We start from the raw sequence: 72089 nt of genomic DNA, 5'->3' as shown, positions 1-72089 counted from the left end.
TTTTGTTATATTTGAAATAAAATAGTTTATTTCCATCTCAAATTATGTTGCTGCATCATCATCATCATCATCATCATTCTTCCCAGGATTTCCCCAAACAATACATTCAACTTCAAAACCATGAACACAAAGTATTTTAAGATCTTTGATTTGTGAAATTTGACTGAAGTTCATTAATACTTTGGTTCTCTTCCGCAAGTTCCATGATTTTCTGAGTGAAAATTTACTATTTTTCAAACAGCATCGCTTCGTATTTGCAACCATTCTTACCCTCTGTGCATTGCATAGAGGCTTGCAACACATACTTACTGGGGGCTACGAAGATAGTTGACAAATGCTTCCCTGTTCTGTCCTGTGATGAGCAGTTACCGACGTTTCGGGGGTGGCATTCAAATGGCACTCTCAAACAAACATTTAATTTAAAAGTACTGAAAATATGACACAGGTCCCCTACTGTGGTGTTGTAGATGTACAATTTCCAACAGCAAACTGTCATTTTTTTATCACCCTTCTAACACTCTCCAGTGCTTTCTTCTGTCTGAATTGGCTGGGTTTGACCCTTATAAATAGTAACACAGTGGTAATAAACACTGTATTCTCAGTGTCGTTCTAGCTCAAAAAAAAACCAAATACAAGATTGCCAGTTTTACACTAGTATCAATACACATCTATATTTTAGTCAAATCTGCACAGTTCTTTCAGAACTGCTTCCAGATCACTGTGTCTCTACTGGGATTCATCAAAGTGCTGCTTGCTGTGCTGATAGTCTGCCACACCATAGTTGCAAAATATTCTAATCCAGAGGTTTAAGTACTGTTTACAGACTGAAACCTGCAAGAAGAAGCAAAAAAGATAATTTTTTCTCGTTAAACAGTATCTGATTTTGCTTTAAATTTACTGCAGCTAGAAACAGTGTGAGCAGAAGAATGTGGTTTTGTTCATGATGTTGGCTTCAGCTGGAGGAATGTGCTCCAAGCATGTGAAGTGATGGAGCTGAGCACAAGCCAGCATCAACGCCCATGGGCTTCTGGCCCTCAGTCCCCTGCTGAAGCCACCAAATGCCTCTGCTGACATGGACGCAGGGGGTTTCACAGGGAAGTCTTCACAGGGTTCTTGGGAAGTAGGTTTACTGCCATGCCTCATGTCTGCCTCGGGTCATCAGGTGGCCCAAACTTCCTTAAATTTGGTATCTCTCCAGCCACCTTACGCATGGAAGATAGGTTTCATCTCAGTCATGTTCAGGGGTTGTAGATATGGGGAGATTCAGGAGAATTAAATTGATTTAACTTTGGAAGTGCATTAGGTGGTGGCACATAATCAGCAGTGGATTAAATGCTCTCATTCAGAAAGAGAGACCCCATAACTCAGTTTATCTTAGTTCACTCTGGAAGTAAATTAGGGCTGTATCTGAAGCGTGGGGAAGACAGGCTTGAGCACAGAAGCCACCGCGCTCCCCTGGCTGCTCGGCAGGGGCTGCCAGCCCATGCAAAGGGTCGGAGGAGAAGGGGTGGGAGAAAGTGAGCCTCTGCTCCCTCCTCACCACCACAGCTCATAGCCCGCATCTCAGCGCACTGGGTCCCAAGTAGGGTGGTTTGGAGTCTCAGCAGTTCCCCCACCACTGCATGCCATGACCTGGCCTGGTTGATGAGTCCTCAGACCTATCTTTGGAAACCCTCCTGTCTCCATCCTTTTTAGATATTTCAAGATCTGAGGTTCTGGCTAGGTCAAAGAAAAGTCCAACTGCCAGATTACTCTGATGTTGAGAACAAAATACAAGGATTCGGCATAAGGGCACTGAGGCTTTTGAAAGGTTGCCAGCAAAAACCTGGTACCAAAATAGGGCGGCAAACCCTGCGACTTGTTTAGGCAACAGCTAACACTGTTGCAGAACCCACAACAGTCTCCTTCTGCTCGCCTTTGACTGTGCCTGTCTCCCAGGAATGACGAGCATTTGTTACTAAAACCCAGGCTGCCGTGTTTTATTTACTTCATGCTACATACGGAGAAACAAGACAAGCGTGAGGGAGTCAGCCCTCTTTTCCAGGCCCTGCTATAGCACATGCATTACTTTCCCTTGGGTGGAGGCAGCCAGGGACAGAGGAGGGGAAGATTTCTCTTGGGATCTACCTTGCCAGCCGTAAGAACGTGTGCTTCAGCTGAGACACCTCAGCACCCTTTGCTAAAGCAGTTTCTCTTTTGCATTTGAAATCCTGTGACCTGCCATAAATAACCCCTTTAGCCCAGCCGATGCCAATGAAGTGTCATGCAGAAAGTGGCTCACACTCTGGCACATGCTCTCTCACAAACAGCAGTTTGCTTTCATTTAAGGTCCCCAGTTTGGACCTGCCTTGCCCCAACCAAAAAGCAGCTGCTGTAATTTTAGATGCCTGCCCATGCTCCCAGCCCCCCTGCCTTGCCTTTTCCAGACGCCTACAGCAGTGCAGTACGCTGAATAATGGTAACTTGAAAAAAAGTTGGAATCTTTTCAGACTTCAATTGACCTTAAATACAGGTTCTGTTTCTAAAAGCCCTTCCTCAGCAAAAATGGATGTCTGTGAGAATGGGTAATGGAATACAGAGAATTGCTGCCTCTTTCCTTGCTTGGCAATTACCAAAAATTGTTACTGTTTGACGGCAACTTCTGTGTGATTGTACACCCCTAGCAGTGACAGCGTTGAGCCTATTCCATGCTTTCTCCTAACATGCCATTAGTTAACCGGTAATGCTTCACACTCCTTCACTGCAGCTCATCCAAGCAAAACAGCAGCTGGGTGCGGATCCAACTATAAGTATTTTACAGTCTGGGAGCTCACAGTTCATTGCTTACTAGGTAAGTTTTTGTTTGTACAGATCCCAGCTACAGTCACACATGGAAATACCACCTGTAACCATTTGGAGATTGTTCCTCCGACATGAATTTTCATGTTTGCTAACAGTAAAATTACTCTCAGAAAGATGGAGAACGAATAGGTCACTTGGGACCATGCACTAGCATATAGACACTCAGGGTGTAGCAGTCATGGTGGCAGCAGCTGCTTATTTGGGGTGGCCTTACTGCTTTTACGTTATGTAGCTGTCTTTCACCTAAGTGAGTGCAACCTTTGTGTGGCTGTACATCACCTATTACACACACACACACACACATAAACTAAGACACTCACACCTACACACACACCTCTTTTCAGTGGCTGAATTCAGGAGTCCTAATATGCAATGTATTTTTTTGATTTGGTAAATCTGAAAAGAATAATTACATATCTGAAGTGCAGTGAGACAAATAACCGTATACCAGCCTATTTGACAGTGCTGTATAGTCTGTCTAAATACCTATAGCACGCTTAGACATAAAAATGCACACATATATATGAGTAGAGACAGACAGGAAGATGTCATTTATATGTATGTGTATGTACCCATATGTACATATATCTATATAATATTTCAAAACTAAAAAGGAGATTTAGTCACACAGCTTCTTGATGCTAACTGATACTGTATGTCTATCTGCATACACACATGTGCACATGCTGCTAGTACTGCGAAAACCATCTGCACTTGCATTGTATAGCATTTTTAGTCATGTTTCCCATGGAAATAATGATATATGAATAATTCTTATTCTGCCTGCTTGCTCTCCTTGCAATCCCAAACCTTTTTAGCAGCTCCAAGCTTACCTGGAGACAACTAATTTCTTACAGAATCAATGAAAATATGCATCCAGACAGAGGAGAAATCCTTGTTCTGTGTCATGACTGAGGTAAAGGCTATGATATGAACTTACCCTCACTTTAACCCACAGAATCTGCAAGAGACAGCAAATTTGAAAGTCTAGCAACCTTAGGAAAATTTAAATGGGAATTTTCATTCAACCACCATACCTTAGCTGATGGGAAGGCTGGCTTCATTAGTTCCAGTGCTCATGGCAGTAAATTGTTTCTGTTGATCTGAAGGAGGATGTTCCTCTCTCCATTTCTAGATTTGACCTTCGGCCAATACACTCATTCAGTACAATTTTGCTTCTACCCAATATTTTCCTGTTTGTTAAGGGGCTGAATGACTCACTTCCAGAGATATAATTTCAGATTTTGAGTGAGTGACATATACTTATGTCAGAAGGAATTAGACCAGGGCTTAACTGATGGGTGAAAAGGAGTCCAAGTATAATGATGATTTCTGAGTCTGGCAGCTGGAGAAGAATTAAACATTAAAAGAATTTCCAAGTCTGTTTTTCTTGTTCCAAATCCTGAAACTTATTCCCTTCCTAAAGATACAGGGCAGGGGGAAAATGATGCACACCTTGAATGGAAAGGGAGGTTTAGAGCCCACACAAAATAGTGGGAGAGTCTCAGCTGAACTGGAGATATATGCAACCTGGAGGTTGCTCCAGACGACAATGGGAAGAAGGTGGTTTCATGTTTCCCAGCCCTTCTCGGACCTCTGACCAAAACCCCTGCCAAGCTGGGACAGCACAGTGGGAATGGGCTCCTGCACAGCATTTTCCAAAACCTGTGCTCCTGGAGGTGCAGTGGCAGGAGCCCAGGGACTTAATACGGTAAGTGGATTTAATTGTGGATCTCCAAACTTGCTAAGAGTTAGACACCTGGACTTTCCTAATGAAGGAAATCATGCACTTCCACACCTCATGAACATTCCCATATTGTGGGCTTTGCATGTGATGGCAAGGTAGAACTCATTGGGATTCGAGTCACCTCATTCCCATTAATCATGTTAATAATTGAAAACATATGTTCAGCTTGAAAGCACAGCAAGAGAGTTAAGTAACCCTACATGGAAGTGCGTTGTTACCCAATTCTAATGACACTCATTAACATACCCTCGCCAACCTTGCACAGAAAATCCTCCCACCGAAATCAGGTGCAGTGTTTGCTGTTAACTTCTTGTATTCCAGCCTGACAAAGCCCTTCCCCAGCCACTTGTTTCACTGCTGAAACTCCTTTTCAGTTAAGTCTGGCCCTTCTCCCACAGTGCGGACATGGTGCTAGCGGTGAGCTCTTCTGTACTGGTTTGTAAACTGCTGCCACAGAAAAACATTTGGGCAAGGCTACTGACTTTGCAGGGCTTGTTCGGCCGCAGTCTGTGCCTCCGTTTCCAGTAGCTGCATCACGGGGACAGGCACTACCCATGGCCCTGCCACCACACTTCAGCCTGAGGCTGGGTTGTGGCCCCTGAGGAAGACTTTCAGATTTCCAGCACAAAAATAGCCCAGACAAGCTTAAATAATCACAGGCATTGATATTGCCCTCTCATTGCTCCCATTAAAGCAAAGCCAGTGTTTCCGTTATAAACTCCTTTTTGCTAGAGCTTGCATGATATAATCATTAAAATGAATTCCAGGTGAAAACCTGCAACACAAATTCTTACTGGCGCAGTGAATTTCAGCCCAAACCTCACTTCCTGTAGGCAGGCAATGTTCTTAACTCAGCATCTCAGCCTTTCCCAGCTCATGGAACAAAAAGAGGCACCTTTTGCTTTGAACAACACAAAGCTGGGCTCTTCTCAGGCCTGGACACACTATCAAATTACCATGGCAGCTCCAGAAACCCCAGTAACTCCATGTGTCTGAGCCCCGAGGGAAGGATGAAGAAAAGAGAGTAAGTTTGGATACAGGCAGAAGAAAGGATGGATGTTTTTTTCTTTTCAGATACGCTTCTTCCCCCAATGTGCGTATAAATCACTTCTGCTGCTATTAGTAACAGGAAAGAAATAAGCCTGTTTGGAAATGAGTTTTGCAATCCTGTAACAGGAAGGCAGAAAGGGGAAAAAAAAAAGAAAGAAAAAAGAAAAAAATCAAGCCTTGATTAGATATGAATAATATAGTTTATACAGACTTCAAAATCCTGACAAACAATCTGGTTTAGATTGCATACTGTGTTCTCATCGTCCCTTCTCTCCTCCTACACCCTTTCTCCATTGATCCATAAACACAGCAGGAGTAAATTCCTCCTACCTGTATAGCAATCCCCTGTTGCTGCCTACATTTGTGCTGGTCCTTACCTCAAAGGAACACAGCGTCCCATGGGGAAAGCTCTGGACAAGGAGATGGAGGGTGGTGAGGGTTATATGCATGATGTCCACCTCGGACCACTGCTGGAAACAGGAGCCTGGGCAAGATGGAGCCTGCGGCTGACCTGCTAGGGCTGTTCATATATAGAGATGGGGCTGAGGCTCCAGCAGTGCAGAGGACACCTCCTGACCTCTCTGGTCGTGCCTGCTCTCCTTCTTCCTATCTCCTGCCATATGGCTCCCTCCAGTAGGCACCAGCAAGGGCAGTGCTCTGTTTCTGAGCTGTACAGCAGCAGGAATTTACAGAATAAGTCAAGACCCAACTGTTACTTCATCTGACTTGAGGAATGGGATTTCGCAGGCTCTAATGCACAATCAGCTCATTTCTGCTACTCCCAGAGCTGAATTTAGGCAAAGGGAGGAGACTATCTCTGGAGTGCTCTTTGGAGCTGAAGGAGTTAATCCGTACGGAGACTTTTAAATCTTATGCCTGGTGAGAGATGCCACACGCCTTTTGAAAGGGGGAGCTGAGTGCATTACAGTCTTCCAGAGGGAGTGTGACCCAGCAGATAAACTCCTGGTGTCCCAGTGCCTACAGACCTCATCCTGCACCCCTCAGCAGACTGGAAGAGATTGCACCCGGGGCAGGCTGGAGAGAGGGGCTCCCCACACTCCCCAGCCCACGGGCCACAGTAACCTAACCCTCTGTTAGTTATACCACTCTGGTATTTTTCATTAGCAAATTTTGGAAAAACCTTTGGAAAATGTAGACCAAGGCCTCGAGCAGTGTAAATCAGCGTAACTCCCCTGAAATGTATCACCAGGGATCTATCACGTGAAGTGCTCGGCATCACTATTGTATAAACAAAGTGTAAAGTCTTGGGCCAGGCCCAAGGAGCTGGAATCCCAGACAACTCCATCATCCTTTCCCCAGCATTCCTGCTTCCCAGAGTGCTCAGATACTTCTGTGTGTGGTTTGCTCAAGCTGCCTGTGCTGCTCGGCTCCCACCAAAGCTTTAGTGGTGTGCCCTGCACAGAGGCTTCATTCTGCTTTGAAAGCAGATCTATGGTTGTGCATTGACAGCGAGTCAGAAGATACTCCAACTGTCAAAATGAATCGACAAACCATACATTGTGTATGTACCCACTGTATCCCCTTACTGGGATAACATTTACTTGTCAACACACCGGCAGCTACTGATTGTAACGGGTGTCCCTCCCCACGATGCAAATGTTTGTTGGATTTTAGAGACATGGGGTGGGAAGGGACCACCTAGGGGCTGCTGAGTGCAGGCCTCGACATAGCAGGCAATGTGGGGCGGGACCTAGGGCAGAAGGATGGTCCACCCTGCCCCACAATACTTCCCAATATCCCATTATAAGCTCAAGTCTTGTGAAAGATCGAAAGCCATTCCCACCAAAGGCCCCAGGAAGAGTACTGGCAGACCATCCCGAGTGGTCTGGGGGAGCAGACTGTGCCTCCTCCTGCAGAGAAGGGTGAAACTAAGTCAGCTGACCTGAGGGAGAAATCCCTTTTAGCCCCAAAACTGGCAACACATCTATCTGAGCATGTGAGCAAGGCATACAAGCCAAGCACTTCTGTTATCGCCTTGGAGAAAAGCTACACTAATGATCTCATGAGGTGGGGGGGGGGGGGGGTGTGCGTATGTTGCCAGAAGGAGCAGAATTAGACCCAAATTGTTGCTTCCTCTCTGCTTCCCGATACTCCTCTCCCCAATTAAAACTAAACTTTTATAGGATTTTTTATTTCAAGGCTCTAAACTTTTTGGCTACATCTTTTCTATGTCTGGCGAAGACTAGAACTGTAAGTGCCAAAATGTTGAGTGAAAGTTTCTTTTTTTTTCCTGAGAAACCATCTCACCACTGCGGCTTATCCCAAAGCTACAAGCAGTTGAACAGAGTTAAACAGTTGAGACAGAGGTGGCCATTAAGCCAGAGACACAGACCCAGGACATTTTTCCATCTAACCCTAGCCATGCTGCGACACTGTCCAGATCCTGAAGACTCTCCCTCAGCTTAAAGCCAGCCAAGCATGTGAGTTTCCTCAGGAAAGTCATAGGACTGCACGCACCAAAAGCGAAGCACATGTGTAATGGTCTTGCTGAGCCAGAGGCCAGAGACCCCTCTTCAGCAGAATTCTTAAGTATAAATCAATGGAACCACTCAGACACTTAAAATAAGGGTGTATGTTTAAACACCTTGCTGGATCAAGGACTTAGCCTCTCTTTCTCACAGCTGCACAAGCTTTTAAAAGGCTCTGAATATGTTTATCATCCTTTTTTTTTTTTTTTTTCCTGGCATTGTTGGAGCATTAAGACTAACTTAAACCAGCACATATAAAGGACAACTCCAATGTGAATGCCACAAGCCTAAGGGGATAAGTGGGATGAATGGATAATAACTGCATTTACCAACCCCATGGCTTTCTCCGTTCCATTTCTCTCATCAGGGGACTTCTCTTTTAATCTGATTTCTCCAACATCCTTGCATGTACATCTCAGGAAAACAAACAAGATTCAAATCACAGTGCAATCACATGTACAACCGTTTTGTCTTTGGTTTTGATCTGCTCTTCCCAAAAGTGAGCCTGATCCTGTTTCCTCTTGAGGTCATAGTAAAATTCTCCACTGATGTCGATGGGAGCTGGAAGACTCATACATATTAATTAAATTATTCCACCTCTTGGGATCCTTTCTTGCCTGACTGGCTTTCTACCTCTCTCCTCTTGCAACTCTGTCCAAACTGTCTGCTCCTTGTCCTGAAGCTGGTGGCACTTCACAGGGTACAGAGGGGAGCCAATTCTGGGTGACCATGTCCAGAGCTTGATGTGCTTAGAGCTGAAGACAGATCATATGTTGCAAGCCACAAAACTCTCTCTCTGGATTCCCTCCAGATGAAGACATTTTCAAGAAATCCCCCATTAACGTGACATTCAGGATGGTGTGCTGTGAGACACCTCGTGTGTTGGGGAGACTTGATGAGTTTTGCCCTGGGTACAGGTCTCAGAGGCCTGAAGACACTACCACCGCCCTCATTGAATCCTATCCCACTTTGCTGTTCCACTCTCCCAGTATTTCCGTGGCTGCTACCATATTTCACAAGGATCGGGGCAGAGTCATCGGGCTCAGTCAGTGCCAGCTCTTGGTGTCAGCTGGAGCAAATCACAGTTGAGTGAGAGTCTGCTATGGGATGGAGAAAGCCTTGACAGAGCCAGGCCTGGCTGCTCACTGCAGTCCTGCTTGTGAAGGTACAGGTGGTGGAGAAAGTTATTTTCTAGTGACTTTCTCTGTCCTGTCTCCATTTTATTCCACTTAATAAGTCAGTCTACAGCACGTCTCAGGATAACACCCGTCCTGTGTTCCCCTAATGCATGATGACACACATGGCACAAGTCAGGTTTCTCATATGAGAGCTGAGGAGCCTTTTGGATTAAATTATTTCTCTTTGCAAATACCCTTGGGGTTTGCTGCTTTTTCTTTTGTCCCTTTTTCATTTGCTTGATTTCTTTTCTTTATGCTGCATCTGTGACATTTTGTTCAGGGCGGCAGTGAGAGAACAACAATTTAGGATGATGAATTATGGATTAAAGAAAAGGCTGGGCTATTTTGGAATCACTATTCAGTGCCTTCTGCAGGGACAAAGGAATTCTAGAATGACAGTTTTTCAATTATCTGTGTTGAAGAAGAGGGAGAAAGAAGAGAAGAAAGAGAAAGCAAACTAGGGAGGGTGGGAAGGTAGGAAGGAGGAAGGAAAGGGAGGAATGAAAGAGCAAAAGAAAGGCAGTTCCTTCTGTTTGGAGTACGGAGAAAGCACTCCACTCTCTGATGAGTTTTCCCTGCCAAACTTTCCAGGGCAAATTCTGAAACCCACGTGAATTTTCAGTGGTGCTTACAAAAGTAGTCCCTTGAATTTACTGGGAGCTACTCACAGAAGCACGACCTGCCCAGCACTTGCGAGGGTTGCAGAAGGCTGTCCTCCTCCACCATGGCTGAGTTCCCTAAGCACAGGACTGTGAAATAATCTGTGGGGAGCTCTGCTGGAAAGTTGCAGTCTTTTACTTAAAGCCACAAACAAACATTTTCTCAAGTACTCTGAGCAATATCTGCGTAAATACTCCCTCCCTTGGCTGGAAGATTAGGAGAAAAACAATTGCAATTTTGTTGACTAAACTTCAACATTTGAAAACTATTAATAATGAGGCACGGGGGAGCTTCTGTCGTGGAACAGAAATTGTCATCTAATTCCACTGCAATTTATTAAGACACAGGCATTTTTGAGGAATGCTGTACAGAAACGCTAACTCTTGTCCAAAATGAAAGGACATCATTGAATAGGGTGTGCTTTAGAGTAGATGATTTGTTACCCATTTGGCAAGTGAGGCAGATGGCCTCTGAGTTACAGCACTGAACCAGCACTCAAAAATCCTGCTGAAGGCCCAGCTTTGCTCTCAGGTTGTGGACACAGGCAGTGGACAATTGAACCTTGCCATCCAAACTGAGAATGCTCAGACCAGAATATGCTTTGAGATCTTGGAGCAAAAAGTGCTTTATAGGAATATGAGGGTGGTGTTGTAATAGCTGGCTGTTGGGTGGGAATCATGCTTTCTCTGTTAGATGGCTTAATATAAATTTATTTTGTTTGATAAATTATCAGCAATGTACTCATTTCATGGTCTACTCTGCGTATTTCTCTGACCCTGGCAATACAAGCATCAGGAAGACACAGTTGCGACTCTAACCAATTCCCCACTGCCTGCTCCTACAGCTTTCCTCTAATCTCAGCTGAATAGTTTGATTACATGACATGTTAACACACCAGCAGAGCTGGAAAGGATAGGTGTACACAATGTAAAATCATTAGGCTGCTTAAGAAGCTTCCCAAAAGCTTTCTGTCAGCAGTTAGATGGCAATTACAGAATTAACTGGAATGGACCACGTCTCCCCATCGCTGACCTGCAGCCTGCCAATGAGAGGATACCATTTCAACGGAAAAAAGGTATCACTTGTCGGAAGAACAATATGAACATGAATAGCATATGGAAACCATTTACTGGCTACCACAGTATGCACTCACCAAGCACCTTGCAGATTCGAGTACTGCTCAGACCAAGCCGGGGTCAAAAGACCTGCTGATGATACTTGTGTTGCCCTTTCTCTGCAAACCGCATGAATAAAACTGTGAGGGGGCCAGGACTTTCAGCTGTTTGTGCTGATGGGGCAAGGCCATCAATGACACTTGGGACTGTGTCACTGACAGAGGATGCTGCAGTGCTGGAGGCAGGAGGCAAGTCTCTCTGGCCTGCCCCTGTGGTCCATGAAGAGCAGGGAGGTCCTCCAAAGTGTCACTTGGAGGTCGTGAGGGAGGACCTCACTTCATGTTACTCATTTCAATCATTATTACTGCCTCTCCCTGCGAGCTGGCCACTACCAGCCCACTGGCTCACCCACCCTGAACAGGAGGCTAATGGAGCTGCTCTGGCCATGGACATGCTAATCCTAGCCAGATGTTTCTCGGAGTGATTAAAAGCCAGGGAAGCAGCTTGCAATTTCATACTGGGCTACACAATTGCTGGGCTATTACTGTCACCTCACCCTCATCCCCACAGAGTAACTATAATCCTTCCCTGAGCCATCACACTTATAAGCCAGTATAATGGATAACACTATTTCCTGGGTTTTTAACCTTTCCATGTCCTCTTCAGGCCTGGACCTTATGCACCACCTTTCTTTCTTTCCTATATCACATCCCAAAGCTCCTTGTGGTTCCCATTGGCTCTGCCTTTCCCTACACCTCTGCCCCATTCCTCCTCAATGCTTTCCCTTGCTGCTTTTCCAGAAGCACACTGGGATGCTGCTGCCCACTCCAGCTTGGTGCCATCTATCCAGTCTCCTCCTGCTTCTGGAGCACTACCTTCCCATTCAACAAAATCCTTAGAGTAATGGCAGGAAAACCCCAACGTCCACCAGCAAAATCAGTCTTTCTCCAAATGTCTCACTGTTGTGGGTCTTTTCCACTCTTATTATTCTGCGTTGTTTTTACTTGCCCCTTAGTGTGTCACCTTGAGAGGTCCTGAGGCATCCGCACCTGGAGTACTAAACTCACAGATTATATATAGACCAAATACAGGCCACCAGGACTATTTACCTGGTCCAAAGCCTGCTCTTGGTTCATTTTCTCTTGGGAATGACCAAGGAGGAGTTGTCCCAGCAGCTGTCAGGGCAGCTACAGCAGACAGTGCACTGCTGCCCACACCCTCCGAAGGCACTTCTTAGAAAAAGGGTGGTGGGGATCAGGTAGCATTAATTGTCCTGGTGATGGCCACCTCCTGGGGGGTCCCCAGGAATGGCAAGAGCATCGTGGATAGCATGCACAATCATATGATTGAAGGGACCCTGTGAGCCATCAAGCCCATCAAGCCTCATCATACGCTAAACCTATAGCCTTCCTGACAGATGGTCATCTAATCTGCTCTTACAGACTGCTGGGGTGGGGGACTGTGCACTGTCCCCAAGCAGTATACACTGCAAATTACCTGGGCTTGTGCAACACATGGTCAAGGCTTTGGGATTTACAGTGATAGACTGTACGGTGCATGGGCAGGAGATCTGGTCAGATAGAAGAGAAATGGTTCTGGCATCCAGTCAATCCTGACACCAGAATAACAGTAGGACCCACCCAGCTGGAAAGTTTGGGCTCACTGCTTTGTATTTGTCTAGGCAAGACCCTGTCAAGTGTTTTTACACTCCTTGCTTATTGTAAAGAGCCGTGAGAGTTAGGGGAATTGCTTAAAAATGTTCAGTTCTCATTTGTTCCACAAGGGAAAAATATACCATTTTACATTTTTACATCTTTTCTTTCACATTTTTTTTGTCCAGAGGGGCAAAGAAACACAAAAAAGGCTACTAGTGGAAGGGCATTCAAATAACACAGAAAGATTTTTTTTTCTAATCAGAAACCAAAAATAAAAAAAATCGAAAGTCTCTTTTTGTGTTTTGTTTGCCAAAGCACGCTTATTTGTCTCTATGTGACATTCATAATAACTACAGATGCTGCTTCATGGCAGCCACAGACCCATTCATCAGCTGGATCTCCTGGGCACCTTTTCACCTACGTAGAGAAAGACATGACAGAGCAGAGACCATGGGCTGGGCCTGGGAAGAGAGGAAGAAAGTGCTTAAGAAGGACTATATAAGGTGCATAGCTACTCGTTCTGCCAGCATACATCTGTCTTGTAAAAATGAAAATGAACTGTTCAATACTCCAATTTTTCTTCTCACATAGAGAAAATAGTAAAGGAAAACCAACTGCCAATCCATAGAGATGCTAAAAGGGCAGCTACGGAGGAGGACAGGGTTTCAGCAACTCTGAGCACCTAAAATAATGAGCAGATTAGGAAAATATAACCAGCAAGAATGCAGACAAAACAGCTGTCTGGCCTGCAGCTGGGTTCTGTCTGAATGAAAGCCAGGGGTGTCAAGTTCACTTTTCAGCCCCCTCCATCATTGTTCCCTGTGTTAACAGAGTGGCCTGGAAGGGAAAGAAGTGCCAGGAGAAAGCTTGACCCTCTTGGCCAGCTCAGTCTCCCTCTGGCTCCCCCAACCATCACCCAGCCCAGGCACCTCCAGCACACATTGGCATCTAAAACCTCTGACCTCACCAGGAGGTCAAGGCCATGCAGTGAGACTTCGAAAGCCACCTGGGGACCAGGTCCTTTCTGGTGCTGCCCAAGGTGCCCTCCAGTTCCCAAGACATGGTCAAGCTGCAGGCACGTGGAGCAGTGCCTGGGGAACCCAGCCCCGCTGGGCCACCAGCTGCAGCCCCAGCACCTTATCCAAGGGCATCTCAACTGGCTTTACACATCCACGTGGGTCTTACTGGATCAAGCCCAGTGGCTTCCCAGTTCTCTTCAGCAGCACAGGCAGGTTAAGTTGAGTGCATACGTAAAATCAACACAGAGCGGGGGCTTGAGATATTTAGCTCCCACTGTGAGATAAATTTTCTTATTTCATATGTAAAGTGCCCTACACATCTTTGCTGATACACAGACAATTATTTTAAAAGCCAATGAACCTCCTCACCCCACCTCAGGTACCACTTTCTAATCACCACACAAAATTTCATCCTCTGTATATAAAAAATGTACGGCAACAGACTTGCTTGTCACATGCCTGCAGAGATAATTAAATGTCTATGCCAGAAAATATGAAGCTGGAGGTTGGCAAAATTTCTCTGTGCCTTTTCATCCCCAGCTTTTGAGTTCATGGAGAAGGAAAATGGAGTCTGTCAATGACAAGAGGTTTAAGGGTGTCTGTGAGAATCATTTTTTCTGTGAGCAGAGAAGGAAGATCCATTAATCTTTTTATCTGTCAAGGTACTGCACTAACTTATGCTTTGCGTGTGATATTATACTACACGACTGCTGGTGGTTTTTTGTAAAATATGTTTTGGCTTATTGAGTTGCTGTACCAAATCATTCACTTCTCCGTTTTCTCCCTCTTTTTTTAATAAACATCGTCTGTCGTATATTATGTAAAGGCTCTCCCCATCTCACACACCACAAAGCAGTGGTGTAAACCCAAACATGAAGAAACAGAGAAAAGAAACAAAACTGGACATAAATGCCATGAGACCTGTGTCACCAGCCATCAGTGGAAAATGTAGGATGAGGTTAAAAAACCACAATGGCTAGAAAATGGCCTGTTTTGGGTGATTTGGGGTAGAGGTGGGTGATTAGTAGAGGGAGAAGATCACAGCAGAACAAAACCTTTGGCTGGCCACCAGCCCCGCTGCTTCTGGCCCCGGCCACCATCTTTGCCCAGAGTCTGTTCTGCCCGGTGTCCGTGGAGAAGACAGCAAAGCGATATTGTTGGATACAGCACAGGAACGAGGGGCTGCTGTCCACACATGTGCAGGGATGCATCAGCGTGATCTTGCTCTTTATCTGTTGTTTTGTGTTTCTTCTCCCTCCTCATCCTGATGTTCTTGATCTCTTGGTAGATTTCAGCAGCTCCCTTGCCAATGATATTATTGGCATATCGATTGTTTTCCTCAAATTTCTTCTTCCACGTGCTTTTGGTGACCTGAGCATCATGCCTGGACTCCCACCACTTCCTCTTTCAATTACTGCTGCTGCTCTTGGCTTCTGGGAGAGCTCCCCATGGCCCCTGCTTCCAGCACTGGGCAGCTGGGAATAACCTGCTTCTCATCCCTGCTTTTCCTCTTTCCCACACAGTCACAGCTCTCAGTCAGGGATGCTGCTTTCCCTGCAGTTGTCTGCTTAGTCTGCCTGGCTGTGAATAGCCTTTTCTGCCTCACACATGGGAACTGAGGACATGGAAATCATATATTTTCAATGTTCAGATATCACTAGGGACAGGAATCGGCAAAGGATTTACAGTCAAGTCCTTAATGATCTGTTCTAAATCAGACTGCAGGACTCCACCCTCCTCCTGCTTTATCTTGGCCTGTCTATCACTCTCAATGCAGGCAACCACACTCTTTTTGTCTCCTCTGCACGTTTCTTTCCCATTCCTTCAACTGGTAGGTCTTCTGTGGCCTTCCTTTAGTTTTTGGGGCTTCAAGGCTCTGCCCTTGGTTCCACCTTCTTTTCTTTCTGCATCATTTATTTTACAGAACATGATGCTATTGTCCAGCAAGAATCTTACCCTGTTCCTCATCATCTCACGTCTCTGTTGGTGCACTACCCATTTCTCTGGCTTTGACTTGACTAAAGCAATCCTGCCCTCATCCTTTCACAAGGCCACTGCTGCAGGGACCCACATCCCTAGCCTGTAACCCTGAAGCTTCACTATTGCTCTGAAAAGTGCCATTCCTTTATCGCATTCTGCTCTCTGGATGGGTTTTTGTCTGGAAAAAGTAAAGTATTCAGGGCAAGGACTATCTTTTTGTTTTGTACTCGCACAGCAAGTAGCACAGTGGGGCTCCAGTCCACAGTGAGAGTCTCAAAGCACTGTCGCTAATCCAAGTGATAAAATGATAAATACACCAAAACTGGCAGTAGGTGTAACTAGCCTGATCTAGTTCTTCTCTCCTGCTCTCACACAAGTGGTCAAAACTGACTGACAATGCTATCACCAGTGAGGAGATTTAAAACTTACAAGCCATAGTAACCAGCAGTGGGGACAGCAAGGTACTGGATACTTGTGTACTCAGACGCCAGGTCTGGTATCTCTACACTCATCTGCATAATTTACACAGATTAAAAAACCCACCAGGTACCTCTCCGATATTTATATTCAACAGGCTGCAGGCAGCTGGGTTCATATTATCTCAAATGTCTTCCTATGGTTGTTGTCAGTGAGAAAGCCTACCCTTGCTTTGGCCACAGACCACACTTTTCCATGATAAATCTCTTCTCCCGTCAGCACTCTTCCTGCATACTTGCTGGAAATGATGGAAAAACAGAAGCATTGTTTTACAGAATAGAGCAAAGTCATGTTCATTTGACTGAGTTTGAAATGGAGCTCTTCTCCGTTTTCCTCAAATACTTTTTTTCATTTTACAGGATTTTACCACAACCACTTTTCTTAACCAATCCGCTTTTCACATTAAATTATACCTTTGTAAGATTTTCATTGAGATGCCAGATGAGGCAGAAAAAAAAGCTGTAGTATAAACATCTTCCAGAAACAGAAAACATGTTTCCTGTCTTTTGCAGAGCCAAACAGCTCTGTGCCCAGTTGTCTCTCTTTTTCTTCCTCCTGTCTGGTGGCTTGAGGGGAAGGCAGCAGCCCTCCATGCTCATCCAGCAACCTTCAACACAAGTGCTGGAGATGTATTTGGTGTTAGGAGCAGGAGGGAGGCTGGAATCAGATGTTAGTGATGCTGGCACATGACACTGTCTGGGGCGCAGCATGTGGTCATGTGTGGTAGAAAAAATGTATGGGGGAAAGGAGGGGGGGAAAGGGAGGAGGAAGAGGAAAGGTGTCTTTTGATGTCAGTAAATATTTGAAGTAAATATAAGATTAATTTTGCAATCTACCCACATATGAAACCAATGCCGGATGTGGCTTGTTTGGTTTTCATCTGCCAAATCCAACAAATGCTATCAGGGTGGAATTTGGCCATACTTACAGTATTCCAGTAAAGAAACTGTGGGTACGGAAAAAGAAACGAGTACAGCAATCTTAGGAGTTCATGGGAAGAAACATAAGTAACATTAGGACATAAAGAGCAAAGGAAGGGGAAAAAGCAACCAAGAAGAAAACGTAAATACATAAAGAAAGGAAATGTCATCAATATAGTGGAGGAATGAAAACTACAGAAAAATAATAGGTCGATAAATGGAGTGCTTGGGGGAAAAAAAGTGACAAAGGAACTAAACGTTTTCCTTGCCTCTGAATTAGTTAAGAAAATATATTAATAAAAAACCTGCAGAGGACATGTGTGGGTACTAATGAGCACAAACCAGAGATTACTGAGATTAATGAAAGAATGCAAAAGAGCCTCTCGTGTAGGATACAGATACAAAGTGCCAGGCAAGTATGAGTTAACCCACAGTTAATATTGGAGATTAGGGATCAAACAGTTGGACCATAAACTGTACATTCTGAGAGAATTATTTATTAATTGTGAGTCAGGAGAGTTTTCTGAAAGGCAAATCATGTCAGAGAGTTGTGGGTTTTCTCCACAAAATAACTTGCTTTCAGAAAGATGAGGTAAAAATTGAACAGCATTCTCAATAAACTTAAAATCACATGGATGTGACAGCCAGGAGTGACCTTGAAAAGCCTGCCCTGGCAGAGAGGGCCTTGGCTCACGTGAAGGTCAGAGTTCAATACCATCAGGGTAATACAGAATGAATGAGGAAGCACCAGAAGTTTATGTGGATTAATTAAAAAACAGAAGCGTGATAAAATTTTTGGTGGGCCACAGAATTAAATTTCAGAATAAGTGCCAGATTTTTTCTAAGAAACAAAAGAAATTTGTATGTAAGAGGATGCTGAGGTGAAATTCAATTTTCTTTGCAAGAATTGGTAAAGCTGAAGTCCTCCCTTTGTCTGTCGGAAAAGAACTACTTTTGGAGCCACATTGTTACTGATTTTGACATAAGAATAATGTGCAAAACATATTTGGAAATTATACTAAACCAGAGTGGTTGAGACATACAATGCTGTACATCATAATTAGTATAGTAACCTAAGCAACAAGAAAAGGCTCTGAGTTACAAACGAATAGCCATAATACCAATCTCACTTTTGCTGCCATAAATTTAAAGTATTTCTAATGAAACAAAAAAAATTATGTTGATATAAAACATGCACATACATGTACATGGGGCCTGGTTTTGTATGATTACATAGTTAGAGAACATAGTATCCCCCTAAGGATATAAAAAGGAAAACTGCAACCTTAATTATGGCATTTTTAAATTCCTTTTTGCAAACGGAGTAATTATCTTCTAGTAAGTTTTGTTTTAAGGGAAGGTAATGACAGGAGATAATGAGTTGCAGACAAGCAAAAACATACAAAACGAGCCTTGAAGAAAAGCAAGAATGAACAAGACAAACTGCAACCCTCTCAGTGATGTTGTATGTTTAAGCAAGAATTTCTAATTGAGGTCATTTCACTCACCAGAATTAGAACACCAGCCGAGAGGAAGGCGGAATATGTATCTAAATAATTTAAGGAGGATTATTTTACAGAAAGCCATCAGGAGGTGACACAGATATTCAGCAGAAATGGAGAGGTCAGACAACGCCAATGTGAGCAAAATCCTGCCGTCCATGTGGAGCTTTAACTGTGAGCAAAATCCTGCTGTCCATGTGGATCTTTAACTGATGCACGTTTGAGGTTAGCCAAGAACCCAGAGTACTGTTGGGAGCAAAGAATTTGACAACCATCACATTTTTCTTCCAGGCTGGCTGTGTCTGGCCATTTGTATTATATCGATTTCTGGGAGTGCTTTTGCCCTTCTTTGGCACATTTACAGGCCATAAAAAGTAGATAGAGTCATAAGCTTTGTAAATGTTATTTTATGAAGTGTATTGTTTATAAGAGGAAAAGAAAATTCAAATTCACATTTTCCAACCAGTTTTGTGCTAGACTAATGACAAATCTGTCATCAAACTCCCCCCAGCAGGAGGAAAACATTGCAGAAACATTTCAAATGGCAGAAAACTGTGTCATTATGGAGATTTCACCTTCCACACCTAGTCCAAGCACTCTGCCCAGAAGGGCTCAAGACTTTGTATTTCTTCTTACCTGTGTGAAGCCACCAGTGAGCAATTATTGTGGAATCTTGTAGGGCTTACCTGAAAAAATAAAAATCAAAATAATTTGGATTAAGTTGTCTCATGGTTGGAGAAAGAAGGTCTCCATTCCCGGTTTACACAGTCATGAAGCGATAGAAAAGGTAATATCCATCAAAACTCAGGAAAAGGAATTATGAAATTTCATAATGAAACTTAGTACTTGTTTACTTTTCAGCTTTCATCTAGAGCCCTGCATCCACCTTCAACATGTTGTGCACCAAGTTATCCCCATTTCACAGCCTTTAATTTTAAGCAAGGGAAGAGTTCACACAGACTGCCTGCCATCCCAGCAATAGAGCTTGAAACCATGGACTAGCATGGAGTGTCCTTCCCTTGCTTTCCCTGCTGTGGTCTCCAGACAATGCTGCCTCCTGTTAGCTCTGTACGTGCACACACACAACACACACAGGTGCAAACACTGAAAAGAAGGGACCCCTCTCTCAAAGAACGGTCTATTGAGGCCGACTGATTTTGCATTTAGACTTCAGCCTTCTTGGCCTCCACCCAGTGCCTGCTTCCAAAGAGCTGGGAGCCCAAATCAATATTGTCTATAACTTCTCAGCTTGGCAAATGCACACATAACAAACAGGCACTTTGTGTGCTTCTGCAGTAAGAAACAATCCTGCACCACTGAAGATCATTTCTTCTGCCTTTCATTCTTTCACTTAATTGAATCCTGACTTTGTCCCTTATTGCTGTTATAGAAATAACTGAGACAGAAACGTCATCTAGCAGTCCGAGCAGGAAAAGCAAACTAATTACAAAAATGTAATCCTAATCCTAACTTCCTTTGCTTGGTCAAATCTTAATCCAGCTTCTGTCGAAGTCGAAGAGTCTTCCTAGACAGTCAGGAATTAGGCTGGAAAATAAAGATCTCTGCTAACTATCAGTCTGCAATCTACTCACATTTAATACATTTATCTGAAATAAATTATAAAAATCATCAATGACAATGTTTTCATCTGAACCTAAAAAGAAGGGAAGTAACTTGTTTATACATACCAGTCTGGGCAGATCGTAATGTAGGAGCCAAATCCTGCCTGTAGGAACAAAGAACATGGTGGCCATTAAAAGCTGGACTGCACGATACTGAAAAGGATGGGGATGGTCAGCCTGGACACGCAGCTCAGCATCCCATGCAGTAGTGCAGTTATGTGTGGGGGACAAGGAAGCATCAAGGAGGCGGAGGAATTATCTGTATAAAGCTAGTGAAACTATCACAGTAATACTGTGCCAGTTTCACAGATTTATGTGTCAACGTGTTGGTTAGGGATGCAGAAGGGATCAGTGGGCCAATCTGGTCTCCTGAGGTGTCCATGGGTTACTTCTAGAGGTCTGTGAAAGAGTACAAAAAGATCAGTAGATATATGGAAATTTTTAGAAGTCCATTTACTGAAAAAGGTGAAAATTGCTGTTCCAGTTTGACCTCCTGCTCTCTGGGACAGAAGATTTACAGCAACAAAGAGTTTGCTAGAAACCTTCTGAAGCAGTTAGATGACTAGGAACTCCCGGTGTTAAAAAGAGTTAATCTTATCTCGAAATGGAGCTTTGTAGCTTCAGCTCCAGTCTGCTGGATCTTGTCAACTCCGTAGGGTGACGAGCCCTCTAGGATCAGTTTTCTGTTCTTGGTGTAGCTATGCAGGCTTTGGTCAAGTCCTTTCTGGGGTTGCTGATAATGAAGGCAGCATCCCCTTTTCTGTAAGTGCAGTCTGCTTGTCTTCTCCCTGCAAGTATCCCTTCACTTTTGGCTCTACTGGAGCACACAGTATTTGCAGGCTTTCATTTTAAGAAGTAATTCAGCTCAATGGCGTGTCTTCATTACCCTCAAGCCCCAGCCCTCAGCAATATCTGTAGATTTGCTTTTAGGTCATTCATATAGCCAAGGGTTAAAAGCACAGGTCAAGAAAGCCAGCAGTTGCCTACTGAAGATGGTCCTATACATAACAGCAGGTTTTAGGCCCAGTCTAAAATATTTTTAATCCTATTTATTATGATATGTTATTTTGGATAATTCTCAAGAAAAAAATTTTCATTACCATAACAAATACCTTAGAGAAATATGAACACATTACCCCCAACACCTCTGCCACCAAACAAATACACGTGGTACCATGCTGGTATTGAACAATTTGTTTCCCTTAAGCCTAAACAGATTACTGTTAAGTGTAGTTCTGTTTTTGCCTTGTAGTTAATGAAATCACATTATTTTGTTCAGGCTCACTGTCTATGTCAGGCTGATATGCCTATAATTGCCAATATCTGTATCTTATGTTTCTCCAGGCAAGCAAGTCTTTCTAGCGTTCCCGTGATTTACCAACTTTAACAGCCTACACATCTCCTCATCCAGCTCTTTAAAGCTCTTACTGCAGCCAGACCTACTGGTTAAAAACAGCCGGCTTATTAGCTCTTGCTTCGCATATTGCCAAGTTACTGTTGGAAGGGAACAGATTTCATCTTCACCCTCGGTGAATTCTTCATGCAGACTTTTCAAAAAAACACTTGGAACGACAAGATATATTGAAACTATTTACCATTTCAACATTAAAAGCATGTTTTTACAGACTAGTATCATTGTTAGGATTTTTTGTATTAAGAGACACGCTAAAAACTTTGTTTTACTGCCATTCACTCGCCTTAGGTTTTTTCCTTCTGTCCTATCACTTCACTAAGACATTTTCTGGTTTTCCACCCTTCTGATTTATGTTCATTACTATCTCTTTTTCCTCTCTGTGTGTGTGCATTTGAATTCAGCTGCATTTGCCTATTTCAAGCCAGCCTGGTTCTTTTTACCCCTGCTACTTTTTTTTTCTCTTACTTGGGCAGCTGTGTGGCTTTGGGGCATGCAATAAGCAATTGTATAAAATTCCCAATTACACTTCGCATTTTGAGACCATGAGAACAGCTGGACAGGGTGAGATCAAAGGCCCATCCACTGACCCTCCAGTGGCAGCCAGCATGCCTGAAGTACAAACAACTGAGCAACACAAACAGACCCAGCACCTCCCAGTACCTTCCCTCCATTTGCCCTCGGCCCTTCTGTGTGCCCCAAAGAAGTCTGAGCTGGCGGCAGTGGTCTTTGCATCCCATGGGGCTTGCCGGATCTTTCTTCCCTTCCTTGCCCAGTTGCTTTTGGAATCTGTATGGACTTTCAGCAGCCACACAGCCCACATGACAGGAAACATCTGAGTTTGATTAGAGGATGGATAAAGAAGCGTCTCTTTTTGTTCACTCTGTCTTTTCATTCAATACCCCCTCATCATTGCACTCAGTCATTGCCATTCACCTTTTCTGCGTCATTTTCAGTTGTATTCTGTCACCTTCCCTTCTCAATCAACTCCTTTCCAAGCTGACAAAGTCTAGTCTATTTAATCACTCCTTGAATGAAATTATTTTCGCTGTGTCTGTGATCACTCTTCATGTCCTGCTCTGAACCTTTCTACTTCTCCTCTACCCTTTTTGAGATGCAAGGAAACAAAACTGCACATACTACCGTGATGCCTTGCATTTTAAATTCTTTCTCCAGGATGATTTGGCTTTTAAAGGTTTACAACTTCATTAAATTGGGCTTTTAAACTACAAAGTTTTTCTATGTTACTGACTTGGACTTTAGCTTCTTTGAATATAAAAGAGACACTCAAGCCACCATCACCACATTCCAGCAAGCAGCAAGTTTCAGCTCTGTGCCCAAAGCACCCTTCTTGCGGAGTTAATGCCTAACTCAGAGCTATGTTAGGCTGGATGCAGTCCCCAGGGAGGGAATTGCCAGGTATGGGTTTTGGCAATTCTAAGGAAATTTTGTGTCTGCCTCGTAAAAGCAAAAACCAGGAAAGGTTCAAACAGAAGCTGCAAGAATAATCCAAGATGGGACAACCTGGCTGCATAGTAAAAGACTAACGAAACTCAATGTTTCTATCTTGTTTAACAGAAGATAAAAGGTGACTTGATCCTGACTTACAAACACCATTATATCAGGGATTTCTGATAGCAGATGGATCTGTAATCTGATGGTGTAAAGCCATAATAAGATCCCATGGCTGAAAGCTGAAGCAGGACAAATTCAGATTAGAAACAAGACAAAAATATTAGCAACAAGGGTAATTACCCAAACAGCTTAAAAGGATGTACTGGATTCTCTAAGACACGATGTTTTCAAATCATAATTAGCTGTCTTTTAAAAAGATGTGCTGTTGCTCAAGCAGAAATTATGGTCTCCATGCAGAAATAATCAGAAGAGAGATTTTAGCCTGTATTAAGCTAGAGGTCAACCTAGAAGGTCTTAATTACCCCCTTGGCCTTAAGATCCATGAATCTAGAAAAGGGGGGATAATGGCACATATTTAACTATCCTGTGTTTTGAGTGAGAAAAGTAGGGATAAGTGTTCACAGTGAATAATTGATTCTACACATTTAGGCCAATTTTTCACTCATAACATATCGGGGAACAGACCATTAACTCCTCAAACCTATTTTTCAAGTGTGATGGACAGCTATCTTGCCCAATATTTTACTTAGAATTGTGAGATGTGCTGCCTAATAGGCTAGCTAACGGGTAATGTGCCAGTTCACCTCTGTGACTGATTAGCATAAAGGCAAAGCAGACAGGCACATTTAAACATTTCAAATTCAGTTTGAGCGAACATGTGTACGAACAAGATTTTGAAATCCATGGTCCTTTAATCAAGCTCCACCATGTCATAGCTACTGAGGGGTAGGCAGAAAAACTGTGTAAGCGTCACTAAAGCAGATGCATTTATTTTAAATGCTAAGGTCTAATCAACCCATAGTCACAACATTATTTTGCTCATCAGTCATCCAGGTCTAGACCTAAGGATGCATTTTGTTTTGAAAATGTACAAATTCCCTAGCCATTTGCTTATACAGTAGGTAGTACAGTGAGGTCCTTCTAGAGGCTAATATAGTCAAAACAGTAAATACGTAAATTCCGGGTATTAAAAAACCAAACTGCTTTCACTTAATGCAGGTACATATCCATGGGAGGGGTGCAGCACACTGGGAAACAAAACAAGAGCAGGGCAACTCACGTGGGTTGCAGTTAAATATTATAAGAACCAGACTCGAGTAGTAAGATAGGACAACCACAGAGGAATATCTGTCAAAGAAAAAAAAAATTCTCTTTCAAAGCAGATTCTCTTTTGCTAATGAAACCCATTTAAATTATTTTAGGACCAGGAAAGACGTCCCTGGTGGTGACAAGGCCCATCTGAGAGTGGTCCACTGTGGAAAGGAGAGGGCTCCTCCAGGACCACGGAGCCAGTAAGTCTTGCCTGTGACACTGGACTGCAAAGGGAAGGCACAGCAAAAGCGAAGTGTCTATTCTTTAGGAACATGTAACACACAATGCACTTATTGAACAAGGCTTTTACTACCAAACTATGGCAACCTGTGCTTGTTACCCATCTGCCTCCCCATCCAGCGTGCACAGCCGCCCACACCTCCATCTGCAGGGCTCATCCTGCAGCCGGGACCCGCTGCATCAGCTCCCAGGCAGTGAGGCCAGGCCACGGCAGGCGTGGGAGCTCTCCCTCCTGGCCAAAGTCCAAGGGGCCTGCTCGCTACCTGGACCATCACTGTGAATCAAAAAGTTGGACTCCCTCCAAGCGCTTGCCGTCTCAGGCATGTCCTCCCCACTGCCAGGAGGTGTGACCGTGATGAGCACAGACACAACGGATCGTGGCCAGTCGTAAAGCACAGGGAGGTACCCTGACCACCAGCAAGCTTTGGCAGCCCACAGTGAAGCCTGTGCTTTTGCAGCATCAGATTTTGCAGCCCACCCTGGATTATGAGCAGTCTGTGTATTGCGACATATTCTTCAACGCCGTATTCCAGCTGCAGCATACAGACACCCTGCATAGGAGCTGAATGCCTGCAGATGATTACAGAAGCACAGTCAAGTGCGATTAACAGCCATTTGGCCTGCAGTGAGCTTGTGAAATGAGCGCCGTTTATATGACACAGAGACATCAGGGAGCAGTGGGGAAGGCTGTGACAGGCAGGAAGGAGTAGCTGCCTGTGTCAGGGGCCACTTCATTTTTCACCTGTTAGATGGCTTTCCTATTACATCTCCAGCCTGGCGTGGAAATTACACTTGTTCTGTGCCTCTGGTTCAATGCCAAATTGGAGGAAATATATGGCTGCCCTACTTCCATGCACTTTCTGATGCGAGATGTGAACATCAGTTACAAAACCACTTGGTACTGCCAGCACCTGGGGGGAGTGGTACCCCCTGATGTTCAGTAAAAATGTGATGCTTTGGACCAGACTAATCTCTGCTCAATCAGCATTGAGAGCTGTAAGAGCACTTGTGCTCCTGGAGACAATCTGTGGTATGCAAACGAGAAATAACGCAATAATTTCCCTTTTCCCCACCCGTGAAAACAATCTCCTGAGTCATCAAACCTTTGAGCTAACTGAGAAACACATGTGGACGGCAGTGCCCAGCTCAGCCAGACACGCACCCCTCCTGCTGTCCCGCCTTGCAGGCAGACAGGCTGCCTTCTCTGCTCCCCACATCTCAGCTGCTTCCTGATATCTGGGAGATGCAACGTTCAGGTGTTCAACCCATCGCTGTGGGAGCCTGTTTCTGCCCTTGCAGAAGCAGACTGCTTTTACGCCTGCAGAAAGCCACTGACACCAGCAGAGTCCCTCCTGTCGTCTCCGGTGACAGTGTGAGGGCAGATGTGATCCCTGACAAAAGGTCTGGCCTTCAATTCTTCCCCAGCAAGGAGAGCATTTACTTGCACATGTGCAGCATGTTTAGAACCCATGCACGCTTGTAGCCCTGGCTAGTAAATGCCCGTGCTGTCAGGCCATCGCTTTAGTTTGGTCTGAGCAGCCAGCACAAAAACGATGGCCTCCACGATGCATTTCCAGCCAGCAAAGCTGTTCTTCTCTTCCCTTCTGGGTTGGTGTTTGAATTAAGTGGAAGCTGGGTTAACCCCAGCTCTGGATGCTGAGCCACTAAAAAACTGTTTCATTGCCAAGAATAATGGACAGGGTTTAAAGTGCTTTAAAACCGCCTGTTCTGCCTTTGCCAGTGGTGGAACACTGCTAGATTTCTGAAAACGGGTTCAATCCTAGCCATGACCAGGACTAACCTACATAACGAGGCCTCTAAGGAAACAGTCTCGCTTTTCCCAAGCTGCGAGCTAACCTCAGAGAGGGCTGCAGAGGCGGGGGGATTTGTGTGATGGGGAGAGAGGACTGGGTGCCTTTATCCTAAGAATTGGGCACGGGTGGTTATGGCAGGCAGAAATCCAGACTCAGGTCTAGTCTAGGTCCACTACACTAGCTCCTACCTGTTCCCCTTTTGCATTCATGAGGTTAACACAGATTGTCTAATATGCCAGAAACGGGCTCTGGAAAAAGGCTGCCTCTCCCTCCCTCCCTTCCCCTGTGCTGACTCAGACCTTCAAAGCTAGCCCTGAGCTTTTTCCCTACCACAAGGCTGGGGAGAGCTGGCTGTTTGAAAACTCATGGCTTCATTTTAGGGATTTCGAAGGCTTGTTGCACTTCAGTGGGCTGACAGAAATGCTCAGGTATAGCTTACCTGGGATCTGTTTATCTACAAAAACAATCAAGCTATTCCCACCAGCTGCTGTGTGGAGGCCAAGGAGATGGAAGATACGGATGCAAGACCTGTTCTTTGATTAGTGTGGTTTGTACATCAAAGTTTTATTAGCTTTTACTGCCCTACTGCCTGCTGCCTGCAATTGCTTCACACTAGCCTCTTCCCTAACGGCTGCTCTGCTCTTTCTGCTTTCCTTCCCATTGCCTTTATGTGAACCTCTTTATTGACAGCTCCAGTGAGATGATCAAATTTGGCATCTGTTGCTGGACATTTCAGGTTTATTAAATCCGTTAAAAAGTCTTTAACTCTGTAACATGCTCAGGGCCAGGTAACAGCGGGGAAGCAGAAGGGGTGGCCCCGTGTTCCCTGTGCTCACCGTTTACGCTGGTTCAGTACTCAGTACTGGGGGGCAATTCCTGGGGGGTGAGCACGAGGAGGGGCAGGGAGGTGATTTACAGGCTGGCTGTGCACACACCTGCATCCATCTAGCCGCCCGTGTGTACTTGCCGTGTCCACGGATACACGCTCCAGATATGCATACTCACCTCAGAGATTTTTGTGTCTTTCTTAATGCTCGTGCCTCCTTTTAAGTGTTATTATTTAATGTACTACTCTCATCTTAGTCATTGTCCCAAAGCCTTTGAGTCCAAGTTTAAGGTGAGGACTAGGTCGTCTCTGTGGTTTTGTCTTCTCCCTTTCTTCTAACCACAAGCAGCTCTCAGTGCACCATTCCAGCTCTCAGTCTGCTGTTCTTGAGCTCTGGGGACTCCAGGAGGTTTCTTTCCTTCTCCTGTCACACTGAGTTTTTATTCTTGTCTGCCTTCACTTAGACATCCGCCTTCTACTGAGCTGTGGAGAGCTCTCAGCTCTCCTCCACAGGGGTCTGCCTTGCTTTGCTAGATGCGTAGGACCTCACTGTCAAACTGAGCTAAATGATTAAATAAATATCTCCAACCTCTGCCTGTTGCTGATCTTGGTCTTTTTTTTCCACAGCTCCATTCAAAAAGGTGTGCATAGAGTGGGTGTCTGATGTGGGAAATAAACTTTTTTCCTCCTTCTTTCCCCTCCAGCGACTAAAACCTGGAAGAACTGGGATGTTTCACTCCAGCATTCCCGGAAATTTGCTACTGAGCTGAAAAGCTGGATGACACTTTTCACACCAGGACAAGTGTGTGCTCCAAAATGTCATGAGAATGTGGAAATTAGACATACTCACAGAAAGTACTTTAAACTTCACACAGAGTGGTCACTGTTGGCAATTTGCATAATAACCCTGGGAAATAAGCTATTATGCTTCATGACAGCAGCAATAATTAAATGCCAGAACTGGTCATTACAAGAGTTAAGTACTGATTAATTAGTCTGTTTATATTAAAAAACAGGGTTGGCTTCACTAACTAATAAATTGCCTGTGTACAGCTGTTACCAAAAAGATCACTTGTTGGATAATTGCTTAAGTCATTTTTATATTGTTTTAATTAGGTTTTAGTAATTGGACTCCCCCCATTTATTTTCCCTTTTTTGTAGAATGGCAACAAAAGTATGATTGGAAATCTATAGGAAAACAAATACCCATTGTGATCCTCTTGTCTTCCCAAAGGTTTGTATGAATCTAGAGAAAAGTAGATTTTAATTATATTTTATTTTATTTACTTTGCCTCACAGAGGCTTCGCTCCTACCTCACTCCACTTGGTGAATTCATAATAGGGACAGAGATGCTCAAGTCGGTAAATCTTTGTCTGCTCATTCAATTTGTTAAGCATGATATTAGCCAGCCAAGTGATGTTGTGGGGGGCAGTTTACGGCTTGACGATAAAGCCTCACTTACAGCTTCATAGTGCCAGGGCCTCTCTGGAACCTTGCAGTTTCCCTTTCTCCGCCTGTCCTCCCAAGAGGGCTCACCCCGCGCCTGTCCCGAGACTGGCAGAAGGCAAGGGCAGGGGGCAGCCGTGCCCGGGGTGAGAGGCGAAAGGGGACCAGCGCCGATGGTGACAGCAACAGGACTGCCTTCCCCAAATCAGCCTCCTGACATTGCCAATGCATCAGATCAAGCAAACCTTGGCACAAAAGAGAGAAAAGTTCTTTTGTTCCTGGAAATTCAATTATAGGGGGGTTGCCATCAAGGGCCTCTTTAATATGTTGCCGCTCTCTGCATTACCAGTCATTACTGTATAGCCTGCTCTTAAAGAAGACTCCTGGGCATCATCACACAGGGCCTCTGCATTGTGTCCCCTATCCATAAGGTCACTTTGTTAATGACTTCATTGATCCACACCTTTGCGTGGTTCAATATGCTATTTTCTGCCATGCTATTTCAATGGTGTGGAGCTTAGCTTTGGGACACAGTCAACCCAGGCATGACACTAAGTTTTACTGAAATACAGTTGTTTGACATCTGACTGGCTAAGGTGCAATCTTTAACGTATTTGCAGGCTCCAGGTCCAGAATAGCAGTAGAGTAACAAGGACAGAAAATCAGAAAAGCAGGAATAATCACACTGTGTTATCACTTAAACAGTTAGCTAACTGCACCCTACCTAAAATACAAACGTACATACATATATATATATACACCTCCCTCGCCCAGTACACAAACAAAACCACCTAATCCATAAACTCACATTAAAAGTTTGCTCCCGTACCAAACATTCAATTACATTCAATTTATATCCGTAATCCACCTGTATAGCTCTGCTAATATTAGTTCTTAAAGCCACTTCTCTTTCCTCTTAAGAAAATGTGATTGCTTTTTAATTGAGAAACAGTCTCGTTGCAGAATGGCAAACCCAGAGTTATAAACCCCGGAGATTTCAATGCATGCAATACGATTGCCAGCACTGTGAGGAGTATAAACATTGAGAAACTTCCCTGCTAATCTCTGCTTTTTTGAGCACATTGGTTTACCCACACTCACACCTTCCAGCTGAAGCGCCCTTGAGCAGAACTACAAATACATCAGAAAAAACACTGGTGTGTTTGGAGGGGGAAGGGTTGGACACTTCAGGAGAAGAGCTGAAGGGGCGCCTGTGCACCAGAACAGGCACTCGCTCGCCTGAAAAATCCCCACTAGCCCTTTTCAGCTGCATGTCAGAAATTACCAGTGAGTGACTCCTGCTCTTTAACCTCAGAGATTAGTCCCAGTGTTAAGCCCCTTGTCCTGGTGACTCCACACCCAAGAAGAAAACTTTTTTTCCATTGGACTCAGCCCTTGCCTCCCAGCCTGGGCTGCAACAGCCAGCGAGTCGGAGTGTGATGGATTGGGGGTGAATTTCATGCAATGTCTCATTTGTAATCTTGCTGCAGTTGTTTTCACCTTGTGTTAGTTGAAACTTCCCTATAGGGCTTTCAGCACAACCATCCCACCAGACGGCTCCTCTTGTCCAGCGCATCGTGCCCTAGCAGTGGTCTGACTGCCAAGCCCCTGGCAGTCGAAGGAAGAACACTCCCTGGTAACGTCATCTTCCTCATCCCACCCGCAGAAGAGGAAAGATAGGAAGGGGGAGAGTTGGGCAGCCTCATGCCTGCATGGATAGACACAGCAGTGTGGGGCCAAGGGTGTGCGTATGGCCGGGCACTCTTGCTGTCTGGCAGAGAGCTTGGTGCCCTGTGCCAGCAAAGCCACTGGCGGGGCTGGCCAGGCCCCTCGTAGGACACCTGCACCCAGTGCCCCTGCTCGCCCACAAACACTTTTGCCCTCCCTCAGGCTCCGAGTTATCCTTCTGTTCACAGCACCGTGACTAATCTGTGTCTCATTTCTCCTTCTTTACCACGCTGCCTTGCAAATGATTGCTCTTACTGCTCCTGTTTCCCAGGTCTTTTTCTGACACCTCTGCCTCCAGCAGCCCTGTAGACCTCACACAGAATCTGTCTAGACAAATTTATGAAAACTTGGGAAGTACTTGGATGCTACCACAAGAGGTTAGGCAGGAAAGTTAATCAGGAAATTGCCGTCCATTTCCTCCACAGCACAGTTTGAATCACAGATTGTAAATAAGGCATGAGACGCACTCTGAATAACGAAGAGAAATTATGAAAAGTACGAAATAGCTGATCGTGAGATCACAATTTATTTTGGACGATGAATGTAGGAGAGGTTCCCAGGGAAAAATTAGTATGCAAGTACGTAGGTACAAGATGAAAGATGGTATCATAATACATATGGAAATGGGAATCAAATGAATATTGCCCAGACAATCCTAAATCTAACCATTCTTGTATTCCAAGAGCTTAATTTTGCTGTTTGAAAATCCTCTTACATTCAGAGGATCAAGGCCTTATTTTGTTAATCGGTTGTATGGAAATGCTCCCAATGTGGAAGAGGAATTCAGTGACCAATAAAACAGCATTTCATGGTTTTGTCATTTTCTTAAAGTTTGGCTTGTCTGTATATTGAAGTGTGGGGTTTCAGCCATTTCTTTACCTAAGAGAAAGAGAGCTTTGCTGAGAAAGAAACAACAAAAAAAAAAAACAGAAAAAAACCTAGTCACATAAAAACTGTTCTTTACTTTTTGTATATTCAGCACTTTTCCTGAGTAAAGTTCACAGAACACTCACATGAATAAAACAATTTTTTTGTTTAATTGGATTGAGCCTGGAGAGAGAGGAAACCAAATAAATCTCTAACTGGTGGCAGGGAGGGATGGGGGAAAATACTTCAAGGTAAAGTGAGAAATAGGTAACACTCTCATGGAAATTTCCTAAGGCAGAGTATTATTTAATACTGTATTATTTCCCTGGACTCACAGATTTAAAGGCAGAAGGTGCCTAATCTCATTCATAACACAGGTCATAGGATTTCATCCAGCTAGTCCTGCTTTAGGACTACACCTGAGAGTAGTGAGATGATCACAGGCAAGCTTTGCTCCAGCTGTCCAGAGCAGTGGGATGAAGAGGATCCTGGTGCAGGCGGCAGGATTTCTATGCTGTCCCACCAGCTTAGATCCATCCTATGTCACTACCAGAGTTTTCTTATTCAAATTCTTCCTCAGCAGTGAATTTCGCACAGCCAGAATCCTTGGGACCTGACGGAAGACTCAGAGTGCCCCATTAGCATACCTGCTGACTTCAGCACCATGCTGGGAAAGACCTGATGTGTGCTGGGACACAGACGGACAGACTGCAATGCCTTGGTGCTTCCTCAGAGCTGGAGACCCCATCCCAGTCGAAGACAGGCTAACTACGAGTGTCTTTACCTGCACTCAGGGTAGCTTCAACAAAGTTGGCTCAGGTATAGGTGGGGAAGAAACAGCAGCGGTCTAAGATGCAATAAGTACTATGATTCCATTTTTACATGGCATCCTGGGCTCTAAGCTGACAGGATTTTATTGCTAGTGGCGCACAAATTACCTGCATTAAGACTCACTCTACCTGTGATGGCCACGATCACAGTCCAGTAGCTTGAGTAGCTTTTCAATGATTCCTTTTGCTCCTTTAGATTAGCAATGAGAAGGAATAGCTACCAGCCTTTCTCCATGCTGTCTCACAACGCGACTTCATTTAGGTTCGTTGAGGAGAGCTGGAGAATGGCAGCCCAGTGTGCAGCTTATGGACTGAATGTTAAGCACCCCCACACTGCCATATTTCTGTTTGCCAATTCATTTCTGGGCTATTGACTTCTGCAGGGATTTAACTGCAGGGTCAACACAAGAGTTGGTTGAAAGAAACAGTCATGTCAGTGTGCTCCTTTGTAGGGCTGGGAAAGGAGACAAGACCCCTTAAGCAATAGCGAGTATCGTGACGGTGTTGGCAAACTCTGTCAGTCAGCAGGCAGCTTTTGGCCCCAAACGGAGCAGAGGAGTGAGTGTGAGAGTGACACTTGCTTGAGTGCTCTGCACCTTTTAGTTACGACCTGCAAACGAACTGGTAGCTCTTGCCGACTGGTGTCCTCATTACAATGATCAGAAACTGCCAGTGTGCATGCCATGTTGGTAATCCTGGGAGAGAAATCAGAAACTCAGCTGGAACGAAAACCTCTTTCCTCTGCAAGGGTGGATCCTTTAGAGCGGGATGGAAATACACCGATGGCATGCTGTGATTTGACACAGCAAACACAACTACTGCCCAGGCTGGACGTGAGCGGTGGTTGAATCACAGGAAGCGGGATGTGGACTTGTTAATCCAGTATGTCTCAAAAGCACTATAAAAATAGACTAGGAGATAGTTTATTTACAAATGAGATGTTATTTTTAGCACTGGGGAGAAAGGAAGTGCAGAAGGCTGTGACACTGTTCTTCACACTTGTTCATTTACCCAGGCTTCCCCCAGAGAGACCAGCAGCCAACACAGGCTAGTAGAGAAGGTTTGCAGTAGGAGAGCCAGTTTATACAACTTGCTTACAGAAAGAAGGCCTTTTGTGGCACTCAGTGCAGCACGAAACATGTTGTTCTTCAGTATGGGGTGAGCTATCTCAAGCAAATGCTACCTATTCAACAAGGAGATGAAGAGGACCAGATGGAAAGATGAATTTCCTTTTCTAGGATCCAAGAGAGTGGGCTGATGCTGTTGCAAGCAGAGATGAAGGCTGAGTTGGAGACTGAGGATCTGGCTGCAGATCTAAAATTTGCTAAGTGGAGGGGGAGAAAAGCGCTGGCCCAAATGTTCGCAGAGAAACTGTAGGATGAAGAAAACTAAGGGTACTTTTAGTGTATCTCTGACCTTCAGCACAGTAACACCTGCCTTCCATCTGTGTGTTTTTTAAGTCAAGATGGTCATGCCTTAAAAAAACAGATGGGAACACTCCACTCCACATTACAGTGAGAGGATGGTATTCATTTATTGACCATGGCAGTCCAGCTGTCAGAACATCTCCCTTGCAGCACTCAGGCCCATCCTCTCTGATCAGGTCTGTCCCTTGGGTGAGGACAGTCACTGCTTACAGCTGCATCAGCCTTTTATTTGCCTGTGATGCCCCGTTCCCCCCTGCCCCTGTCTCCTCTCATACACCAGATCTTCCAACCCTGTCTGAAACCTTGTCCCTTGTCACCACCGATTGCTCCTTGCCTCTGCACCCTCCTGACATGAGTGCATCCTCACAGTCTTTCCTCACCAGCTCCTTGTCCTGCTCTGTCCCCACAGGGTCACTCCTATCATTCCTTCCCGGCTGAGAAGCATTTTGTTCCACCCTCCTGCTGACGGATAGTGTGTCCATGCTGCCCACTGTGCAGCACCAGGACACATTGGTCTGATCCCCTCCCCCTCTCCCAAGATAGCTGCATTTCAGAGGCAGCTGTACGACTTTTTATAGATGGGACTTAATGTCACTTGATGGACCACAGCGCTATTTTTGTGCCAAGTTAGCACAGGCTTAGTATTCTGTGTGTGTGAGTGCTTCACCCAAGACTAGTTGCTGAAATATAAATACCACTCAACCAAAGTTATTTAGAACTTCAGTCGGATCAACCTGATCTGAGCCAATTATTTTCCCCGACAGAATTAATTAGACTGCATATAAAGTGAGTGAGATGTGAAAGACAGGTCTGCAGAATTACTTATTCCATTAACAGTTGGTTGGGGGAAAAAAAAAAAAAAAAAGAGGTTCTGTCCTTGACTTGGCTTTGCTATGGCCTCGTCAAGAAGGGAATCAGGGTTTTCATATGGGAAGCTGCTCTGCTGGCAACCACAGTTCACTTGATGTTAGTTTGCATCAACAAGCTCCCTGCTCTCTTATATTCATGATGATAAGGGCTGGCTGTTTAAATGCTGTTGCAGAATCCAGACGCCCTCCCTGCTCAGAACAACTGTTGCAGACCTCCTCTGCAGAGCTAATTTATTGCCAAAGAGAGCAAAATGTAAATAGTTTGCAGCAGGTACGAAAGCAGGCATTTCTTCACTGAGTATTTCTTGGAGAAGAGCCAGTCGGTGCCTGTACACAGAGCTGGGGGGAGCAGCTTTTCAAGCATGGGAGCAAGTAGGACTGGCTTCAGAAGCAATGATTATTTTATGGGAATAACTCCAGCAAGGTGGGGAGAGACTGAGAAACTCATTTTGTCAAGCTCAAAACTCATACTCAAGTTTCCTTGGAACTCCTTTCTTCTCCAGAGCTCACAAAAAAGTGAGAGCTCTGCGGCTCCAGACCTATGTAAATACCTGATTCTGGGGTGACATACATCCCAGTACTTTAGGACAGACAAAGCCTATTTTTCTTTCAAACACAGGCCATGAGAAAAAGGTGCAACTGAGACATAGGGCTGGGGCCAGCTTCCCATCCTCTGCAGGGGGAGAGGACTTCACAACATCCCACTGAGCCTCCCTCTGCCTGTGGCATAGCTGCTCCATTGCAGCAGCTTTCACACAGGATCAGAGGTCTGGTTGCACAAGCCTCAGCCCCAAGAGGAAAGAGTTTACAGCTCACAGCCAATAAACTCTGGCCCTCTGCATCCACCATCCTCTCTGACAAAATCCACCTGGGCTCTCCCTGTGTAAATCACAGGCTCTGGTGCTACAGCTGGACAGGGGCTTGTCTCCAGCAGCAGACAAGTCGCTTGTGCCCTATTCTTTTCCAAGACCTACTTCTTTCTGATCTGAGAGCCTAGGTATCCAGCCTTGTGGGAAAGGAGGCTGGGAAGCTGGGGAAGTCACCACCTTGTCCCTGCAAACAGCTTCACCTTTGACACAGTTCCATCCCAGCACAATTCTTCCTCCACCAGCTCTTTGGATGTAACTCTTCATGGGCAGGTTAATATGATCAAAACAGTGACCTACAGAGCATCTAATGATTATAAAAGTTATTGCACATAACCCTGAAACACCCACGCCCAGAAGGCAGAACCTTTCACAGCACAAGGCTGCCACTGCCACCTCTGTCAGGGACAGACAGAGCTTGGGACTCTGCTGTGGTACAGCAGAAATGAAAAGTATCACTTCCTATTTTGTGGGGTTATTTTAATCATCGTTATCTTGTTTCCTGAAACACAGTAATGCTTTGTAGTTAACTGTGCTTTGGGAAGGAGGAATGGACTATAGAGTCTCCCAAAATCTCTCCCCAGTCCCATAGCCTGGCTTGAGAAGGAGATCAGAGGGACCTTGCAAGGTGTTTGACTCCATCCCCTGCGCCCTCTCACCTGCTCTGGAAAGCTTTCAGTGAAGGTAATTCTGCAATATCCTTCCTCCCCCCACACCCTTACAGCTCTCCTACAGGCTTTTGTTACACCTAATCTAAGGGCATATTGCTAAACATTAAGCCAATTATTTCTCATCCTACCTGTAGGAGACAAGGAGGAAAGTAAAAAACAGTTTTCTGTGTATTGAAATGTTTGTGATTCCCCTCAGTCATCTGCTTTCTAGACAAAACCCAAGTCCCACTTATCCCCTGCTTTCTGAAATTTCTCCTATTTTTGCTGCTTTGACCAGATTGTCTCTGACATGATATCCAAATCTGGACACATTGTGCCAGGTGGGATCTCAGCAGCGCTGGGTGGTGTGGCATAAGTAGCTCTCATGCTGCCTGCCTGCTAACACCTCCTACCCGAATATTCACCTTTTTCAAAACACCAACGTATTATTGGCTTGCTCAGTTTGCGGTACACCAAAACTCCAGCTCCTGTTCTTCAGTACTGCTGTCTCAGCACTTATTGTGCAATCTGTTTTTATGGATTTGATTTCTGTGTGCAATACTTCCAACTTGTCTCAAAATAATTCCATCTCACTGGGTCCAGATCATTTCTCCAGCTCATCGAGATCACTCTTTTTCTGATTATGTCCTCCAAACCATTACAGCTCCTTCACAGCTTGATGTCTGCTGCACATGAAGCCTTTTCCATCATCAACTCTGATAATGAAGACAGTGAACGGAAATAGTACCAAGGAAAAAATTCCCCTGTAGAATCCAACTTGAAATGCCTTCTCATTTTGGCAAACCAGTCAGTACATTTTTTCAACCACTTGAACGCGACTTCATGGTGATTTCTTTTCTAATGAAGATTCAACCAAAAAAGTATTGAATGCTTTATTTGCTCTCTGTGTCCATTAAGTAGCAGAGTTACAACTCCCTCTGCCTTACTCCTGCTCCTCATGCATTCAGAAGAACTGTTTATGTTGCCTTGTTGTCTTGTTTTTACTCTTTGCAAGACTCCTTTTTTTTGGATTTCAAGTAATGAAGTGCTCCTGATGCAGCTATATAGGGTTTACTGTAAACTCTATTGCTCATCTGCACTGAGACAAACTGCTGATTTGCTTGTAATATAGCCACCAGCTCTCTGCACTTCTTCACTTAGCATTTCTTCCCAAGAGACTCTGCCTAACTGCTTCCTGAATTTGCTGAAATCTGCTTTTTTTTTTTAAGTCCAGGTTTTCATTCTGGCACCCTTAGACCCTGAAATAGCTAATTATTTGTTTCCCGTCCCTGGTTTCAGCAGAAGTTGAAACAGACACAGAGAATGTCCAATTCTCACTTCATAAATTGGCCACCTCCAGGACTGAGATGGATGGGCATGGTAATCTGAAAACTGCTGCTCTCTTTGCTGTGCCTGATCTGTAGGTAAAGGACTTTGACTTTAAGACTTGTAAATCTAGTGCCTTCGTGAGCACAACAAAGAAAGGGGGAAAAAAATCCTATCAACCAAGGGAGGCGGCAAGATATAAAGTCTTAACTGACATATGAGAAAGTTATGGTTTAATTTGTTGTTTGAAGGATGGACATGACTAGCAGAAATTTAGGATTTAGAACTGGCTAACTTGGGCAGCTGCCAGAATGGACAGACATAATTTGGTATATCCAAATCAGCTATCAAGGGGCGGGCAGTTGGAATTAATCTAGTGGGATCAGAAATCATCCAGAGACTTTAACATTAAATGAGAAATATTTATTCTAACATAGCATTAAAATCAGGAATGAAAACCGCAAAGCAAGTCAGGAAATTGACTGGCCAGGTCTCTTGAGCTAACTTTTCATACAAATACCCTGAGAGGAGTAGGCACGTAGCTTGTGGTGCCTGATAATGTGTCACTGTCATTGCGACACTGAGACAAGTTCTTTCTTTGGGACTTTAGGGGAATAAGGGAAATGTTCGCATTTTCTTTTTCTAAAAAATAAGGGTTAAATACTGCAAAAAAAAGGTTTAGAAACATTTCAAAAACTAATTACGGTATTTTATCAACTTATAGAGTAAAAATTACATATGTGACTTTCTCAGGAACACTGGCAATGAGCCACATCACAAAAATACTTCTTTGCACATTCAAGAAGAGACCAAGTGCATTTATGATACATATATTAATTTTTCCTCAATACCACAGCCACTGCTCAAGTGAGGATCACAAGCCTGACCCTGAAAGCTGTTGAGTACCTACCAATAGCTTCAACAAATTTCAGGAAGACATATAGATGGTCAGTGACTTAACTATGTTACGTGGGAATTCTGACAGCAACGTAGGCACCTGAACACCTTTATAAACCTCGTCCTCTTTCTCCATATCTCTAGCACCAAGCTTTGTTCGGATGCCGGTCTCAATATCTGATCAGAGAAGGGTCATTCCACTTCAGGGAGGATTTCAGTAAGTGGAAGTGTGGTCTCCAGATTTGGAACTTGCTGCTTCAGTGGTGACAGAGCACCTTTAGCAAACCTATCAGCTCAGTGACAAAAAAGGGTTGTCAGGGTTTCTCCAAGCAGCTGTACTAATTTGGAGTAAGGAGTAACCTGGCTTTCTGAAGTAACTGCTTTTCTGTTCTCTCTCCCTATTTCTTTTTCAGAGGCCAGGTTTCTCCAAGCAGCTTGGCCTGTTTCCTTTTCATGCCAAATTACTTCTTCAGGTCCATTCCTTCCTCTGGGCTGAAAGAGGAGTATGTGGCAGAGACCATCAGGCTGATGTTTTCTGACAGGCCTACACAGCGTAGGGCTAGGGGCTTATTGACTGCTTTCGAAGGAAAATGAAGCCCAGCCAGGCTGCCTTTCAACAAAAAGCCCTGCCTCAAGAGGCTGCCTGCCCAAAGCATGGGGCAGAGCAGGTCTGGATCCGGCATCATCCTGCCGCTTCCCTTAAATGCACAGAGCAACACCGGAGGGAAGGAGCTGCAAAAGCTTAGGCCAGCCCCAAACCGTTCAGCCTGGCTGCGGTCAGGCAGCAGCAAGCCGTCCCTTCAGCCCAGCTCCCCGGGCCTGCCCAGAGGAAGATGGTAAGTGGGCAGGAGGATACACTGCTCAGGGCTGGTTTGAGAGTGCCCTTGGCTCTGCTTGCAGCTGGAGCGTGCTCCGTCACCAGTCCTGCTAAACCGACTGCCAGCCACGCTCTGCCATCATTTAATTTATAATATAGACAAGGCCACATACACCAGGGGTGCACACCACGAGCTACAGTTTTATATTTGGAAGACATTCGCAGTGGGTTAGTCTGAGGACACGGAGCCCCAGAGAAGATGCCAACCCATAAGATCAGAAGCGACGTTACAGTCATGGGTGTGCTTTCAGAGCGGCGAGTATGAGGTATTTGCCTCACCTTCCTTTCAACACGGAGTAAGGGCACGAATGTGGTTATGGCAGTAAAGTAGGTGACAGGCTTTAAGTTGACTCTCTAGCTCGTTCCTGATAGGATGCTCATTTGCCCTTATCCTCTGGGTCCTTGGGTTTGATGCTTGCTTGTCTTGTAGAGTACTTTGCATTTTGGTATACATTTCCAAGAAAGAATAATAACATTTTACTTGTGTAAATGACTACATAGTGCACCAGGGAAGGGAGTATTAGACCCTTATCTTTTGAAAGAATATTAAAAAAAAAATGAGGAAACTTGGGACTTCAGCCAAATTATATTTCCTCATTTTGATTCTAAAATACTAAGAGAACTGTATGAAAAAACATAATTATGGAAGCAAAGAGCTTTAGCTAAGGTTGTGTTGCTAAATATTCAAAATCACCTTCTGAACAAAATCTTACCCCTTCAAAAAATAGTCTGAAATTAAAATAATGTATTCATTACAGTACTCAAAAGATTTCCATTTCAATTTATTGTCAAGGTTGAGAGGTTCTGAATAGGACTCCTGGGGAAAAGGGCAACTTTACTATTAAAAAGATAGCACTTCACTGCCTGAAAGTGATTTCCAAACACTGAGTAATTCAGCCACAGAATAACACAGCAGCACAGGACAGCTGTGATTCCCCTTGTAATTCCTATTTCATAGTTGGGAAGCTGAGGCACAAGTGTTGAATACTTTCTTCAAAGCAACAGTCAGTGTTGCTTGGACTTGGGCAGGATTCCTATACTCCAAGTATGATCATGCTATGAAGACTCCACACAGGTTATACAGAACTTTTCTAAATCCCTCCCATGAAGTCAGAACAATCCTAATTCTGCCTTCTGGTAGTGAAAGGGTGAATAACTCTCTCAGGCAGAGGAAGAATGGTTTCTTCACGACTCATATGAACCATTTGGACTCAAGTGATTTTATTTATTTTTTCACATTAAGGAAAAAAAGTCACCCACACAAAAGCTGTAGATGCCCAAAGAATCCATTTGACTGGCTGCAGTATCCATTGCTTCCCTTCTGCTCATGATGAAGACTCAGTCTAGTTCCTGAACAGAGGTTTCTGTGCAATAAATTGTGACTCTTTCTGGGTCTTCGAGCCTAGAAGTGCCAACTGAAGGAAGACTGTGGCTCCAAATGCAGTTCTGTGAGAAGAAAAGGTTGAGAACAGCAACTCTGGAAGCTGCTGGCTCAGTCCTCCATGCATTGGACAAGACTGAAACTAAAGTCGGAGTTTGTCCAAGAATCACACAATTGATGAGCTTTGAGAACAAAATCAACCTACAGACAAGGAAAATGTGATTCCCTTCAAAACATTCAAAAGAAGATCTGCCATTTTAGGTCAAGACAAAGTTGTGGGACATATATGAGTGTGGCTTCACCATGTAACCCTCTATGTGAAGGTGAGCCATCCATCTCAGTTCAACTAATGTGAAGCTGAGGAGGGGAAAGGCCCGAGAGACCCTGCACCAATCTTTAGCAATAAAGGACACTTGTGCAAGTGACTGTCACCAAGGAACAGACACCATGGGAACGGGGTTTTTCTCCAGGAACAGGGAGGAGTTTTGAATAGAAATGTCCAGATAAAATCTCGTTCTTGATGGATCTGAACCCCAAACTTTGGACATTCTTGATCTAAGCCAACAGGATGTCTTTCTTACATATGGAAAGGAAGAAAGAGGTTTTCCATCAACTCCTAGAGTTTAAGGCTGGAAGGGACTCTTCCAGCTCAATCTCCTGCCCATCGTGGGCTATGGATTCTGCCCAGTTCCCCTCCACTGAGCCTGACCATTTATGTCTGACAGTGTAGGCTGTGTCCAGGTAAGGCTTCAGCTGACTTTTGACATGAAGGAACTATCTGGACAGGTCAGATAAAGGGTTGATTTCTTTCTTTCCAGTTTTCTAGAGGTAAGAGGTTGGGAGAAACACTCTTGGTCTAAATCAGCAAAGACTCACTAGTCTCTGAGATAAAAGTCTGCTGAGAAAATGACTATAAACAAATAAGACTGGAACACACAGAATTGTGTTTCCACAGACATTATTGTTTAGTCAGATACAATCTGAGTCACCACCAGTGGCAAACAAATGGCAGGTAGAGCTTTTGTAGAAATGGATGCAGTTCCAATGGCTTTACTGAGATGAAACCTACTTACCCCAGACTTGGATTTCACTAAGTGCACAAAACATTGATGAGTGTCCTACAAAGAGAACACTCAGCAGCATTAAGTTTTTTCTGTCAGATCTATGATGAGCACTTGATCAAAGTTTGCATGCTTAAAAAAAAGCCATTGAAAGAATGTTCCCTAACAGGTAGACAGTGCATTAATGAAAGAAAGAATTTTTCTCAAATTATGCCAGAGGAGAAATCAATTACTGGGGGAATGGGGGAAGAAAAGAATCTCCACCTTCTGCAAACTCAAGAGTACTGTGCTATTTTTGCCTCTTGAAATCTAATTTCCATGAAACATTTCTGCAGAGTGCATATTTTCTGAACATGAATTCCTTAGCAGCCTTGCTAACATAAATGCCGTAATTCCAGAATAAAGAGACAGTGCCCTGCTTCAAAGGCCTTTGACTGGGAAAGGGAGCCTATTTCAAAGGGAATCTATAGCTCATGCCATGGTATTGTAAGTAACCACTGCCCAAGTGGGAGTCAGACTGACAGAGGGAGGCTTAAACTCCCCGAAGGTAGGTGGTGGGGAGGGTGTATATTATCTCCAGCAGTATAGGCTTAGTTCATGCCCAGAATATAAATACAACTCCACTTTGATTTAATGTCCCCTGCCAACTCACACTGATGCCAGATTCTGGTGTAACATCATGAACTGCATTTGCTTGTAGCTGATTTCAGCTGGTGGAGTTTACAATAATAATGACGTAACTTGCAGAGCATTCCTAGAAGCATGTGTATGTTTTGAGCAGTGCTGCCTGAATGCTCCCTGCTTCCTCAACTGCAACTCAATAACCTTTTTATCCCATCTGCACCACTCTCCCAAACTCCTGCCACCACCCAGCAGATATCACAAAAACACTTGCGCTTTTCCCAGCCAACCTCATGTTCAGAAGAACAAGTGTTTCAGGTTGGCGTGCTGAGGCAGGGTCAGTGAAACTTCCACCTGAATGCACTGTGAACACTACCCCTGGCAATAGGCTGCAGGTGAAATTCTGTCCCTCGGAAGTGGGAACCAGGCTTAGTGTCTGCTCCTGAGACCACCACGACAGCGTCACCCCTACCAGGAGCTCTGTGGCTGCTGCTGCGGGAGATACTGCCTCCCACCCCAGAGTATCTGTGGAGTGGGCTAGCTCACAGACACTCTGGCTTTGCCCAAGGCGGATTGCTGCTAGATATCTGCAGTGAAGAACAAAATTTGCAGGGGTTTTATCAATGCCACCTGAAGATAGAGTGAGATGCATGGCAGAACCCTGTTTCTAGCACTTGTTTTGGAGGGACTTGAACTTATGATCCTATCCCACACCATCAGCCTGTGGTGCCATCCCACACCTTCTGCCTTAGGAACAGAGGGGAAACCAGCACAGGGGAATTGGTATGTGCTTGAGAAAACATCTGCTCATCAGCCCATCATCCCTCATCATTTTAATTCAGCACTCCTGCACCTACACAAGGTTTGGGCCTGTCAGCATTAGCCAGTATTCTCCTCACAGGTGGAAGCCCTTCTCCTGGCACACACAGTCTGGCAAGGAGTATGGCAGAGGTGCCGATTTCCACAGCGGGTAAGTAAGGCAGCCCTCACTCATGTCTCCGTCTCTGAAGAGCCATTGGCTAAAGGAGGGAGGAAGGAAAGTCCTCTCCATTGCTACTGCAGGAGCAAGAAGAAAATGGAATTTGGTGGCACTTCTTCTGTGAAGCTGATATTACCCCTGGCATGAGCAACCAGCCAAAGCTCAGGGCCCCGCAGGTTGTTTCCGTTCTTAGGGGAAGCTGTGGCAGCCTTCTGTGTCTTGGATGGATCCCTGCTCATCAACTAAAGCCACAGAAATATCTGGTTTTCCTGGACAGCATAAGACTCAAATAACAGGAGATTGTCCTCTGCCCACAGTCTTGACTGAGAAGTCCCCCATCTCTAGTACTTCTTTCGGTGCCAGGCTCCCAGCACCTTTTCAAGCAATGCTGAAGACTTTCTCTGCTGCCTTCATTTCTAGTTTCTGTGGGCTTCCTGCTCTCCTCTTCCAGGCACACAAATTCCCCTTGCTCACACTGTGGCCTGAGAATGCCTTCCATTTTGGGCAATGAATGACCACTGTTATTGCAGCTCCTTGACTGTGAAGAGGCCTTGCCCCCTCCATGAAGTTCTTGGAAGAAACATCTTACACTCCTTATGCCAGAAGAAAATGTGAAATATCACATATATTGAATTAATGCCTCAGAGGCTCATTTAAAGCCCTATTGTACCTGCACAATAGTAACCTGGAAATACATAGCAGCATGACTGTCATCATGGGCTATAATGTGCCAAACTTTGCGAACACAGCAGTTTTCCTGCTCTCCTTGAAGCATAAACAGCCTCTGCACAGAAAAAACTCAGAGGCAGCACGCATGGCCATACCTTGGACCGATGCCTCTTTTCTCCTTTGGAGTCAGGGAAGGGAAGACATGCAATAATGGGAATTACCCATTCAGATTCATCTGGCCAGTGTGTCATGTTCTCAGAAGCATCCTCCCACCAGGCTGCACCAGCAATGTCCTACCTGGTTCCACACCACTGGCGTCCAGGATGAGTCACCAGGCCCTTTACAGGCACGTTTCCACCCTGTCAGCCAGCCACAGCTCAGGCTCTCGTTAGCACAGAACATTCCCAGGTTCACAAACAACCTGCAGTGTGTGACACCACTTCCTCTCTTTGGGAACAAATAACTCGATGTGTGAGTTCAAAGTGGGACACTTGAAGGCTCTTCAGCGGCTCCGCACATGGCAGAACTCAGCCCAGCGTCTGACTCACGAGCAGAACAATGAAGTGGGCTTTGTGCTCAGACAGTTGTCTTGCTCCTCTCTGGGAGGTCCCTGGCCCCACTGCAGATATATCAGGCAGCCCTGAGGTGGGTCCTAGACCACCATAGTCTGCACAGCAAAGCATGGAGGAGAAATTAAATGGGGGTCAGAGTGTAAATTGAGTGGGAGCCTCTTTGGAGAGGACTGCCATGGAAGGCGGAAGAGGGAACCAGATGTCCTGAGAACACTGTCCTCACTCACAGGTCAGAGTCCTCACTGAGAGCGAGGTCAAAGTGATAGCAAGGCCCCCGTGAAACACGGCAACATTTCTAAAGTCTTCATATGTTATGCTTTCACAGTTCAGTTCCTTGTAAACAATCCCATTTAGAGGCATGAATTGTAAAGCACCAGGGGGAGGCTGTTGGAAAATAGGATTTCTGAATTTCAATGTACTTTCAAAGCAGACTTACTGCTCAAGAAAAACTCACACCTTTCTTCCGCTGGAAGTCGTATTTGAATCAAATCCAGTTGTCAGACAGGCAAGTTGGGGTGAAAATACCCTCAAACCCAGAAACCCATCCCTCAGCCTCAAAACTACCCAGAAAAGTACTTTTGTTTTTCCTTTCATTATTGTTTATCTCAGCTATTAACATTCTGCTGGCACCTCCATTAGCATATGAACTGACCGTGTCCCTTCTTTTAAATATCTCTGCAGAAACAAAAGAAATACCCTTGCTCTTATTAAATACAGCAGTGCAGGTGCTCCTTGCAGATAAGGTAAAAAAGCAACTTCAAACATCAGTAACAACTTATGAAGGCCACGGCTGAATTTTTAGTAGCTGAGTACTGGAAACAAGTCCTGGGATATGAGTACATATTTCATATTTGTCTTTATTCGAGCACAAGAATCTGGGTTCAGAGACAGGTTAAATGATGGGATTTCTCTATTGTGAGAAAAGACGGCACCGAGCTTATGTTCAGGCCTATCGGACCTGAGCATCTGGTTTGTTTTGCGTTACAAGATCAAACAATACCAAAGGTGATGCCTATTTTGGGGCTAGCAGCTGAATTCCAGCAACAGCAAGAGGCCGTTAGAGAAACAGACTCATTTCTGAAAAAATATAAAAATGATTGCTCTGGATCACTCAACAGTTCAACCGAGGCAACAAGCTGTGGCAGGGTACAGGCACGCGCCACAGCCATCAGCCAAATCACACACACCCAGTGCGGAGCAGTAGCACCAAAAACACTCTGCTCCTCCATCCCACCTCCTTCCCACTGGGTAAGACAAACCATAGTGTCCTCAATCTCACCGGCAGCACATGCCATGAGGGCTACCGAGTTTATTCCCACTCTGATGGCGGGTGCTGCAAGTGGGCAAGCCACACCCCGGCCCCTTGGGCCTGAGCTCTTTCCACAGCACCGGTGTGGGTTTCCACTTCCCAAATTGTTCAGTGTCCAAGCACGGCTGGCCACATGCAGAGCTGGTGGCTCACGTGGTCTTATCTCCCCAGGCTGGGACCCAGAGAGAGGCTAGGTTTCCAGAAATTATGTGGCTGTGGAAACCTGCCTCTCAAAACCCACATCCCTGTTTCCCAGCTCTAGGGAAAGCTGAGGGGCAGAGACGCTCGTTGGGGGTTTGCCGGATATGAAAGTTTTGTGCAAAGACATTGGCTTCAAAATGTCTGCCTCAAGGAAAGCAGGAAAGCTGTCCCATGAATGACTACAGCACTGGTTCTTGGTCTGCTCCATAAAGGCATGTGACTGTGAATTTTTAAAACTAGTTAGCTACCATTAGGTGTTTTACATTTGTGTGAGCCCCATATATTGAATTATCATTTCCCAGATGTTTTATGTGTTGCAGTTGAATTCCTTCTGCAATTTGAAAGACTGCATTCTTCTTCTTTGTGGTAGATTTTTAAGAGTGACAAGAGATCGATAAAAACATTTAATTTAGGGATCCATAAACCCCACACCATTTAGCTTCATATATTGTGCTTTAATAAAACAAGACATAGCGGTCAGTTGGTTTGCACACAGGTACATACATCCATGTCTCTGGTTTGGTTTATGTTAGGCTTTGTTCTTTTAAGCTCTGACAGCTATTTAACTTAGGAAAACCAAAACGTAATTAAAATATTGTAATGTGAGTGCGCTCTCCTCAGCTTCAATTAAAAATAATAGTTTTCCCTCATTTTTCACACGGGAAAGAAAGAAAAGGAAGTGTTAAGTACTCCCTATCCCTGGCATTTTTTATGGACATTTGTTGCAGTTAAACAAACGAGCAGCGTTTTTCCATAGACTTTCCTCTATAGGCCGGGATGACTGTGACAGTCAGCAACCAGCCTCAATTATAAATAACTTTGGGTTACTTAACGTGACCCTGCCTGGAAAGGGGAAAGCTATGAAGCAGAGCACCCTGATCGTCTCCACAGGGATCTCCTTCCCCACATAAAGGCCAGAGCCACCAACTAGACAGAGAGCTCAGAGCTGCCCAGCTGCTTGGCAGCAACTCGGTGTGAAGAATCAACCAGCCACACGACTATGTTCCTCAATCACAGCGACGGTCACACCAGGCCAGTGGAAGAAGCCAGGAGAAAACTTTCCTTCTGTAAAAGTGAGTGGCAAGCTGCTGAATCACTCTGGCAGGCAGGAGTCAGCATGTCTAGGGGAAGGGAAAGTCAATGTCTCCTGGAGGGAATATTAATAATAAAAACCAAAGCAAGGACATTCAGGACTCAAAAAGATCCTTACATTTAGTAAAAAAAACATTCCAAGAGTGGCTCCATGCACAAATTAATATTTCAGGAACCATAAACCAATATTCATTTTATATTTATGATACAACATTATTCATCCACTAGAGTTTCAAAGTGTTTTACAGCCGTGCACTAAGAAAGCATCTCGCTTGCTGTGAAATGCAGCCACCTTGTCATGGGAGCACAGCAGTTGACAGGACTGTCTAGGGCACAAGGGAAAAAACGTTGCCATCAAGGGAATTTGACAGAGCTCAGCACTGCTGCTGCTCTTTTTTAAGTCTAGGGTGGACCTACGTATGTGCAGGAGCTGGGCTTAGGGAGACAAGACAAGTGGAAAAATTAGGTACAGCAACCACAGCTGAATAGAGAAATTTTAGACAAGTTCTTGTTGAAACCTGACTGGTCCAATGCAGGTAAATAAAGATATAAGTTATGCAAAATGGATTTTATTGTCCTTCTCCCGCTCAGATCGTAGCAGAAACCAGCAAGGTCTGTCAGGAGCAACCTATGTTTCGTAACCCAGGGCAAATCCCAGGAGCCACCACCACTGCAGCAAACAAACCACCGGGAATCCCCTCCCTGCCAGGGCTCGTCACCTCCTCAAAAATTGGAGGGGAAGCCTCCATTTCTTCTTCTCTCCATCCCTGGCAGCCTTCCCACAGCATAGGAAAAGGGATGCAAAGTTAACCCTTTGTTTACTTGGGACATTCAGTGTTCACCAGCCCATGTGTATATTCACCCATTCCATAGACTGAATTTATGTGAACAGCCGATTTAATCAATAACAACTAGTCATACCCTTCAGAAGAAAAAATACAGAATGCAACACCTCTGCCACCAAACTAAATAATCCTTTATGCATAAATATTCTTGAAATACAGAATTTGTATCAGAAGCTGTGATATGGGACGTGCTTTGTTACATTCTGATGTGGATTAAAAGTCAAATAATGCACTCTCAGACAGACACAGCCCCAAATCCAATTTTCCTCTCAAAATAGAAGTACAATAAATAAAACAGGCAGCTGAAATCATCTACATAGTTCCAAACAATGCCATGCGTTTGGTTTTTCATGTGTTTAGGTATATATATGTACACAGGCATGTACATACACATGAATTTGAATTTATATTTACTCAGGGACAGAGTTTGCTTTTGGTCTCTCTACGAAGACTGAGTATTTCTAAAATAACCACTGGAAATCAAGAGAGAGGGGAAAAGGAAAAACCCTTCAATTTTCATTTGGAAAAAGCTTCTGCTTATTGACAGGGCTTCTCTTTGCTACAAAATTTGCTAGGAAAAAGAGGAAAGAAAATGTTAGCTGCAGCTTACCTAGTGCAAATGCCAGCATAATTTGGTGGAAACATGCATGTTAATGGACATCAAGCACTGTTGATTCAGAGCATGGCGAAGAGCACAAAACCTCCTATAGCTCTTTGAAAAAATGATGACAACCAACATGGGCCACTGGAGGGTTTTCAACTGAAGCATGCAGTAGTTTACACAAGCCTTTCTAGTTGCGTACGGTATCTCAGACAGCACTTGTAACTTCTTGAGAAAGACCTCAGAGCCCCCTAGGACAGCAAGTCAGGTGCTAGCACTGTTTTACCAGCCAGGGGAAGGAGGCACTGCAGAAGGACTTGTCTTGATCAAATCTCTCAGATAGATCCTGCCGGTGCTGAGGTTAGTAACCTGCTTTCCCAAATCCTTCCTCCCCCAGTCATATGCACTGCCATGGACATGTTGCCCCCTCCCACTTGAAACTGCTCCTCATTTTATGGCACTGCTTCTGTCTTTAAACATATACTCAACACACACTTTCTGAAAAGATGTCTCCCTACACCTCTATGTACACTGGAGTATCAATCACGTGAGCGCTATGTAAATGCTTGCAGAGTACAGTGGAGTATTAGGTGTAAAAATATTTAAGAGTCCAAAGGTGAGTTAGAAATGTATCAGATGAGCAACCCAGGGGAAGAGGCTAATTCAACAGAGCTTAGCTGGGACAGTGCACGCTGCAAGGAGGGATTCCAGCTGTATCTGAGCTCCCAACAAGATTGTCTATTTAGTGGTGTTGTATTGACCTGTCAAATTTCCATAGGCTACTCATGCCTCAAAATTTAACATTATTTCCCGCTTTCTGGGAAAAGAGTAACTTTGGTGGGTGACAATGCATGTACTGTAAAACTCGTACAGATGAGAAAAAGAATCGCAAGTGGTCTAGCCCATATTTTAGTCCCAGTCCCAGAACCTCTGGTAAATAACAGAAAGAAGCATTTTCCATCTCAGTGCTGTGATGCTCTGTTTCCTGGGTGCTTGTATGTATCATGACACACACATATCCAGGCACTTTCTGTAAGATGAGTCTTTCAATTCAAACATGAACATCTTTTAAAAGCAACACACTGCCACTCTATTATAATAATGTTCTCTGCTAGTGAATCTAAGCCAAGGACTCTGGGGACAGTGAACACCTTAATGTTCTTGGAAAGTCATTTAACATCTGTCTTTTTCTATTTAAACCCTGCTGATCACCCCACGGACTTAATTTTCCCAGACATAAAACGAGCCAACAATATCTACTTACCCAGTTTGTGGATAGAGATGTCTGCAGTAAAGGACTTGAAGAGTGAAGTAATTAATGAAGAAGACTTTTCTGTCTGCCACAGGGTTCACCATCTATGTGAGGACATAGTGCGAAGATCAAGTTGAGCAGCTGAGATATCTGATAGACTGATTTATACAGACAACTAAGACGACCGCAGGCATAAGACTGCTGTTGAAAGGCACTGCGGGTCAATGGGACATCCACTCTGCTGTATGGGACAAAAGGATGAGGTGGATGTCATGCGGTGGTGGGAACAGCCCCTCTTTGCAGCACCAGCACTAGGTTTTGGGAGAAGGCTTGATGCAGGACAGGCATGCAATGGGGAAGCAGACCAGAAGTTTGTGTTGAAGGATGAGTCACTTTCCTACCTCAACAATATCAAAGCTTACACCAACATGAAAAATGTCTCCATCCCAGACTCCCTGGTCTCTTGTGTCTCCCAGGATAAGGGCAGAGAGCAGATCTGTGCTGCTCCCTTGACGATCACAGAGTCGATAAATGACTGCCTTTCAGCGCCACAACTCTGGCAAAACTCAAGAGGCCACACTTAACTCTAAGTATCAAATTGCCTTTTCCTTCCATTGTGCTTAATCATCAGTATATACAGGAATAAAACATTAGAAAGGACAGCTCTGACATATCCAAATAGCTCCCTGCTCTGGTGTCTGGTGAGTACACCAGTCTCTTTGCTCTTCCCTTTCCTTGCTCAAGGTGTCATCCCCTCTTTTAGGGCACAGAACCTCATGCATCCTTATCCTCCACAGCCTAGAGCTGCTCCTGAGCATGGTCCACACAGCCACCGACACAGGCGACAGCCCACATCATTGCTAGGCTTAATGAAATTTCCCCCTCAAGCACATGATGAGTGCAGCTGAGCTAACTCATGCCCCTGCAAAGGCACCCCGTGCCATCCATGCTCTTCAGAGGTGGGAGAAGGCTGTGTAGGATGGGCTGGGATAACAGGTAGGTTTAGCATGGGACTGGTCACAGGCAGGGTCAGATGGCACCACAGGACTCATCGCAAACACAGATCCCTGCAGAGACTTTCTGCTTATCCAACAAATAATTACCTTGTCCCTTTAGGATGTGTATAGCATGTGCCAGCCCAATTACAACATAGGGAGCAGGAGGGGACAGTGCTGTAAAACAGCAGCCAATAAGGAAAATTAGTCCAGGGGAGAGGCAGGGAGGGAGATACTTTAACACTTCCTTTTCTTTTTTCCTTTCCCTGTGTTTAGTTCCTTTCACTTCCTCCCCCTCAGCTTCTTTTGTTGTTTTTTCAATCATTGCACAATTTTTTCACAGTCAAATATTTTCAATGTTTTTAGTTCTTGATGGGTGCAGGCTTCTCCTTCTGCCAGGCAGAGATAGAAATGCTTGAGGGCAGAAGCACTGCCCCTTTCAAGCCAGTCACCCTTGAAGCCAGCTCCAGATGACCTGCAAGCTCTACGAACGCAGCCCCATCTTGGAGCGTAATGCTCTTGTAAGGCTACTTATGGTAATAGAAATTCAGCGTTCACTATGAATAATCACAGATTTTATTTATAGTGACAAAACGAGAGGGTCCTTTATGCAACATTCACTCAAGTCACCCAGGTCAATAGCAGCCTCATAGTGACTCATACTGTGGAATTAAATATTTTAAACATAGCACAGTTATAGTCTGAGCCTGGTTTGCCTTCAGTAACTGCCTTGATCTCATTTTCCTCCTTCCCTTCCCAAAACAGACTAGAGAATTCAAAGTATCCCATGTGATACAGCACCTGGATCTCTTCATCCTGTGTCAGATGTGACTCGGTGATCAAAGACACAGAAAGGGGTGTTCACGCTATCTCTTGGAAGAGTTTTGCCTAGTGATCTATAGGAAACAGGGGCAAGTGTGTAGGATGGGGCACCCCAGAGGCTCCCAGGTGCAGTGCCAGGACACCATCCTTGCAGGGTCAGATTGTTGCTGCTCCTACAACAAGGTCACTTGAGGACGCAGGTAGCAAGGTCATTGAGAAAACCAAGTAGAAGAGCTGGGGACAGAGTTTTAAAGCTCTGAGTGCAAGGCCCCACCAGGAAGTTGCCTGCAAGTTTCTACAGTTCAGACGACTGAAAGGAGAACCATGCCTGATGAAGCCTTTTGCCCTGCCTTGACATGCAATGAAGGACTTGAGCCTTTGGTCCAGACACAGGTCCTGCTATCCCAGTGTAGATTCAAAGGAGATGTGCTGAAGCATCCCCCACTGGAGGTGCAAGTTGGTACATGGGCTACCCTAAAGCAAAGGCTGGAATAAAAGCGTCAGAGAAACACCATTTGGGCTGGAGAACTTTCCTCACCTGGGACCTGAGAATTCTGCTATGAAAAGCTCAGGCCAATCATCAGAGAGGATTTGAGCTCTCTATGGTCAAACCCCCTAAAAGCAACCACAGTGAACTACTATGCACCAGTATGTCCACAGTCCAGGGAAGATCCATCCAGCCTTGACCACTAGGTAGGAAGAGAGAAGAACCACTGTACAGATCCACCAGAAATGGCAGAAAAGAAGGAATGTAACGGGGACACATTTTTTTGTGATTATAAATTACCTTTTCTATAAGCTTTCATGCAAGAATAAACTCCTTTATTTTTTATCTTGTGGTTTATCTTGCGGGGTTAACTTTGACTCTCACTGAAACGCCTTATAATTAAGGGCAAATTGGGAAGAATCCTGCTGGAGGCCGCATAGCCTCCACCAACGGAAGGCAATTCCAGTTGCCTCCTGTAGTGTTGGGGTATTGATTGACCCCTGCACTGCCAGCACACGACTGCACTCCGGCACAGCAGGCACCGGGGCAGAAACTTCTGTGGTCACACCAGTCCCAGGAGGTGATGTGTGCTCTGCAACTGGTTTTTAAATGTGCCATTCAAAAGGCTTCCTGAGACTATGCAGCAAGCAAGCTGTGACCATTTTTCACACAAATGTATTTTCAGGGTGTCTTTTATTCTGCCCCCCCCCCCCCCATAAAACTGGCCAGAAGAGAAACTATGCTGAGACAAGGACTCAATTGCCCTGACTCAAGTCTTTCCCGTTTGGGAAGGGCATTATTGGAACAACGGATATAACAAAGTGTTGCTTGTTTACATGACTTTTCCATTAGCAGAGGAGAATTTGTGAGAGGTGTAAACTTTTCCAGACATTCAATTTGAGTTGTTTAATGAAACATTTTAACTAAAGCATCTGGATATAAAAGGGTGATTTACCACAGCTTATTGCTTAGTTAGAGGAGAACATTTTAAGTAAGTGTGAGTAAGAGATCGAGCCTACAGTCTCTTTCTACACATCACAGTACGTAACAGCACAGGCAATTTTCTCTGCGTTATTACCCGGTTACAAATCCAGACCACAGTCACTATTTCCAGGAGGTCCACAACAGCCCCACCAAGTCTGCTCAGGGAAGGAAAGGCTTCACTCAGCAGTCTCCTGTTACAGGGCTGGGTCCTTCAAGGACAACGGTTTCTATGTTAGAGAAGGCACCATTGCTATGCATCACATAGCATCTTTGGCCTGAGCAACAGATCCTCTTTTACTAATAAAACCCTAAATGTTCACCTGAAAACTGTGGTAATCCCTTCCCTCTCCAGTAGAACCACTTCTCCAGCTGGGAGGTACAAAAGGACTCTCCGTTTACTCTGCAACCAAAACATCGTTTACCTCCGACGGACCAGCAGCTCCTTATGGCTGTCCTAAGGTGGCCAAAATTATGTGAAAACAAAACTTTAGTATAAGACTCGAACCATAACCTGTCACCCACCATCCAGGGACTCATCAAAGGGATTTATTGTGCTCTCTTCTGTCCAGCCAAACCTGTTTGGCTTCTGAGTAAAGACAAGACTTTGCATTTTTGGGGTGGATGTTAGCAGGAAACAGCTCTCTCCTACAGCAACAGTGGTCATCTTACTGGGCATGACTGCTCTCATTGTAGAGAAAGATGCATAAAGCATGAGGAACTTGTAGTTCACCATATCAATAAACCTGTTGACAAGCCAGCATGCTCTAGAGGAGCCCAGTGCAAATGGAAATGGAGGTCGGAGTCAGGATGCTCCCCTAATGATCTGAGTATCAGAAAGCACTGACAGCCACCATGCTGCCACATGGAAGCATCACTTGTTCTAAGTGGGTTATTGATCCTTCATATAGCTGCTTCTTGTGTAATTAAGTCTCTAGAGAGGATAGGGAAGAAAAATAACTTGGGAAATGAAAAGTATCAATAGCTGCAGCTGAGGTTCTGAAGATTTTTATGGATTCAGAATGCTGGAACAAGCACCACGAGCTTCCCTGGTAGAGAAATGACATTCTTGTACAAAAAAACCCTGAACACCTGGAAGTCAGATTATTGTAACTGCCACTTCAAATGGAGTTATAAAGGGGAGGAATTTGGACACCAGAGTTCAGCCTTTGGACAAATCTCTATAGATAACAAATTCTGCTGGGGATATACTGGATACAGCAGCACATGGCTGGCCCTGCTCTCCCAGGAAGGGCAACGGTGCTCTGCTCTAGCCCTAACACGTGTTTTGGATCCTCTGAGCAAAAGTTCTGGGGTCTCTCTCAGTTCCCCACTACTGTAACTTCCTTCTAATAATGAACCTGAACTGCATCATCACCAGGCTGAAAAAGTGTGTATTTCTGTCCTAAAAGCCCCTGCTCTTCCACACCAGTAGGCCAGCAGCACTAATAGCTGTGATTAGCTAAGAGCATTTGAAGCATCTTTATGAGTCAGCTGTGAGTTGTGCATGACATCCGTATATGACAGGAGGAAAGGAGCTCCCTGTACATTAAATTAAAAAAAAAAAAAAAAAAAAAAGAAAAAAGAAAAAAAAAGGTGAAAAAGAAAACAACACTGGAGGGAAATCAAATACGAGAAATACAAGTGATTAGATGACATCAACGTGTCCGATGCAGTTCTCACAATTTTGGAGGACCTGGTGACCCCACAGTTCTTACATTTGGCGTTACAAAATAGAGAAAACCTGCCACAGGAAAATATCTTAAACATAGTAAGATGTCCTCAGAGTAAATGTACGAATACCTTGATTTGTCCTGATGGACGGATAGACACTGTCACAGTTCACTTCATCCGACAGGACTAAGATTCACACATGGTACAAATTGATTCAGAAAAGAGAAGACTGCCACGTGCTATTACTGCTACATTTGATCTTAGTAACTACATACTATAAACAGATTTTGGTGCACAGCTGCTTCAGGGGAAAAAATTCAGAGAAGCCAAGCAAGAATCAAAAATTCTCCTGAGCATGCTCTGCTTGACTTTGAAGGGTGGGAAGAATCAAGTTAAATCTTGTCCTGCTTTCCCTCTTTTGTCCTCTCCATCCACCCCTTCATCACTGCACTTGGTGCTCCTAAAGGATTTGCTAAAGGCAAGGGAAGGAAGGAACCAAATCTGTGCTGCATGTGCCTTCCTGATGTTCAATCCAAACACTCTTACAGCTGTTCATTCTTTTTCTCCTGTCATGCTTAGAGGAGAAATTCTGGATTTGTTTATCCCGCTGTCATGCAAGACAAGCAGAGCTTTAGGATTCCTATACACTCTGGCCGCTTGTCACAGTTTCATTGCCTGGACATACAGAATGGCTGTATCTCTGAGGAAGGGGAATTTAAATAAGAGGTATCACTGAAGAGTAAACACAAAGCAGTTAATCCTTCTTTGAATAAAAAATTTTAAAAATAGGAAAATAGGCAGTGGTAATGCAGAGGCTGAAGTAGCATCCTCTGTTCCCTCATGCACTGTGCAGCACAGCAAAGGCTGGACAAAACATTCCCCAAGTTCTGCAGCCAGTCATGCTGGCTCACTGCTGGGAGACGCTCCACCGGCTCAGGAGAACCATCCAGCCTGGCACACAGAGCCCTGCCCTGTGTCTGAGGAGAGAGGACTCTGGCCCTGGCCCTAGCCAGCACTTGCAATGAAAGGTGATCTTGGATGGATCACTGCCTGTCCCTTCGCCAGCAGTAGAGCAGCCTCCCATGAGGAATCGGGGGAAAAAAAGACGTATTTGTTTACATGTGATCAGTCACCGAATATATCTGCCTTTTTTTTTTTTTTTTCCTTATGAATAGCTCTTATTTCTTCTTGGGCACTTCCTGCCAACGAGAGCAGAGGAGAAGGAAACAAGATATAATTCGGGTGTTAGCAAAAGTCACCCTTTGCAATCACAAATGCCCTAAACATCTTCCTTTTCCTTTTTTCTTCTTTTTCTCTTCTAAAGCAAATAATCAAACACAACCCACCAGGGAAAGTGATTCATCATAAAATCTCCCTGTTTAATCAGCATGCCCCAAAAGATCTTTGTCTTCCTGTAATTACATGGAGCACAGAAGTTTTAAGCAACGCTCCTTCCCAGAGTAAATGAACGGGGCGAGAAATCCCTTGGAGTCCCATAGCCCCTTATCTGATGGGCAGCCTCATTCCCTGGTCACAAAGGAGAAGTTAAAATTGGTTTCATTACTGTCAAGGGCAACTGGTCTGATACCGGATTATCACACTTCTGCCCACCTCCTTCTCCGCTCCTCATCCCAGCACTTGTGGGCATAAGCACGTGCATGCTTGCACACACTTAGCCCAATTTCCTTATCTGCGTGGCATATCACTGGTGGATTTTGACAACTATACAGGTAGAGGCTGTGAGCTGGGTATCCTTACCAAGAAAAATATTGAGCTGTAGCGCAGCAAGCTAGAAGGCAAGGGAATTGGAAGGACATAATGAAGAGAGCGACGGCAAATGAAAAGATGGAGTGGATAAGTAAAGAAGAAAGCCTTTAACAAAAACGCACAACAAATAGAGGAATGCGAAAGATTGTTTCTATGGCAATGTAAGTAAGACTGCAAAACTACTGTCTGCAAGTAAATGTATTTAAAATGAAACATGAGATAACTGAGGTAACAGAGTCTGTGTCACTAATGGCAAAGCAATTTAGCAGCACTGAGCCTTCAGCATCCCCCACCCCTTCACTGCCAGTTGCAACATGAGAGCACTGCCCCCGATTTTGGTGTCAGTGACTTTCTGCGGGGGGGTGATGTACTCCCTCAGTGGCCAGGGAGCACCCCTCAGGTTGAAGGGCTGTCCCTTCCCACCGGCACACACCCACCCAACGCAGGAGCCCCCAGGGAGCACCACGGCCAATCCTTGCTGGGAAAAACCCCCCTGACCTGCTCCTGCTTCCCCCCCCAGCACCACTCTGGAGGCTGCCCCAGCCCTCAACTATGCAAGGGTACTGGGGGGTCAACACAGCAGCTTCAGCCAGGCCTGTCTGCCCTCCCTCCCCACTGACTTCATCCACCATACGGGCCGGGGTGAGCCTCCAAGTGGGACTAATTTTGTCCTCCCAGCTGATGATAGTTTTTTTTGGCAGGAAGGTGTGAATCTGGGGAGGGGGACCTGGAAAGGGGCCAGCTAGACTGAGGAATGGGAAAGAGCTGCCGTATCCCCTTTCGGAAGCCTTCTGAAGCAGTAACCTTAAGAGGAGGCAGGGGACAGCACAAGGTTTGCCTGCCTCGGTCAGCACTGAACTGAGCACGTCATGGGAAGGCAGTCATGCTCATGGTGGGGTTCCTCAGGCAGACGAGGCACTGAGGTGGCTGTAGAAATGAACAAGAGTGAGGTCTGGCCTTGGCTCACAACAGGTTCTGTGAACGTCACGTAACTACTCTTGTCGATGCCTTCACTGCAGCACCAGGCAAGGCAAGGGAAGGCAAGGCACAGGAAACTTGCACTCCTCACATGTAAACCAGGATCATGGCTTGGTCCAGCCACGCTGCCTTGAATGCTCCCTTCCTGCACAGTTTTTGGCAATCGTAAAAACTGAGCATGTTAGACACCTGCTGAAGCCCCAGCTGAGCTGTGTAATGGGGTTTCTCCTCTGTTGTTGCTGCTGCCTCCTGTCTCAGACAGACTGCTGCCTGCACCCTGCCTCTGGGGCCAGGAAGCCTTTCTGGTAAGGGGTGGTGTGCCAGGGCAGGCAAGAACAGGCACTCAAGCTAGCCCCATTACAGCCATGAGCTGACTTCCCACTCATGACACCAGTGCCATCAGCTCACCACCGCCTTGTTGAGCCCTCCCCTTCGCTTGCCTTAGGTCGGTGACAAGAGCTTGTTAAGATCTTGAAGCTGTGTGCATATGATATACTGTAAAATAAAACATGTTTCTTTGTATGCGGCAAATAAGAATTATTTTTTAGGTCAAATAGACTGAAATAAAAGCTTAAAATAGAGGTGAAATGAACCCAAATACAGCTACCTGGCTGATGAGCCTGTTCTTAATCTGCTGCAAGGAAGGACAGATTATTAAAAAAGAAAACAGCATTTCCTCCACATCATATTTCCCAGAGACCCTGGCTGCTCTTTCCTGGAGACATACAAGATCTTCCTTTCCAAACCAGGAGTTGAATGAGAAACCGTCCGGGTGTCTACCACCATGTGGAAGCAGATGGCCAGTCGCCAGCAGCCCGGGCTCTCCTGGCCTGAGAGAACAGTTCCTCTCGCTCACCCCCAGCAAGCCATCTGAGTTACACCAATGTTGGAAACAACAGGCCAAATACGACAGGTACACTTGTCTAAATTAAATGTTGCTGAGTGGTTCTCATGGGCTCATGGCAAAGCATAAGACGTAAATTCAAGTGCAGAGATTGCTTTAATACACATTCTTATCAGTTTTGTTGTTAGATGCCCCTCTTTCAGATATGTGACATTTCAGTTCCCTAAACTCTATAATGCCCTATCTATTTCCATTTTCTGAACTGTAAAAGATGTAACCTAGCACCTCAGGCACTGGGCTGAGGCTTTGGAGAGTTGGGTCTGGCTTGCTACTGCATATGTAGCCATAGCAATGCCTTTATTGAAAAAACAGGGATAACACATCCATGCTGCAACTAAATCCAGGTTATAAGAGCCTCATATGAGGGCCTGTTGAGTGCTGAGGACTTATGCTGCTACACGTATTGCCTTTGAATCAAACTCAGCTTTTTTTTTTTCCAATGTAAGACGGCTTATTTACTCTTAATGGTCTTATTTGCGCTATGCCACTGCCATTTATCAAAATGCAGTTGGTGTCAGCTATATTTCTCTGCTATCAACCTGAGCAAAACAGCAGTGAACAAGGCCCTTTCAGTTTAATTAGCCACCTTTGTTCCCCCCAAAAAGCTGTATCTGGATATGGTTTCTACTATATTAATCAAGTGGTGCAGAGCCTTCCCACTGCAGCCCCTCTCTCCAAGATGTTGCATGGACACCACATAGTTGTTTAATTCTGCCTGTCCCCTTTCTGTTGCTTGCGGGAGCATGCCCATGACCAGAAATGAATTACATATGCAAGGAAGAGAATCCACGCTGATGTCTGAAACACTCTCAGGTTGTGACACCTGCTTTTATTTCTCAGTGATCCAGACTTCACTTCACCCGTACTCTTCCTTCCCGCCTTAAAAGGCAAAGCTACCCTCAGCCTGCTGCCAGGATGGACTGAAAGACACCTTTCCTGTTTACAACAAACAGCACAAATTCTTTCTTTTCCTCTCCCCTTTAAGATCAGGTTTGTTTTGGTGGTTGGATTTTGGTTTTGGTTTTTTTTTTTTTAAATGGTCCTTGTGGAAGCAGCCTGCCTGACAGCCCTGCTGGCTAAAATCTGCTGTTTATCCACAGAGCAGGAACGCTCCGTGCCGCCAAAGCTTTCTTATTGTCATCACCTACATGCTGCTAGTCTGCTTTGAAGAAGCACCTCTAGGGGTGAAAGCATACTTCTGTCTCTAAGCTAAATTCAATCCCTGATCTCTTTGCAGAGACTAACAACAAGGGAGACATTTGGCATGATTGATGGGAGCAAAATGAATAATTCATAGCAGATCATTTATTTTGATGAATTTTAGCCTCTTTTTCTGTTTGCAAATTGTCTGCAAGTAGCTTATGAACATCTCAAATGTATATGGGATTTGAAATTAACTGCTGGATACTTTCCGCAAATAACTCCTAGCCTGTAGATTGCTCACGAACCATTCAGCAGAAGCATTTGAAATTTCAAATTCTAGCCACGTCTATTAGTTTGATTGCTCTTGTGAGCCAGAAGCTCATCTACAACACTGGCATAAATGCAGAGTAACCCCACGAACTGTGCTGGGGCATGACTCTGGGTTGGCTTTGGTGTTACCAGCCTCAGAATCTGCCCAGAAAACATTTCTGTTCTCTAAGCAGGTAGGTAACATTTTAAATCGGGTGTCGTCAGTGACCGGAGAGGAGAAAGTAAAACAAAATAATTTTATGTTTACATTTATTTTCCATGAATCATAAAGTGTTTTGTTCCAGTAACTCTCCTGCCAATAAACTCCCATATCTTTAACGTGCCTGGCTATCAGTCAGAAGCCTGTCATTTCTTACCTGATGCATTTCCCATCAGTTACCATGACATTCCCGCTTCTAGAAGACCATTAAATGAGTTTGTTAAGCAATTGCAGGACTAGACTCACCATCAGGCTGCCTCAGCTCCAAGCCAGCATCGCTGCACTGCAGTCAGTGGTGTAAGCCTGCCAGGATACAACAGAGGACCGTAACAGGGGGAAGTAACTTTTGTTTTAGTATTTTAACAACAGCCTATAGTAAAGCAGACCTAAAGAGGTCTTCAGTTGATGGGATGCTATTTTTGGGAACCAGAAGAAGGATCTCTCATTGAACTGGATAAATCTGGATACATGCTCATTTAGTGAACGTTTAAATTATATTTGTCTGAGCCTAGTGGTCCTTGTGCCGAATTCCTGCTGGCTTTCTAGGCACCACCACATCTATTTTACACAAGGCCATATATGGCTAAGCAGTTGGTAGAGCCCGTCACCCTATTCACATGGAGTACATTCAAACAATTGCCCCAGCAGCAAAAGGCCAAGTCACTGGCCCCCAGACCCGTGGCTGTCAGCTAAGCAGGCAGATAAGAGTCTGTCTTAACTTAAAGCTGAAAATCTGACTGAAAATCCTCTCTGATCAGGTTCTCTGGTTTCAGCAAGACCCCAGCTACTCAAAAGTCAAAGCACACTATTGCAAACATCAAGACACAACCTATCCGAGCTCTGAGTGACAGCTGGATATTGCTTTTCTCCAAACTACTCTGGCTGCAAACAACCCACAGCACAGTGAGGGGAACAGGGAACTCTTCATCGATGTGAACTAGCAGCTGATGCCACTCCTTCTTTACCTTTTCACACCTCTGTCCCTGAAACCCCCGATATCAGACCTGCTGCCAGCCTCCCAGCGTTTTTTCCATTTATCACGGCTGTGTTTTGCCAGGCCTGCTGCATCATACTTGTTTTCTCACTCCGGTCCCATTGCAACAGAAACCCCAGGATGGAGGAGGAGGCAGGATGACAAACACAAGCACCCTTTGCTGCAACACCAATGGAGGTGGAGGAAGGTGCTGTGCCAGGGTGGGGGGTGGCATTTCCTCAGGGCGGAGCATAAATTGTGTGGCACTCCCAGCCCACCCCACATTTGTGTCAGCCGTTTGCTGAAATACTTGTAAGCCTGTCATTGCTGAAGTCTTTTTGGCAGCTGAGTCTTAAATATAGACTCTAATCACAACTGCACATGTTGTACAATCAGCCTAAAAACTGATTAACTTTTTTACAAGCTTATGTTCAAGGGGCAAGTCAAGATGTGGGAGCTGGCACTAGCTCAGGGGCTGAGTCTGTGTCTCTTTGCCATGCATACCATAAAAACAGCGTATGGCATACTTAAAAGAGAACCAAATTATATATAATGGGAAATTAAGAGGAAGAACCGTGGAACAGCCTTCACAAATCAGGTGGACCATCAAGCTATATTACACATATGTATATATGTATGTATAATGCAGTGGAATGAACTGCTGTGAAAATGCTTATTTTATTGAAGAGTCTTCATGTGTTTTATTATTCAGTAGTTTTATTTCATCAACAGGGGGTTTTTCATTTCATTTTGAGAAAAGTGCAGGAGGGAAAAATAAACCACTCCAGCTCATATCATTTCTGTAGAAGGAAATGGAAGATGTGGGAGAAGGAAGCATTTGTATCCAAACCCATCACTGAGGTACCCTCTGAGCTCAGTTTAAACACATCATGGCAGATGTCTGTAACACAGCTAATGTCATTTGGGACAGCAGTCATACATCAGGACATAAGTTGATCTACAGCAAGGTCTACAGATGAGGTCCAGCAAAAAAATTCTCCTTTGGAACTGAACTCCAGAGGAGTCTATATTTTTGCTTGAAAGATTCAGCACTTGCCACCCTGTGAGGTACAGAGCTTGGCTTCATGGCCCTTTGATCCCTTCTGGTCTTTTAATTGCGCACCATGAGCTTCTGAGCAACTGGACATTATTTTCCATGCAATCCTCCCTACAAAAATAATCCCTTTATTGGTCCGTAGTCCCCACCAGTCATATTTCATATCCCAAGACCCCAAGCCTCTCACTGACTCCTGGTGCACTGAAAGCGAACTGTAAAGCAGCTAGTGTTTGAACAGCTGCCAGGAAGCGCTCCTACTTGCAGGGCTACTGGCTTGCTTTCCCAGGCAGTGGGTGCTTCATCTTTAAAATCAATCTGATGCATTGGCACAAGCCCAGGGAGTGTTAGTCCATCTGCTGCCTAACTCTCCCGGTTTGTTTGCAGAGGCTTGCCGTCAGCTGTTCAAATCCCTCTTTTTTCCCCTCCAAGGAATTTCCGTTTTTTTTTTCCCCCTAGCCTCCACCAGGATCCAAATAATCCCCACTTTATTTTCTCTCTCTTAATCAGCCTCCAGAAAGCCGTGGAAAGAAGTTTAAGAGCACACAGTGCAATTAGCACTACTCGTCATTTAGCTGGCATGGTGAGCACTGTACAATGGGGCAGGTGAGGTGGAAGAAGCTCAGGTTTCCCTGACAGTGTTTGGCACGGCCAGTCCCCAAGCTGAACACCATTCCTCTGTGGAGCTAGAGAATAGGATCCTACTTCCCACACTTTCCTCCCGGCTGTTGCAGTCAACAGCAGACTGCAAATCACTCCTGGTAAGAGACCAGTAGAAGACCACACCAGTCACCTGCTGCCTGGTGGTGGTCTCAGCTGAACTTCTGCTGCGTTGGTACTTGTACCAGAAGTACAGCTACTGCAATGAGCAAGGAGGCCAGGGACTGTGGGGACAAGAGTAACACGTTCTGTGGCTGCTAGCTGCCAGTCTGAGGGGACATGCTTTTCACAGCCCAGTGCCTGGAGCACCCTGGGGAGGGGCTTTCCAAGCCTCAGGGCCCTCTAAAGGCTGTTAAGCTGAAGGACAGGTTCAGCACTAAGCCTGTTCCCACAAAGTCTGCAGGGGGAATCCCAGCCACCAGGTAATGCCCGGCTGAACTCAGGTGTCTGTTAGAGGAACAAGGCTCTGCACCACACTTCACACTCAATCTCCATCCCTACTCTCCTCACCACCTTCTGAAGGCCTCATCTAGGGAGGAGACCCTGTCCCAGCCAGGTAAGATTTAGGGCTGTTCAATCTCTCGTGTGGAGCCCCAGATAGCTGCAGGAGCAGGACACACCTCGTGCACAGCCTGCCTTCTTCCTGCCTGACCCTGTGCAATAGTCCTCTGGGAAGAACAGCAGCCAACCCCTCCTCCCCTTCTCAGTGCAGAGCAGAGGTGAATGCCAGCATGGACAGGCACCGACTGTAACCCCACAGGAGAGCCACTTAAGGATGACACCATTTTCCTTTTAGGGCTTCCCACGGTCACTGAACACTTCCCTTGGGACAGGAGGAGAGACTGGGTAGGTTTTACCAGCATCCAGTTTCTCTCTCTTCCCCCCTCATGCTTGTGGCCATGCTGTACGACACAGTGCTTTGGTCCCGACTTGCAGTGCTCCAGCCCTGAACAAAGACGGCCATTCAGCCCAGACTGCGCAGTGGTTTAATGCTGCAGATGAACATCTACCATTGTTGCCAGCACTGCAGCCCAGCGAAATTAAATGCAAATTGTCTTTGTTCCCGAGCACAGATCCCCATTTCTTCAGCCCCAGGAGCCTAACAAACACCCTCTGTGCTCCCCATTTGTTCTCCGCGTATCACCTGCTTGTCAGCTAATACCCAGCTAGGCTGTGGGATTTAGCCTTGGGCGCAGCCTGCTCGTGTGCAACAGCATACAGATAATCTTTTAGGGCTGTAGCTACGCATGTGTCTCGTACAGTGGGATGTCTTTCAGAATAAAAACATCAAAGATCAGTCAGTGGGTCAGCAGGCAACACAGCTAAAACACAGCAAGTTTCCTGCTCATAAGGGAAAGGCGTCACTGCTTCAAAGCCTGGCCATCCACAACCCCTCCACAGCTGGGGCAACAGCAATATCATGCCTCCAGACCTTGATGCAAGAAATCCTACTTCTCCTGCCATTGTCCCTTGTATCCAGGAATAAGAGGATAAAACTAAGCCAATGAAAAGTCAGGCTTGAGATCAAAGAAAAAATTCCATGACATTAATCTTTAAAGGTAGGAAATAACTTCCTGAGGATACTGAGAAAGCTCCATTGTTTGGGATGCTTAATCCTATGACAGAAAACAAACAGCATGAAAAAAACCACAACTTTTTGACAGCACAGGTGACACACCACATAATTTAATGAGCTTGGTTTGCCAAGACACTTCTAACGTACCAGAGGCACCCATCCTGCGAGGACCCTGAATACACAAATCCCTGGACCCCTCCCCTAGAGCTCCACTATGATCAACTGGATTTCCTGCAAATACAGTCTGAAGCCCTGCCTACTGCAGCTCTGTCTCTTTCATGTGGCTGGATCACAGATAGTACTGAGACAGTTCAGTCTTGTGATAACAAAGATGGGCCCCTCAGCTCACAGTTCAGACACTTGATTAGTTGCTACAGCTCAAGAAGGCACTGCTTATCTGCAGAGTTGCAGTGGCAGACTGCATACACACTTAGCCTATCACAAAAGCGAGATAAAAATGTATTTGCTTAAATCTTTTTCATTGCAGCTTAGGCAAATATGCTTTACCTCATGTTTGGTCACAGTGCACTTGCCTGCTTGAGCCTCCAGCTCATAGCAGGTTGTGTTTTTAGATCCACAAATCCCAGGTTCAAGCCTAGATGCTGATGATGCTTAAGGCCATGATGTTATATCAACACAGGACACAAGATCTGCACAGAGCTGACAGCAAGACTAAGGTTCGTATTCTGTATCAGGCTTATCACCATGGTATCTGATCAGCTCTATCCACTACCAGCCATCACTTACCTCTCTAAAGCAACAACATTCAGGTCACCAGCTTTGCAATTTGTGAGCAATGAGGCAGACAAATATCTGATTTAGAATAGATGAACCTCCAATTGGCTGATGCATAAAATTAGAAGCTTTATTTAAAATAGCCAAATATGGGGTTTCCCCCACATTCTGAAATCTTCATCGTCTGCACATTAGCTCACTACTTTCCTGAAACACACACAGATATTCGCTCTCCCAATACACTGAGGGAAAACTCCATTTACATGAGTCAGTTCCTGGTAAAGACCACAGAAAGCTGGATAGCCCTAACTGCCAAGAGGAAATTATTAAAGCCACAAAGCAGCCAAAACCATATGGCAACAAAACGTCGGGGTTCCCCTCCCTCCCCATAAGGGCAGGGCAGAGTTCTTGCAGATGTTGAGAATCTTTCCTTGGCCCACAAAATGCAGATTAGCCCATTTGATCCGTCCTTAGCTGTAGAAATACCCAACACAAGGCAGGAGGAGCAAAAAGTTCAACACAGTAGCATGGCTTCATGCAGATGGCAAGTGAAAGAAAAGCAGTCATCAGACTGACAAGTGTCAGGGCTTATGATTCTCATGCTGTTGCAGAAGACCCCTGGAAACTGTTGTCAGCAGATTCAGAGAAAGTGAAAGCATTTCAGAAGATGTGCATTGAAAAATGAGAGTTGAGAGAAGTTGAAGAATTTAGAACAGGTGAGGCTGCTCAGGGGTCTGCTATAGAGGCTGGCTTCCCCTCAAGTGGTCTTATGCACCACGTTCATTTCTTAGACCAGTTTAACATCTCAGAAGCCTGAGAGTTATAGACATAGTCACCACATCTGACTGGGGGAATATTTCATACTCCGTACTGAGCTGCAGCTCTAACAGTCACAATAATAGCCTGCATTTCTGGAACCTAAGGAATGTTGTACAGCAGGCAAAAATTATTTCTGCCATCACTACGCAAACAGAGGAAGTGCACAAAGGGGTGAAATACTGCAGATGCTGGGATACAGCACTTAGCAAGGGGGATAAGCAGCCTGACAGACATGACCCCACCCAGCACCAAGGATTAGCACGCAGGCAAGATGAAGGCTCATGAGCCTAGGTACCCAGAAAAACTGAGCACAAAGCCACCTCAACCTTTAAGCAGCCGAAGAGCAGCAGAAGACACGACCTTATGTAAAGGCCACATTATATAAAGAACACAAGCAGCGCACACTTACCACATCCCAGCTGATGACGCCATTGCCAACAGGCCGCAGCTGGGTAGGGCTCACATCCATTGCTGAACACCTCAACAGGGAAGAGCAGCACGTCCTGTGGGAATTGAAGGCAAGGAGAATGGAACAACCCACACTGCACATGCCAAGCAGTCTTCAAGACCTACTTTTCAAAGCTCTGGAAATCCACCGCTGCAGCTAACGTCTGTCAGCTGCAAGAAATTAGGCACGTTATGGCATTGCTTACCTGCAGTCTGCATGGACTCCAACAGAAAAGGAAGTAGGGGCTACCACGGCAGCGCTAACCTGTCCCATTTCACACTGCAACTCCCATCCCAGCTGTAATAACAAAATTACAGCTCTTTTAATAACAAAATAAACACATTCTTGAAGTACTACAAATAGAATCAGCAGGGCAGACCTTGCTTTGAACTGAATTGGGCATTTCTACTTTGCTGTCTTCCTGCACAATTTCCACTTGAACATTTCCTACTAGCTTTGAAACAACACCCCAAAACAGGCTTGCATCTGAGCCTGTGAATGTTTGTTTTTAACTGTCCCAAAAGGACGGAATCCCAAGCTGCTTGGTTCCCAAACAACAGGGTGTTACGGCTGCACCTTCAAGTTCTCAGTTCTGGCTACAGACAGGAAACTGCACCACAAGCCCTGCAACAATAAACTTCATTTTGCTCCAGTCCAGTTTCACTCCCTCCTTTCTCTGTCTTGTTGCAGAGTCTGAACAACTCCCATACTGCTGTAAAAAAAGAGAATCCATTCTTGTGCTGAAGCCCAAGGCAAGGCTTTAAAGCCAAGGTATATCTATCTGCTTTGCCATCAGAGATAGGACTGCAGTGCTTCTGGCTATGCTTCGGCCAGCTTTAATCAAGGTAGTTGTGATTGCAGTACGTGTGGTGCCAGGGTAATAAGGGCTAAAGGGAAGACAGCATCCCCATCCAAGGCGACTAGTATCTAGGGTTGAAGCCTGACTTTTGAGCTTTGTCACCTGTAGGAAACCAGCTGAGAGCTAGTTTGCCTGCTGGTGCTGTGCCTCCACCTGTAGCACAGCCATACGCCTGGGCACGGTGGGAGGTTCAGGACAGGGCTGAGGTCTGCCCTGAGCGTGCTGGACCAGCAGTGCCCTGGGACTCCAGGTGCAACTCTCTCAGGCTTAGGTGCATCCCTTTCAGGTACTACCTTGAGTTTCAGCAGCCACGTTTGTCCTGCCTGTGTGCCAAAGACTACTGCCCCACAGCAGGGACCAGAGAGAGAGGAAGTGTGTTAGCTTCTCTGCAACTTGGTAGTTTATTTTAAACCATCCTCCCCAGGGGTTTGGGGTAACGGATCAGACTCGGAGTGAGACCACAACTCTGCTCCACTGAGGCTGATGTGGGGAAAGTAACCTTCAACGTGGTGCAGTGAGATTGATAAGGCCCTACACTGCTTCAGTTAAACCAGCTGAAGCTCCTCCATCCGAGGGCTGTAAGAAGTGACTGCCAGTGGTGGTGGTGGGCGCTGCTCCTATCACGGCAAATAAACTCCAGTCACTTCTCAGTGCACGTGTTCGTCTTCCCCTGCTCCCTTTGCAGCCTGCAGGCAGTCCGTGGCAAACTCTACACAGCCGAAGGTGCCAAAGGGAAGAGATGAGCTCCTCTGACAACCAGGCAGGTGGTTAGGAAACATTCTTCCATTCCTATGACCCCGTCCTGTCACAAACACTTGCATTTTAAGTCAAGGTTTTCTTCCTTCAAGATTTCAGACTAGGTTAGCTTTTTCGGTAAAAGAGGATGCTGACGAGCACCTTCCTGGTCTGACAGAGTTTGAGCTAAGCTGTGGGAGTGTCAAATCCACATTAGCTGAAAGAATTCTTACAACAAAAAAAAAGTATTTGCTCCATTTGGCAAGCCACTTTCCATTGCAGTGGCACAGGCAGACTACCTGACCTTTAAACTAAGAATTAAGAGATATAAGAACAGGGCTGATTCTCCACGTTTAATAAAATCTACATTTCAGACTCACAGCATTTATCCTGTATGCCATCAGCTGTTACATTTTAGTCCTTTACTGCTGTATGGAGCTCAATAACATAACTATTTGCAACTTACTGCAAGTCTGCATCCCTGGAGAACAGCTCCTAGCTATGTTGGGGTTTTTTGTTACAACCTCCTCCATCACATTAAAAAGCCCTCCCAATACCTGGTCTGTTTCCCTGCAGAAGTATTTGCAGACCAGAATTGAAAAGCCACCTCTCAATCTCCTTTCTGAAGGCTACAGTTCATATACAGTGGCTGGCTTCACAGTTAAAAAAAAAATCTTTGCAAGCTCAACCAATAAAATATTAATAGTTTTTATTATAATTAGCATTATTTGTACTACTCTCGTTGTTGTTTTCTTGCTGCTGATGTTGGTTTAATAACACTGCTGAGAAGCTCTATGTAAAGCATGGATAGAACACAACTCCTGCCCTGAAGAGATTAATGTCAAAAATTTGGCTTTGTGAAAGATACGTTGCAACTACCCACAGGTTACTGGGTTCGCTACAGCAGTAGCTGTATCAAGCTCAATGGACTCTGATGTGATACACAAGAGGTCTGGCCACATGATCTAGTAGTCTCTACTGGTCTTAAGCTCGTGAATTCAAATAAACAAGACAGGAAGAAGACAGAGGTGAAATCACTTAGCAAAAGGCAGAGCACTGCCTAAGATGCAAATCACCAAATTCACAGTGCAGCATGCCAGCCATTAAGTCACCGAGTTTCAGAGCTTTTTCAGGGGCATGTCCTTATTCAGAGAAAATAGTTTGTGTCCTTCCACCAACATTTACTGTGAGAGTAGGAGCAAAACAGCATATGCGTGGTAACACATCTACACTGTGTATTTGTGTGTGCCTTGAGGGGACAACAGACAACACTTGACAGGTAAAGATGGAGAAGGGAAGCAAGATTTCATTTGCTTTACATTACAGTTTTCAATGTCTCTGAACACCCTGACATAGTCTTTCATGACCTTCCTCCACCTCCTGGGTCCTGCAACTTACCCACTGTGAAATACTGTGCCAGATTATACCGGTTCTCATAAAAACACTTAAGACGTTATAAGGATATGTAAAAGGCAAACTTTCTTATAGGCTTTCTTCCCCTTGCAATTGCAAGCTATTTTCATGTTCTCCTTTCCTGCAGGTCCCAGTCATCCATGACCTCCTTTTTTCGCATTTGTGTGTGCTGGCATAAATGTTGCATAGATGTGCAATTACATGTAGGTTAGGGGAGACAGAAGCAACAAAGGCTGCACAGCTGCCAGCTGGGAGTTGCAGGGGTAGGTGGAGTTACACCTAGACTGAAATTGCTCCTCTCCTTTCATAGTGCAGCTTTATTTACCTCAGTCTCTTGTACTTCTCATCATCCCTGATCCCTTTCATGTCTTTGCTATTAAAGTTATTAGGAAAATTATTCATTCAATTGCTTGTAGAAGCTGCCCAAAGATAAATACATTCAGCTTAATAAACCTTGTTAGCAGGAAGGAAGGGGAGAATGCCTAATTAATGTATTAATGATTATAATGCACTTTGAAGATGAAAAGTGCTGTAAGCTTTAAGGGCACACTTCTGCCCTCCAAAGTCCCTAGGAATCATGTGCAGAAGCGAATTCTAAACATTACCACTGCTACAACGGCAGGGAAAAAGATGCATGTATCACTGCTACTCCTCAACACCCTGGATCTGCATGCAGAGGTTAACCCGTCTTCCAGACATCATCCATGTTAAGACAACACAGCTACATATTCTCCTCCAAAAACAGGAACGGAGGAATGCCAGGAGGAACCATTTCATGCAGTTCATCCATGCTCTGTGGGTACACGGCCCAGCTATAATACCATGGTACCTGGAAAGAACAGATGGAAACTTCAGACCTTGAAAGTTAAACACTACCGTTTCTTACCACTCACACTAATGGGTTTTCCCAACTCTTAGTATGCTAAGCGTCTCCCCTCAAACAAGAGATGCCAGGAGAGTCCTCTTGCTAATAGACGGGATGCAACAGGTCTGATGATGTTTTTAGAGAAATGGGAGCTTAGGGCAGAAGTGCAGGCAGAAATACTGTGACAGATGACAATCCCTAGCTATTGTAGGGAAAGGGCACGTGGGTCAATGGAGATTTGCAGCTAAGTTTCCATGGTTCAGGAACAAAAGTATTTCTCCTCCCCAGGTTTCTCCTCATCCAGACAATACAGCACAGGCTGAGATCTGAAGAACAGATTTGCCTTTTGCTGCAGTAAGAAATCTGCTTTACAGCACGGGAAAATAAGTCTCTTAGAAAGTCTCTTAGATGTCACTGCACAAACAAAATATGAGCTGCTAATAACAGGTTTCTTAGACACACATTTCCTTTGCATGTGGTACCAGGAGGCACATACTCTAGGCTCTCATTATTATGGGCTTAGGTTATGAAAACTTTAATGAACATATTTTAAAATGTCAATCTGAAGAAATCAGGTACTAGCAGCTCACATTTGCATAGCTGTCTCCTGAAAGCACTGAGCAATCTCAACAAATCCTAGAAAAGAAACTAAAATGCACACTAAAACAACAGCAAGTTTCACATACATCTGGTGTGAAGACAAAAGGGGCAGAAATTGTGCTCTCAGTCTACATATTTTCTGGTTATCACTTGGGATATTGTGAATAAACCATATAACGCTGTATGGGTCACCTCTATAGCATTGAAGAAAAAAATAAATCTCAGTTCACCTACGTACCCACAGAGCATTAAACATTCTGCAAACCTCACAAATCCCCTGTGGAGAAGACTCATGTCTGTGTCAGCAGCCAAAGAAGGAAAGGCCTCGGCAAGCAAAGCACACAGGTGACCTGCAGCAGATGCAAGAACAAAGCTACACCAAAGCCCCAAGCTTTACCCCCAGCCACGGGTGCTCTGCATCAACTGCACCCCTGAGCCTCACAAACAGGAACAAGCAGCACCCACCTGGGTTTAGACAGACCAGCTGTGCTCAAGCGGCAACATTTCTTGCCAGGCTAAAATCAGCATCTGTTTGTTCTGGTGTCTCTGCTCAAGTGATAAGCATGGATGGTACTTTCCCTTCAGGGGATTAGGGGCTGACAGTTACTGGCTGGATGAGGAGTACTAAATCAGCCTTCCCTCCACAAGTTAATACACCGTCCAATAAAGCTGAGGCTTTGTTTTTGCAGGCCACGTAATTTACTGATGGCAGTAACTGATGAAATTTCTTTTATGGATTTGTCTGTGCCCCAACATGAAAATTTGATTTTTTTTTGTAACATGGTCATTTACTCTTCCTTTCTTTTCCTGGGATATTAACAAAACCCAAACCCAACAACACTATTTATTCCCTGAGGTTACTGAAGGGAACTCCCACACATTGCTTTAAAACCGGCATGAAAATCTAAACACAAATCAATCACTTCTCCCCACAATGTTGTTTCTTCTCCCACCCACCGTCTCTCACACCTGGCAGTGTGTTAGGATAGCAAGTGCCCGCTCACAGTTCACACTGCTGCACACATGGTGGCTCACCACCAAAAGAGGTTTCTAGGTGCTTGTAGTACACAAATAAAGCTACAGATGTTCAAGATGCACTGAAAACCAGGAACAGCCTGGTTTTGAAAGCTGCTCTGCTTTCAGCTGCCCGGAGCTTCTTTCTTTCTTGTAAGCTGCTGATTCCTACCCCAAATCAGATCATTAACAAAGTCATCTCAACAGCAAAGACCCCTGGCAATAGTCTGACTGCAGCCCAGACCGCCATTCCTGCTCTTTTTCTTCTTTCCTACAGCAGCAGCAGCAGCCCATGGTCCTCATCCTTAGGACAGCAATGTTCAGCTTTGTGCACGTTCCTGAGAAGCCCCAGCACAGCTCTGTGAAAGCCTGCAGAAGTAATCCCTCAAGTGGAGGCTGTAGAAATAAAAGCAGGGGT

Source organism: Leptosomus discolor, chromosome 2 (assembly GCF_034619465.1).
Source record: "Leptosomus discolor isolate bLepDis1 chromosome 2, bLepDis1.hap2, whole genome shotgun sequence".
Lineage (NCBI taxonomy): Eukaryota > Metazoa > Chordata > Aves > Leptosomiformes > Leptosomidae > Leptosomus > Leptosomus discolor.
Note: the sequence above shows the minus strand (reverse complement) of the source record.